Here is a 72,089-nt window from a genome sequence, read left to right as displayed (position 1 = left end):
AGACAAAAGACCTGTGGCTGACCAAGTTTGTGATGACTGTAAGTTGGGTGCTGTCATTGACTCCCCAAATGATGTTAACATACTGCAAGAGGGTCTCACAGCAACTGACTGGTGCCAAAGTTATGGCCTCAAGCTAAATGCAAAAAAAAGTATCATCATACCATTCAGCAAAAACACAGCCCCTACTGATTACCACATCAATGGCAACCCCCTAAGCACACAACCTGTGGTGAGAGACCTGGGCATTCAGGTTGATAACAACCTCACATTTAACCATCATGTAGTGGCAATGGTCAGAAAAGCCTTTTACTTGGTCCATCTCATAAGTAAAGGGATGGTATCCAGAAAAAAAGGAGATTATCTCTCTATACTCCTCCTTCATTAGACCGATAATTGAGTATAATGTCCTGTTTGGTATGTACCTCTCCAAGCATCTGCACCAACTGGAAATGCCACTGAAATACCTCACAAAGAGAATCCATGGCCTCCAACACTTGTCCTATGTGGACAGGCTCACATCACTATTACTCCATTTGGTATTGTACAGATTGTTCAGGGGTGAATTGTGTGTTGCCTACAAGGCAATCTCGGGCCCTGCCGTACAATAGATGCTCCATATCCATAAGTTTAACTCCTCATGCATTACCCACTCAAAAGGGCTGAATCTAATATGCGACATCAACAAAACCTGCTGGAAAGACAGGTTTGTCTCCCAGAGGCTGCCCCGTCTCTGGAATAGATTTCCCATACATGTCAAACGGAGCACCTCGCTGACCTTCTTCAAGCGCAACCTTGATGAGTGAATGGAAAACCATAAATTTGTCCCAGGGTTTCCACCTGTTTCCCCTCACTGACATGGATGACAGGTGCTGACTGAGGTTTCTTTTTGGGGATGAAGTCTTGGCTAGGCTTGTAAGGGCCCCAGGGTCATTAGCCTAATAACCTCCTATGATCCTATGTTCCTATGAATGCAGTGCAGTTGCTAAAGAGCTCTGTATTTCTATGGTCAGCTAATAATTAACAGTCTTCCACCTTAATTATTTTAGTGCATCATAATGCCTGGCTCTTGTATTTCAGTGCATTCAAATAGATTGCTGTGAATAATGATTTTAGCATGTATATAGATTTCTGAAAATCACAACGTAATTTAAATTTTATCACACAGTGTGTACATCACTGAGGCAACTAGCTCGTCCCACATATAGGCACACTACGTAGTAACATTGCTGTTATTATATACATACACTAGTGGCAGTGGCTTGTGACAATCCATCATCTTAAAAAGTAAGCATTTTTTCTACTATTTTTACATGTTGCCACCACACTCAGTAACAGATAATGTATGAATGACAGTGATTAGCCAAATATATTGATCCTTATTATAATATGGAAAAAATAACTAAATCCAAAATGAAAGGCACTATTTTAATTTAACAAAAATAAATGTCCTGCAGCCTAGTTTATAAACCATACTTTCTTACTGTCCTGTTTTCTAAAGAGGCACTTTAAGCTAAGATATCCAATTTTAGGACTTCTTAGATGGTTGCACACGGATCAGCAGCTTAATTTCAGCTCTCTCCTTGTGAAAAAAGCACCTAAGAGATAAATGTTAGTAATTCTGTCAGTTTTACTAAAGTTCAGATACTGGCTAAGTATGCTGTCTGGATGCCAGCAAAGAAGAAGAAACGTAGAGACCCTGAAAGAAAATCAGCTAGAAAAGGTGAAGAGAAAACACTGGGAAGAATCCTGCAGCTTTGTGGCAAAAAGCAGTTCAAGCTTTAGCTTTGGTACAGGAAATGATTTCAAGTAACTTAGAGGAAAAATAAATCAAATGTGCTCAGAGTTGATTAAAATAAATATAACACTGAAGGGGCATATCAATTCAAATAAAAAAGTGTAGAAAAAGTGGAAGAAGCTTTAAACAACTATTCAGATGCACTGATAAAACTGCAAAAATCAGAGGTCAAAATAAAGAAAAGGCTGAGAATGAGACTGCTCAAGAAGTGCTGTTTCAGAAAATGTTATAGTTAGAGGACAGAACATGCAGAGAAACCCTGAGCTTTTCGACTGTACTAGAGAATATGGAAGGAACAGACTGTATTCATTTTGTGAAAGCACAAATAAGCAGCTGGGCTGGTACTCTACAACAGGATTTGCTAATTAAAAGGGCACATTGTATTTAGGCAGCAAACCTCACCATGAGAAAGCATCCAAAACCTGCTTTAGTAAAGATGCAACCGTACCAGCAGAAATAGTTGATTCTAACAAAACTGGGGCAAAAGGGCAATGTATTAAAAACTGGAGACAGTAGAGTTGTTGTTGTTGTTTGTCTTTCGGCTTTTCATGGTTAGGGGTCGCCATAGCGGAACTCCGGTCCACTAATGATTGGCAGCAGATTTTCACAAACGCCGAGGTGCCAGCTCGACATTCAACCTTCAACGAAGGCACGCCCATTTAAACATGTCTTTCGAACAACCACCCAACCGTGGGGAGGACATGCAGACTCCACACAGAAGGCACTCCCCGCACTCCAGCCGAGAATCGAACAGGAGAACCTCTTGCTGTGAGGTAACAATGCTACCGCTGCACCACCGTTTATAGAGTGTTTGTGGAAAATGATTATTCATTGTATACCAGGCAGAAGCATGGGTGCTGGAATCATAGAGCCAGGGGGAGGGGGAGCTCCCCCACTTTTACAGCTGCAAGATCTGTCGGGAAAAATTAATGAAGTGGAGGTTTCACGTTAATGTGGATTCGCGTGGGGAAGTTAAACTAACTAAACTAGCTGTTCTTGTTCTCTTATTGCTCTGTGTTATAGGAGTTATGCTGCCGCTGTTCCGTTGGTGCTGCCAGAGTCATGCCAGTAAGGAGAGTTTTCTTTTATTTGCAAGAGTTATGCTGCTCCCACATGTGTGTGTGTGTAAAATGCCCCAGTTAGGTATACCTGGTGGTTAGTGTTACTCAGGCTCAAACGAGCCTGAATTCTCTAGCCATACCACCACTTGTGATTCAGGGAGTTGAGTCCATAGCTCTCCACTGTCCAGATTTTCAGAGAATATTTGTCTCATACTTTTGGTCTGTTCCACTTAAAATTTGTGTTTTTCTGGCAAGTCAGTGAGAATTGAATTCACTAAATAATGATAGCTCTTTAAGTTTCAGTCTTCCTATCTTTCAGGAAACACATGGTTACACAAACTTTATTTTAGCAACTTTCTAAGATTATGCAATCAATATTTAAAATGTGTCCCTGGTTTTGGGCCTTTGCCCCGCCAAATAAATTTTGGCTTTTTCCAGATTTCTTATCCTGCGAAGCTGAGAGATTTAGCTGATCATCAAGTGGATTTTACAAGGAGCTGAGAGCTTCAGGGGAAGAGAAGTTTAATGCTACTTATGCTAAGTTGTTTGCATTGTTAGTAGCACAACAGGTAGTATACTTGGTTTTGATGCAGATGGCTGTGGGTACTACTTCCACAGTATGCAGATGGATCGCTGATACTGTACTGTGTTGTACTTTAATGGGAGTTGATGCTGCAGTCCTATGAATGTCTTCCTTTGGAGGAGTTACTTAGTAACTATGAACCCGTTATCAGTTTGCCATCCATTCCCCATTGCAAAATTACTAGCGTATAATTTTTAATGCAGCATAGGCAATTTATTCTTCAAGGGCAACAGGCACTTTATTTGTAGATGAAACAATGAAATATAAAGTTGTTTGCTAGCAGCAACCTCTTCATTAGTTACAGATCCCTTTAATGTGAAATAATTTAGATGACTTACTTCTGCAGAGATTTTGCATATTTACTGATATTGGTGGATTGCAATGACAGAAGTTTGAGTGGCCTTTTATGGTTGAAATTTTCTGAAATGGGTAGTTTTGTCATTATTGGTTCATGCATTTTGTTTCATTGCTCACTAGAAGACTGTTACTACAAATTTGAAACACATTCTAATAAGTGGTGCTGTATTATACAAGGAATACAATATAAAACAATCAGGAAGGTGAATCAAAGAAAGCATACATGTATGCTTGCTCATAGGATGCAGGAAATCAAAATAGGGGAAGAGACCACTCACCAATGGTGTCCCCCAGGGTTGAGTGCTGAGACTTTTTCTGTTTGGCGTATACATCTCAAAAGTAAAAGGAAATACCAAAGGGCTTTGGCCGACTAAGTTTGACATGACTGCAAGCTAGGAGCAGTTATTGAATCCCCAAATGACTTAACCATCATGCACAAAGGTTTGTCCCAAACAATAACTGGTGCCAGAATCATGAATTGAAACTAAACTCCAAGAAATACATTAGCATATCCTTTGTAATGTAATCCAGGGAACTGCCAAATTGACAATGCCCCCCTGAGAACTGACCCAGTTGTTTGGCATTTGGAACTTGTGTGTACAGTGACCTTACTCATGACCAACATGTGCCCAGAGTCATAAGAAAGTCTTTCTATATTGCACAGTTTATAAGCAGATTGATTTTGACTAGATCTAGAGATGCTATTGTCTCCCTTTACAAAGCCCTCATTAGGGCAATCATTTTGTATAATGCCCACTTTGGCATGTATCTGTCCAGACCCATGTAACAATAGGAAAACCCACAGAGATACCTTACTAAAAGAATACAAGTCCTAAACAGTAGGTCTTGCATGGACCATCTCAAAGATTTATCACTATTCTCAGTATCCTACAGAGTGCTTAGAGGTGACATGTCTGGCATACAAGGCATCCTCTGACCTGATACATATAGACCTACTGAACATCAGCAAGTCAAATGGCATCAGAAATACTCAGTCCAGGTGTCTAAACTGAATGTTATGGAAAGATGGATATATATCCAGAACAGACTAGCCATTCAAGTAAAACAAAGCTCATCCCTGTCCATGTTCAAATGCAACTTGGATCTAAGGATGGGTAATAGAAAATGTACTCCAGGATTACCCCTTGTGCCACTAATGACTAGAGGCAGTTCCTAAATGCTGCATCCCTTACATGGGTCCCCTCAAATTATCTACAGTGTAATCACATTTATTCTCACTAGGGTTAATATACAATTATCAGCCATGGGATAGGTAAGACCAATCAGGAAATGTTAATTCAAGCACCAAAATGGAAATTGGCTAAACTTAAAATGTCCTCCAAGTGAACCTATGTTGTGCTACTAAATAGTTTTAAAAAATTGCCCTTTTCAGATCACTAAGTGCCCTGTCACCCTCCACCCCCCCCCCCCCCAAGTCTTCAACAGCTTCCGGCACCTCTAAGCAGAAGGGAAGCAAATGTAACCCAGCAATCGGGGAATGTTGAGAGGCAGGTGTGAGATACAAGCTGCTGTATCCAGCTGTCTTCAGAATATTTAAGTCATGTTTTGATGCAGAACAGGCTAAGGAGGAAATACAAAAATTTATCCAACAAAAAGTGAGCTGTCAAACAGAAGGGGATTCTGCTTTGAATTTTTCTGATAAACTTCATAGAGACACTTTACCAGTGAAACGTTTTCCAATGTTCCAAATAAAAATGCTTGTGAGACAGAAAAAAACACAACAGTTGGCTAGAAGAATCAGTTGTACCTTGTACTGAAACAGGAGTCTGAGACTGCCAGATGGAGATGAACAGGAAGAATACCAGGAACACTGAAATTAGTCAATAAATGTGAGACTATAAAGTATCTATCACATTTGAGAAATATGACTTTACAAGAAAAAGTGGCTGAGAAAGACTGGATTTTGTTGAATTTGTTAAACTTGTCAGGGGACTGAAAGGCATATACCCCACCTCATGTCATTAATGTTTGGAAGGACACTAAAACGAATAGAAAAAAGAAAAAGTAACTGTAGGTAAAACACTTTTTGTTCATGATATAAATCAAATATTACATACAAAAGCATTTTCAGTGATTGTTATGTGTGATAAAGATACTAATGTGAACAAGTAATTGTCTTCTATTTTAGTTTTGAGAAATGTAGGCATTACAAAATGTAAACGGAGAGTAACAGCTGGGAAAAAGGCATGTTTAAGTTAGTACACTGTAATCTTGGGCTGTTGAGTGGGAGATAAGGGATAGAAGTGCACTGATTATAACATGTGTAGAGTTGGGATGATTTCTGTCACATTTGCTTAGGTGAATGTCTATATTAATGCCCTTGGCCTCGTCTAATAACAAGCTTTTGTGTACGCATATGGGCTTTAAAAATAAGAAGACCATGTGAATGTAATGAAATATTTCCCTTTAACAAATATATGTCTCTGTGAGTTGAGATGTCTGCAGCTAAGGACAATTGAACATTCTGCTCTTATGTTTCCATGAAGGCAAGCTGACTACAGGTACAGGCAATGGGTTTTGAGAGTTCTGGGCATTATTTGCTTAGGGAATTATAAAATGAAAAGGTATAATTGCAAGCATCTTAGTAGTAAATAAAGTTTGAAATTATTGGAAGTAAGAGTAGCTTTCCTGATACCTACATACTTCAATGCATTTATTAGAACAGTGTATAATTTAGTTTTATATAAAGATAACGAGTGAACCTTTTCTTAAGGCTAAAAGTTAATATTTTCTGAAAGCATACAAGTTGTTTTTCATATATGGGAGGGGAATAAAGATAAGACAAGAACAGACAGTAATTAGTGTAAGTAGGAGCACAGGCTGTAACATGTCTTAGTATGGATAACTTGATTTTAGGTTAAGAAATGCAGAGTGCAAATAATATTACAAGAAACACATTTGGAAAGAAGTGAGCATGTGAATTTGATAAAGACAGGATTTTGAGATGGACAGTCAGCAGAATATCAGGGACAAAGGAACTAGGGAGTGCTTATACTGGTTGCTAGAGGAGCTCCAATACTGATAGAAAAGGGGAAAAGGATAATAATGGTAGATTTCTAGTAGTAAAGGCCTCCTGGTAGAGAGAGGAGAATTACACCAGCATGAATTTATATTCCACCTAAAATGGCTATTATGGTGCTTAAGAAATATATGGGAGAAATAATCAGCTTTCAGCAGGGAATATTACTTACAAGTAGGGAATGGAACTTGATTAGCAAAAGTGAGGAGGTATCTGAAGGACCTAGAAGGTAAAAGTAACAAAAGTGGGTATTTTATGAAAATATTTGGTATGGAAGCTGTGAATTCAGTAGTAGGATAAATTTACATATTATTCCCCAAGGTACAATAACTGGGCTAGACTAGACAGAAACTATATTTCACAGGGATACTGTACATGCATTTAATTGAAAGCTTTGACTCACATCCAACAATTATTTCATATCAGACACCAATAACAGCTAAGATAAAAATGCAGGGTAATAAATACTGACACTTCCCCACCTACCTGTTACAAAGTCAGGAATTTAAGGAATGGGCATCAGAAATGATTCAAGAGTTATTAGGAGGTCTAGAAATTTCAGCAGAAGTTATACCTAGTGAGTGGGAGAAAATGAAAGAGGATTTTAAAAATAGAGTAGAAATAATAGAAAAAGAGATATGGTTAAGAAGTAACAGGAATTATTTAGAGAGACTAAGCTAGTGCAGAATAAGGGGACTGACAGTACAAGAAGAGGTGCAACTGCAGAGCTCCAAAGAGAAAATAAAGGAGTATCTGAATAATATGCAAAAGTTTAGAAATATTGCTGTCAAGCAATTGTTTTTTGATGGTAACTCCATAGTACAAAAACTTTTAGCATGATGACTTAGGGAACAGAAAGTAGAAAGGTTTGTTGCCAGTCTTAGGGACTCTATAACAAGAAAAATAGCCAGAGATCCTGTAGAGGAATTAGATATATTCCAAACGTTTTATGAAAATTTGTATAAAGTAGAGAAATGTGGAAATCAAGAATAAGTACAAATGGAAACATGGAAAACTTAAGTATGCCAAGGTTAAAGGTAGATGAGGCTCGGCAACAGTTAAGATAGGAGGAAATAAGATTAAAATGGTGACATATAACCAATCTGTAGGAAAACCTCCAGGAATAGATGGTATGCCTGTGGAAGTTTGGAAACTAGAAGGGAAGAAAGTGATGAAAATATTAATTTCAGCTCTCCCAGTGTGAAAACAGAAACTCAGAAGAGAGAACCAGTGAACTCATTTTTTGGGGGGTTAAATTTCAGTAGCTGGCTAAAAAGTGTACTGCCTCAATGGCCACAAAACAGATATTCAGAGAACCTGAAAGAAAATCAAACACAGAAGGTAAGGAAAAAACACTGAATGAGAAGAATTCTGCAGCTGTTCATCAAAAAGCAGTGTAAGCTCCAACTTTGGTAAAAGACATGACTTCAGTAACCTACAGGAAAATATAAGTGAAATGTACTCAGAGCTGATTAAAATAAACAAAGCACTGATAGAGTATATCAACTCAAATAAAAGGCTGGATAAAATGAAAGAAGCTTTAAACAGATGTTCAGATGAGATGATGTTGTTTGTCTTTCGGCTTTTCCCGGTTAGGGGTCACCACAGCGGAACTCTGGTCCGCTAATGATTGGCAGTTGGTTTTTATGGTGTCGAGCTGCCAGCCCAATGCCCAACCTTCAACGAAGGCACGCCCATTCAACGCATGTCTTTCGAACGCCCACTCGACCGAGGGGAGGACATGCAGACTCCACACAGAAGGCACTCCCAACCCAAGCCGAGAATTGAATGGGAGAACCTCTTGCTGTGAGGCAACAATGCTACCGCTGCACCACCGCGGAAGTCATGTTCAGATGAGATGATAAAACTGCAAAAATCAGAGGTCAAAAATGAAGAAAAGACTGGCTGAATATGAGACTGCTCAATAACAGCGGTTTCAAAAAATAATAGAATTAGAGGACAGAGCACACAGGGGAAAACCTGAGATTTTCTGCTGTACTAGAGAAGCTGGAAAGAACAGATTTTATTAATTTAATGAATGCATAAGTAAGCAACTGGACTGGTATTCCACAGCAGGACCTGTTAATTGAAAGGGAACATTGTGTGTATGCTCCAAACCTGGCCATGAAAAAGCAATCTAGACCTTTAATAGTAAAGGTGCATTCCTACAGACAGAATGAGTTGATTCTGACAAAACTGTGACAGAAGGGAAAAGTACTAAAAGTGGTAGACAGTAGAGTGTTTGTGAAAAATTATTATTCACTGTACACCAGGCAGAAGAGGAGTAAATGTATTCCTCTAATGAGGGAATGTTGAGAAAAGCAGGAGTGAGATTCAAATTGCTGTATTCAGCTATCTTCAGAATATTCTTTTCTGAAGGGACAAAATCATTTTTTGATACAGAACATAGTCAAGAGGAAATGCAAAAGTTTGTCCAACAAAAAGTGAGCTGTGAAACAGAAGGAGATTCTGCATCTTGTTCTTCTAGTAATATAGACCACATAGAGACTGTGCAAGTGAAACGTTTTCCAGTGTTTCAACCAAAAATGCTTGAGACAGAAAACACACAAGGGTTGACTAGAAAAACAAGGGTATGTTGGAAAGGAAGCAGAGACTAGATTTTTGAGATGGGGATAAACAGGAATATAACTAGCAGCTCAGAAACTGACAAATAAATATGAGATTATAAAGCATTAATTATATTTGTGAAACAAGACAACAAGAAAACTTGGAAATATTGGACTTTTTGACTTTGTTAAACTTGTAGGAGACTCTAAAGCATATGCCCTACTTCATGTCATTAATGTTTGGAGTAACACATAGGAGAGGGGAAGAGGAAGGAAAGAGTTAACTGCCAGTAAAACAAACTTTTGTTCTTAACAGTAACATTTGCATAGTGCATGATATCTGCATGCTATAAGATTTTCTCAGCTATTTTCAAATGTAATAGGGATATTAAAGTAAACAGGTGCCCCTGTTTTTCCTTCATTTCTCTTTCTCCTTGTTCAGTTTTAAGAAATGTAGGCATTGCAATGTAAAAAAAAACAAGAAAAGTCTGTTCAAAAGGATATGATGCAAGAAAAGATTATGTGCTTTTTCTCATTCTTGCATAGGGGATGACTGGATTAAGGCTATTGGCTTTATCTAGTAACAAGTTTTAAGAGAAAACAAATAAATAAAAAAAAACATTGAATATAATAAAGTTCTCCTCTAGCAAATAAATAAATAAATACTTGTAGAAGCAACCCTGTACCTGGTTCTCATGTCTTTGTGGCGACAATCTGATAAAGAGCAATAAAAATAGAATACTTCTTTCTTTTAATGGCTTTCTTTCAGTGACTAGGAGATAATGTTTTCTGAAAGCACCCAAGTGTTTTTTTTTCATTCTGGGAGAGGAATAATGATAAGACAAAGCAAGACAGCACTTAGTAGAAGCACAGGCTGTACCATGTGTCTTAGCATGGATAACCGTCCGTTTAGGGTAACCCATGTTGTGAGTGTGGCCATCAGTTTGGGAAAATTGTTCCTATTAGGAAGGTCAAACTTCAATATTTGAAGGTGTACATAGTTTTGTTTGTTAATATTAAGTTAATAGTTTTTTTGGGGTGTATTGGGGTATATTTGATTTTTTTGTTTGACTGCTTTCAATAAAACAAAAAAGTTTTGTAAGATGTGACATAAGCTCAAATGGATACAACAAGAAACAACTGTATAAAAAGCTCAGCTTGCCAAACATTAGTGTGTGCATGTAACACAAAAGCTGGAACTAGATTCTTAATAAAAAAAAACTGTTATAAATAAAAGGTGAGAATAATAATTCTTGAACACAATGAGTTTTTTGATATTATCTTTAAATCTGCATGGTCTCACATATATATATGCAAAAAAGAAAGTAGTGAACTATATTAAAACATTTAGATTGCAAATAGCTATACTACAAGAGAAACATTTGTAAAGAACTGAACATGTGAATTTGATAAAGAAAGGTTTTCAGGATGATTATTCAGCAGAATACCTGGGACAAAGGAAAAAAATGAGTACTTATATTAACTGCAAGAGGAGCTCCAATAGTGATAGAAGAGGATAAAAAGATGGTAGATTTCTAACCTCCTCTGACTGATTCTTATAGTTACCATTCAATATTTTACATGTTCCACTAATTATTCCTTTGTTAACAGCAGCTTCTGCTCTAGATTCTACTGAAAATTCTACCAGTGCTAGTCTTCTGTTTACAACGCCCCCTATTTTTTCTCTTTGCCTATACTCAGATATAAATCCTTGATAGGGAAGGCAGTCTCTAAACTGCAGTCCAAATAAATTATTTTATATCTTTCCATTCTATTACCTTCCCCTTTCTAGTTATTTGCTCCCAATACCTTGGTTCTTTTGCAATTTTCTCCAATAAATTCCAGCCCACTCTTGCCTATTGTCTGTATCCCTAATTGCATCCCTATTGGCAGAAACACCTTTCTCAATTGTCATATTGGCTGAATTCTTAGAATAATTTCTTCTACTTTATGAATATAATAGTCTGCATGATTATTGTTATTCTCCTTAAAGGTCTGCATCCAATATCCCAATCTCTCCTTGTTTCTTGAGTTTCCTGCCATTTTATCATCATCTTTGAATTATAGGTTTCTGCATGTGCTATGTATAGGAGCCTTAACTGTGTAGCTCCGAAATACCCATTCAATTTGGGTAATCCCAATCAGCCCTGTTCTATTGGAAGAATCAACTTGAAACTTGCCATACTCCCCTCCCAGATAAAATCCGTCAGATCTTTATTAATTGCTGTCCACGACTTCTCTCTGGTTGATAAAAATATGCTTGATCTGTGTATAAAATTACGGGGGCTAAAAACATTTTAACTGCTTGTATCTTACTATCCATATCCATATAACAACTTCCAATTTCTCATTTTTTTCTAGTATCTTTTTAGTCTCTTCCCACATATCCTTAGCTGCCACACCAGAATCATTTTTAATCCATACTCCTAAATACTTAATTTTATCATGTCAACATAAATATGGCTATTGCTGACCAATTCGTGTATGGGTACATAATTTACCGCTATTGCCTTTGTTTTAGCTTCATTAATTTTGTATCCCAAAAAGATTTGAAACTTTCTCAAAATGTTCCACAACACTGTAATGTCCTTTTCTTATTTTATCAGGTATAAAATAATATCATCTGCAAATAGAGCAAGCTTTTCTCTCCTGTCATATCAATTATATCCTTGAATTTCTGAGTCCCTTATTTTCTTTGTCAGTGATTCTAAATATAATGCAAACAACAAAGAGGAAAGAGGACACCCCTGCCTGGTTTCTCTGCTCAAGCAGAAATTGTCAGAGAGGAACCCACCCACTTTAATTTTCACCTCTGACCCCTCATATGTCCTCCTAATCAACCTTATAATTTTATCAGGGAATGCAAATGCATCCATTGCCCTGGTCATAAAGTCCCAGCATACTCTGTCATATGCTTTCTCTCCATCAAGACCCACCAACAACAGTGGTATTTTCTTACATTCTGCTTCCATCTGGATCATCAGTGTTCTGTTAATGTTGCTGAATGTTTGCCTCCCCTCCACAAAACCACATTGATCCATATCTATCAATTTTGGCATCATTTTTTCCATTATTTTAGCCATTATAGACATAAACATTTTATAATCATGGTTTAGTAATGAAATTGGCCTGTAAGATGCTGGATCTATGGATCTTTACCATCTTTAGATATTACAGCTACCACCACTTTCTTCCAGGATGTTGGTACTTCTCCTCCTCTTAAAATACTGTTAAGAAAACTTCCAGATATTTATCAGTCTTTTTCCTCCTAGCTTCCATAACTTCTACAGGAATACTATCTATTGCTGGGGACTTTCCTGCAGATTGGTTATACATCACCATTTGTATCATCTCCTCCTATCCTAACTGTTAGTAATTGAGCCTCCTCTATCTCTAACCTTGGCATATTTAATTCTTCCATAAACATTTCCATTTGTACCTTTTCTTAATTTCCATATTTCCCTGATTTATATAGGCTTTCATCGAATCTCTAAAATAATTCTAATGCTTCTACAAGATCTCTTGTTATCTTCCTTGTTATATGCTCCCTAAGCTTGGTGACAACCCTTTCAACTTTCTGTTGTCTGAGTCATTGTGCTAAAAACTTTTGTGCTCTAGAGTTATTATCAAAAAAGTTGTTTAACAGCACTCTTTCTGAACTCATGCACATTATCAAGGTAATTCGTTATATTCTGTTTAGCAGTCTGCAGTTGCTCCTCTTATTGTTCTGTGAGATTCACCCTATCTTCCAATACTTTAACAGTTGTCAGCCCCTCTGAATAATTAGTATTTTTAACCAAATCTCTCTTTCTTTTATTTCTACCCAATTTTTAAACTCCACTTTAATTTTATCCTACACTTCCCTAATAACTCCTGAATAATTTCCACTATCCATTCTTTAAATTCCTGTCTTTTCAAAAGATAGGTGGGGAAATGCCAGTGTCTCATTTTTATTTCATTACCCTGTGTTTTTATTTTAGTCATTATTGGCGCATGATCTAAAATAGCTATTGGGTGCGTATCTAGACTTTCAATTAAATGCACATGTTCCTGTGAAATGCAAACTCTGTCTAGCCTAGCCCAGTTTTTTGTATCTTGGGGAAAATATGTAAATGCACTCCAAACTCCTAGGACAGAATTCATATCATCTATGTCAAATATTTTCATAAATTTCTTCAAAAATCTACCCTCCTTTGTTATATTTTCCCTTCTGCCCCCCTTAGACATATCATCACTTTGCAAATCAAATTCCAGTCCTCGCCTATAAGTACAATTCCTTGCTGAAAGCTAATTATTTCTCCCAGAAATGTCTTAAGCTCCGTTATAGCAGTTTTAGGTAGAATACCAATACATGCCAGTATAATCCTTCCCCTCCATTGTCAGTAGCCCCTTAGTACTACAAATCTACCATTATTATCTTTTTTATCTTCTTCTATCACTATTGGAACTCCTCTTTAATTAATATAAATGCTCGTCTTTTCCTTTGTCCCAGGTATTCCACTGAGTAACCATCCTGAAAACCTTTCTTTATCAAAATCACATGTTCAAATCTTTACAAGTGTGTCTCCTGTAGCATAGCTATTTGCATTCTACATTTTTAATATAGATCACTACTTTCTTTTTTGCATTTATCTGTAAGACCATTGACATTTAAATACATTATAGAAAGCATGGTTGTATTAAAATGTTATTATTCCCACCTTTTGTGTATGACAGCTTTTTTGTTAAAAGTCTAGTTCCAGCTTTTGTGTTACATGCATACACTGTTTGGCAGGTTGATCATTTATACAGTTGTTTCTTGTCATATCCATTTAAGCTTATGTCATATCTTACAAAACATTTTGTTTTATTGAAGGCTCAAACAAAACAACAAACATACCCCAACTCCCCCAAAAACCTATTAACTTATAACACACAAAACTATATACATCTTCAAATATTGAAGTTGTACTCTACTAATAGGAACAAATGTTCCAGAATGACAGCCACACTCAAAGACTTGAGTTAACCTAAAAGAAAGGTTATCCATGCTAACACGCATGGTGTAGCCTATGCTCAACTAATGCTGTTGGGTTTTTTCTTATCTTTATAGGTCTCCGGGCTGAGTTAACACTTGAATGCTTGCACATGACATTATCTCCTAGCCATTTCTCTTTATCATATTGTCTTTTGGAAACATGAGGACCAGATACAAAATTGCTATTAAGCATACATTTATTTGCTAGAAAAAAAAACTTATAATATTCAATATTCTTTTTCATTCACTTGCTTTCTCTTAAAACTTGTTACTAGATCAAGCTAAGGGCCTTAATCCAGTCATTCCCATATGCAAGAATGAGAAAAACACAATCATTTTTTCATCCTCTTTTAACCAGACTTTTGTTCATTTTTTTTTTACATTGCAGTGCCTACATCTCTTAAAACTTTACAAGAAGAAGGAGAGAAAAGGGAGAAAGAAAAAAAACAGGAGCACCTGTTTAGATTAGTATCCAATTCCATTTAAAAATAACGGAGAAATCTTTGCTTTATAGCATGCAAAGAAAATCATGCACTATAAAAATAGTGCCATTAAGAAAAATAATTATTTTACTTACAGTTTACTTTCTCCCTCCTCTTCCCCTCTACTAAGTATTTTTCTGAACATTAATGACATGAAGTAAGGCATATGGTTTAGATTCTCCTGCAAGCTTAAAGTCCAAAAGACTCCAATATTTCCCAATTTTTTTGTTCTGTCAAGTTTCACAAATATAATTATTGCTTTGTAATCAGTCCCACATTTGTCAATTTCCAAGTTACTGGTTTTATCCCTGTTCATCCCCATCTCACAAATCCTGTCTCTGCTCCATTTCCAATGTATTCTCAATTCTTTTAGTCAATTTTTGTGCTTTTCCTTCTTTTAAGCATTTTCTGTTGAAACATTAGAAAAGGTTTCACTGGCACAATCTCTCTGTGGTCTTTATTACCAGAAGAACAAGAAGCAGAATCTCCTGATTCACAGCTCACTTTTTGTTGGACATTTTTTTATATTTCATTCTTAGCATGTACTCCATCAAAAAATTATTTTGTCCCTCCAAGGAAAAATATTTTGAAGATAGCTGGGTACAACAGTTTAAATCTCACACCTGATCCTCAACATTCCCTAAATAGTGGAATAAATTTGCCACTCTTCTGCCTGTTGTACAGTATATAATCATTCTCCACAAATACTCTGCTGTCTCCCACTTTTAGTACTTTGTCTTTCTGCCACAGTTTTGTCAGAATCAACTCCTTTTGCTGGTATTATTGCATCTTTACTATTAAAGGTCTAGGTTGCTTTCTCATAGCCAGGTTTGGAGCATACACATGATGTGCCCTTTCCATTAACAACTCCTGCTGTGGAATACCAGTCCAGTTGCTTATTTGTACTTTCATAAAATTAATAAAGTATGTTCCATCCAGCTTCACTGGTACAACAGAAAATCTCAGGTTTTCCCTAAATGCTCTGTCCTCTAATTCTATTATTTTTTGAAACATCTCTTCTTAAGCAGTCTCATATTCAGCCAGCCTTTTCTTAATTTCACACTCTGAGTTTTGCACTTTTATCACCTCATCTGAATATCTGTTTAAAGTTTCTTCCATTTTTTCAACCTTTTGTCATTTGAGTTGATATACTCCATCAGTGTTTAATTTATTTTAATCAGATCTGTGTGCAGTTGTCTTATACTTTTCTCTGGGTTACTGGAATTCATGTCTGGACCTTACACGGCTTTTTGCTGAACAACTGAGTACTTTTCTGAGTCAGTGTTTTTTCATCAAATTTTGCAGCTGATTTTCCTTCAGGTCCTCTGTATTTCTTTTTTCCTGGCATCCAGGCAGTAGTTACTAGACAATTACTGAAATGTACCCAGAAATATAAATCCACTGGCTTTCTCTGCTAAGTTTCTGTTTTCACACTGGGAGAGCTAGAACTGAGTTGTCACTCAATGTGCAGCCATCTTGGAAGTATAAAAGCATCCAAAAAAGCAAATGTTAAGCTGAAGATACAGTCTCAGACCAAGGACAAACATAAGGCCTTCTTTAGCTATGTCTGAAACGTCAAAGGCAGTGCTAAACTGTTGGTAAATGCAGCCGTGTTTATGGAACTGGAAGATATAACAAATACTCTGGCTGACAAATTCATCTCCAACTTTACCTGAATCTCCCCCCCATCAACACCTCAGGAAATACCATCTAACATAATCCCTCCAATTATCAGTAGGGAACGGGTCTTAGATGTGCTCTCTAAGGTCAAAAATACAGCATTGATGGGGCCTAATAATATCCAAGAATGACTCCTAAATAGCCTGAAATATGATCTATCAGGGCCACTGGTATCACTATTCAACCATGGCCTCCATACAGGCTTCATGCCATGCAAATGGAAGACTGCAACAGTCATACCTTTGCAAAAGGGCAGACCATCAATGAATCCCAGGAACTACAAACCCATTAGTCTGACTATTCTTATATGCAAAACCAGGGGAAAATTATCCTGGAAATGATAGAAAATAACATAGGAAACTTTCAAACACTGAACCTAACCCAGTTTGGTTTAGTCAAGGGCAGCTCATGCCAATTGAACCTGGTTCACTTATTTGAGAAGATCACTAAGCAATGGATTAGGGTAAAATGGTACATCCTGTCTACCTTGACCTCACTATGGCATTTGATTCAATACCCCACTCAGGCATTGTAAACAAACTAATGGAATTAGGCATAAACTCCTGTGTAACTCACTGGATAGCCAGATGGCTCACAGATAGGACCTATGAAGTTAGGATTGGAGAGACCACATCCACAAAGAGGCCAGCCACTGGTGGTATCCCCCAGGGCTCTGTGATAGGTCTGTTCCTCTATGGAATCTGTTTTTTTTTTTTTTTTTTAATTCAAGGCCAGTGTCAAGAGCTTCTAGCTTGCCAGGTTTGCAGGTGACTGCAAGCTAGGAGTAATCACAGACACCCCCCAAGATACTAACATCTTACATGAAGGTCTAATACAGACAAATGACTAGTGCCAAAGCCACAACTTAAAATTAAGTGCCAAGAAAAGCATAATAGTACCTTTTCGGAAGTTGGCCACCCAGGGAAGCTATTTCATTCCTAATACACCCTTAAAAGTAGGCACAGTATTTAGGGATTTGGGGGACTCATGTATATAGTAACCTGGCTTTGGACCAAAATGTGTTAGGCTGGCCTAATGGTTAAGGTGTTTGCCTCACAAACACAAGGTGCAGGGTTTGAATCTCACAAGAGATAATTGTCTAGGCTTAAAATGGCTCTCAAGGGTAGTTAGCTTAGTACTAATCTATGAACCTATGAACCTAAGTTGTAAGAAAATCATTCTATGTCACTCAGCTTATAAGTAAGAGCATGACATCTAGGTTCGGGGAAGTAATCGTGCCATTGTACTCAGCCATTATCAGACCCATCATTGAGTATAATGCCCCCTACTGTATGTACCTGACCAGGCACTTGCAACAACTGGAATGTCCAGAAAGGTTTCTCACAAAAGGAATACAGGACATAAACACAATGTCCTGTGCATATTGACTCAAAGTCCAATCTCTGTACTCTGTTTCCTGAAGACTTTTGAGAGTTGATTTATGCTTGGCATACAAGTCATCCTTGGATCCCACTCTGATGGATGTTTTACATATTCACAAAATGAACAGCACCAAAACCAGAACTTCTAGATCTAAGCTTTTAAACTTTGTCTGTGACTTAAATAAAACATGTTGGAGGTACAGGTATGTATCTCAGAGAATCCCCATTCTCTGAAATAAGTTTTCCATCCATGTGATGCAGAGCCCTTCCTTAACCATATAAACACAACCTGGATCAGTCAATGGAAACTCAGAAATTCACCTCTGGTCTTACACTTATGTATCTGATGGACATACGCAACCATTAAATCATCCCCTAACTAATATACACTCCTTAAAATAACCTCTAAGGCATAATAATGCATGGGATACCTTTGGGTTGCATAGTTAGGCTTATAAAGGCCCCAGTGGTCGTTAGCCTAGCATACACCAATGAACTTTTGTGAGGAGTGCTGTCCTACAACTTCCTTCACTGGACAGCCCAATAATTCAGAAGGAACACTGTAGTAAGTGTGCCTCTTACAGACATCATAACAGCACTCCTGAACTCAGAAAAAACACTAATATATCAGTCAAAGGTAAGTATTTATATGATAAAATGCAGAAATAAAGAATATGACAAAATTCCATTTGTTTGCCCATCTATAAAATCAGTTTAGATACAGCTTCACCTCCAGCCAATTTGCATCATTCCCTTGCTTACAGACCATTGTCATTCTTGCCAGTCAGTGTGCATATGGGTGCTACACACACTCTGCACCCCCACCAACATTAATTAGAGACGGTGTAGTGATACATTAAATATGAATTATGAAGGTCTTTTACCTATCATAGCTGCTAACAAACACGTATGATGAATGTATGAATAATTCATCGGGAATAAAACCTTTTCCTGAATCCTGATGGACTTGCAGACTTAAAAGACCAGGGCTTCTATCAATTATCACCTCCTTGAAGCACTATGTAAAATTGGTGCAGTATAAACTGTCCCACAGCTCAGCCATCCAATTGGTGCAGTATAACCTGTCCCACCGCTCAGCCATCCAATAGCAGCCAGTTATAGTAGAGATAATGTGATTATCTCTTATATTTTATTGGTTACTGTACACGCTGGTATAGAATCAGCCTGAAAGGATGGTATCAAATTAAAAATAGGCTAATCAGTACTTGTTACTGGAAGGAAACAAAGCATGTTCTCCAGCATAGTCTTTAAATAATAATAAAAAATCATTGCCCAGCTTATCAAATGTGATTTGTGGGAGACCCCCACCTAGGCCTGTTTGATCAACCATATGCAAATATGCACCATTTGAGACTATGACAGGAAAATAAATGAGACTGCCTGCACTTCCATGGATGGACATCCATTGATTCCTACACAAAAGACTTACAGAAGAGCCTCTTATACATGTGCCAATTTGCTACCTTAAACAAAGGAAATATTCAGAGGAGAATAAATGTCTATTTTAATAAATAAAGTCAAAGGGGAAACCTTGGAGCACAAGGACATTAAGTGATTTGCTTGGAGTCACACAATATGCACATGAGAACTGATGAAACATCAATACCGGCATTTCAGTTTTGCAGTCCAGTCCTTTACACACCATGTTGCAAAATTAAGCAACATGCTCAGAAAGTATGCAAAAGGAATCTGATGGGATTTAAATTCAGGTCTACAACTTCAATGTATAATTCCTTAACCACTACAGTGCACTGACTTCTGTACACACACTATCTCTGGGGTTCCACATACCTGTATATACACTAACAAAAACCTGTTAGAAACATTTTATTTCCCTTAGAAACCAAGTCCATCACTAATCCATTAGTGCACTGAGTGATGTGAACTAATCAGTCAGAAAGGAAATTGTGCTACACTGATTACATGAAGTTCTCCACAAAGGAATATCTGTTGATATAACCCAAATGCTGCATCACTGCCATTAGTTTCCATTCAGAAATTTAGAAATCAATACGTATCATGTGGTATTAATGATTTATTTTTAGAAAATGTTATGCTTGATTCATCACATTACTGTCCAGGGCACATTAGTCATGTTTGCTATTCTATAAATTCTACTGAAAGTTTATATTTTTCTAACAGAAGTTTAAGGCAAGCTACTTTGCAAAAGACATACATACAACCTGATCTGCGTTTTCTGAATCTGAGAAAGAAGGCGTGCGGATGCCATGATCCAGTATTATCACTGAGGGGAGAGAGAATGCCACCTTGTACACTGGTATCACTCTCCCTGAGAAGTATAGTGTCTTCATGGAGTACATAAAGTCCTTGAATACCTATGAATATATGACGGTGTATCTGTCTGAAAAGCTTTTAAAACCTGGCCTAAGACCAGCATCTGTGAAGATGGATGTTCTGTACTGAACAGGATATATCATATTTATTATTAGTACACGAATACATGCTGTGCTGGACTCAAGCCATAATGAGACAGACAAAAGTCTTTGTACAAAGCTGTCAGTTAATACTGAAGGACTTTAGTGCTTTTTCTACAACCCCAGCCAAATATGTAAAGACGATGCATTGTGATTAACTATATAATTCTAATAAACCTATACAACAACCAAGCATAAATAAATGTCCATTTAGTTGTTTAGCAGCTATCCCTATCCTAGTTGCATTAATGATGTGATTTTTTTTCAGTATGCCTGTCCTATATTATTTAACCCACAAGAACATAAGAGAGCAGTAGGTTTTATTCAGGCCAAATTCTCTATAAGAATTTTCTTAAGTTTAGGTTCTGCTATCATATTAGATTTGGAGATAACCACTACAATTGTATGAATTAGCAAGCACAGCAATACACCAGGACATGCAGGGACATGTTAAATGTCAGGTTACTTTCATTTTATTATCGATACTGCTTTTCTTTGGTGCTGGAAACTCACTGTACATCATCTGATTAAAGTTGCTCTATGACTCGTGACACGATTTCTTTCACTGCTTACTGTAACCAAGCTGTGAGTGAAATTGGCCCCTTGAGTTTCATATTCTTATCTGATCAAATAAATAAAAAAATAAATAAATGCTACATATAAAGGAGGAGAACTGTAGTTTCCTTTGCCAGAGAATCAGACACTATCAGCTTTATTCAGTTTAGTTATGTTAGTTTGGCATCAGTAAGCTCTTTGTATGTTGAAACTCACCAGCTTAAATGTAAACCCATATGTCACAAGATGGGTTGCAAACTGGCTCAAGGACAGAACCCACAGGGTCAGAGTTGCTGGAGCTATGTCAGACTCTAAGCCAGTCTGGCGGTGTCCCACAGGGCTCAGTCCTGGGACCCCTCTTGTTCGGCATTTATTTTTCCGAGGTACAGGCAAACATAGGAGGATTGTGGCTGACAAAGTTCGCAGATGACTGCAAACTGGGCGCCATAATTGATACTCCAGCGGACACAAACATCCTTCAGAGAGGCCTCATAGAAACGGATAATTGGTGCCAGAGCCATGGCCTTAAGCTGAACGCCAAAAATGTATAGTCATACCCTTTGGGAAAAACAAGGTACCGACAAATTACCACATAGGTGGTAATCCATTAAGTACAAAGAGGTAATCAGGGACCTAGGGACCCAGGTTGACAGTAACCTCTCATTTGACACTCACATTGCCAAAGTGGTTAGGAAGACCTTCTATATTGCCCACCTTATCATGAAGGGTTTCACATCTAGATCAAGAGAGGTCATTGTGCCCCTGTACTCTTCTCTTATCAGGCCAATGATTGAGTACAATGCCCCATTTGGGATGTATCTCACCCGACACCTGCAGCAGTTGGAAAGACCCCAAAAGTTCCTCACCAAGAGGATAAAGGGTCTTAAACATATGTCATATGCTGCCCGACTGAAAAAACTCCAGCTCTATTCAGTCGCATACCGCCTACTCAGAGGTGATCTGTGCCTGGCGTACAAGGCCATGTCCAATCTGGAATTAATGGGCATGCTCCACCTCAAAAAATCCAAATCCATCAGAGCCACGAGAACAAGAGACTTAAACCTCAACACAGAAATAAATAGGACATGCTGGAGGGACAGATTCATAACCCAGAGGCTCCCTACACTCTGGAACAGAATCCCAGTCCATGTTAGGCAGAGCCCCTCACTGACTCTATTCAAGAGAAATCTCGACGAGTGGATGGGAGATCGTAGGTTTACCCCGGGGGTCATCTCTGAGTCACTACTAGACAGAGGCACAGTAAACTAAACCATAAAAGGGCGTAGTATTCTCATCCTAAGGGGTGGTGAAAGCCACACACACTCTGACTAGGCTTATAAATGCCCTAGGGCAGATAGCCTAGTACGAACCCATGAACCTATGAACCTATGAAAACAATGCTGAATGAAGCACACGATGTAGGAAATCAGGGGAAATTCTAAGAGTTATGTGTTCATAACGTCCTAGTCTTCCTGCATTCAGTCTACATAGCACATTGTCAAAAAATACCCTGTCTCCAGCTCCATGTTTCTAATTTATTTTTGAACTACATAAACTACAGAGTGAACTGGCACCTCACCTGTGTGCCCTGTTCAATCACAGTCTCACCTCAGGCTTTGTCCCTACCGAATGGCGCACTGCTATAGTCATTCCTCTACACAAAGGAGCGACTACACACCCCAGGAATTATCACCCCATTAGCCTGAGTCTGATATGCAAAGCTACGGAAGGCATCATGATGGACCTAATAAACAAGGATATAGGGAATCTCCAAACTCTGAATCTTACACAGTTTGGTTTTGTGAAGGGTAGATCATGCCTGCTCAACTTGGTCGACTTCTTTGAGTCAGTCTCCAGATGAAGGCAAGGTGGTTCATAGAGCCTACCTTGATCTGGCCAAGGCCTTTGATACCATTCTCCACTCAGGAATCAGAAAAACTCACTAAGCTAGGCATCAACTCCTATATCACTAGGTGGGTTGCAAACTGGCTCACAGATAGAGCCCACAGTGTGAAAGTAGCTGACTCAAAGTCAGACTGCCTACCAGTCACGAGCTGAGTCCCATGGGGTCAGGTCCTGGGTCCTCTCCTGTTTGGTATCTACTTCTCTGAAGACCAGGCCAACACAAAGGGACTCTGGCTGACAAAGTTCGCAGACGATTCCAGGTTGGGAGCTATTATTAACTCCCCAAGTGATGTTGACATCCTACAGAAAGGCCTCAATAAGACCAATGACTGGTGTCAGAACCATGGCCTTAAGCTCAGTGCCAAAAAAATGTGTCATCATCTCCCTTGGGAAAAACTCGGTTCCCATGAATTACCACATTGATGGTAGTCCACTGAACACAGAAGGCATTATAAGAAATCTGTGAACACAGGTTGACAGCAACCTCTCTTTTGACCACCACATTGCCACTGTGGTCAGAAAGTCCTTCTATGTGGCACATCTCATTACTAAGGGTTTTGCATTCAGGAAGAAAGAGGTCATTGTCTCCCTCTACTCTTCCCTCATTAGGCCAATCATTGAGTGCAATGCCCCATTTGGCATGTACCTCACTAGACACCTGCAACAACTGGACAGGCCGCATAGACACTTGCAACAACTGGAGAGGCCACAAAAGTACCTCACAAAGAGGATCCTAGGCCATAAACATTTGTCCTATATGGACAGACTCAAAAAACTCCAACTATTCTGTCTCATATTGCCTACTTGGAGGCGATGTCTGCTTGACTTACAAAGCCATGTTTGACCCAGTTGTGTTAGAAATGCTACATCTAAAGAAATCCCAATCCCTCCACACCACACGCTCCAGATACCTCAACCTGATTACCACAATCAGCAGAACATGCTGGAGGGACAGGCTCATAACTCAGAGACTGCCCTTGCTATGGAATAGACTTCCCATACATGTCAAGCAGAGCACCTCACTGGCCTCTTCAACAGACATCTTGATGAGTGGATGGGAAATAGAAAATTCACCCCAGAGATCACTCCAGTGGCTCTGCTCAACAGAGGCACTAGGAACTAAGGTCGGGTGGCACGATGCCAGAGTAATCCTATGGGCTAGGCTTGTAAAGGCTCCAGGGTCATTAGCCTAGTACACACCTATGAACCTATGAACTAAGAAATAGTAGCTGGCTGTCAAATATCTAACAGCATGTGATTGAATTGATATGACCAGAATCAGAGTCAAACATGTATCCCTTTGCTTAGTTTTATTTAGTGTTACAGCAAACCTGCAACTAGTTTACCTTGTTACGAGTCATAGTCTCAAAACAGATTGAAGCAGTGCATTATTTATTATCTTGCAATCTATACATAGCTTACGTCTAAGTAATCTATAAGTTATATTATATAAAAGTTAACATTTGTCTTTCCTGATATGGAATGGTTGCCAAGTTGGGAATTCTCCTCATGAATTTCCTTTGAACAATTTAGAACATTTATATGCCATACTTTGAATAAACATTGACAGGTTTTACTATTATTAATCATGTGTTCTTTTGTCTACATGCAAGTAATCTAAATTAAAATGTTTAAAGCCTCAGAAAGTCAGAGTCTAGTCTCAAAATACCAATGCTCCTATGACTACAATACATACAGAAACATTTTTTTTCAGGTGAAAAGTCCCCTCCCCCTCCCCTGATACTGAGGGGCAAGTCCGCATACTCCTAATTTGTAAATATACCTACACAAAGTTACAGAATAGGAATAAGGTGAAAACAAAAGTAAAACTAACAGTTTCCCTTTTCTCCAACTCCACATTTCGGTCAATGTGCAAATTAGACAGTCCAGATCTGATGAAACTTTTTCTACAGGAAGTTTGAGACCCTGTTTTGATGTCCAAAGACTTATTATTCCCGGCTGCAAGAGTCAATAGATTTAACACAGAGAAGACTTCATAATATTATAAGACATGCTCAATAAAGGATATTTATACAGGTTACATGGGATCATAGGGACGCTAGTATACACTGATCTATGTAAAAGACCTATCATTTGTAATGCTTTCCCTCTTATCAACAGTGCATGACCTTGGAAGGTCGGTTTACTGCTGATTATTACATCTAAATCAGTTATGGTTTCCACAGCAGATAAAGTCTGACCATTCAAATATAGCGAGGTATCCAATCCAGGATTACCAGAAATCATTCCATACTTGTTGATGCTAAAATTAAACCCCAACTCAGAAGTTCATTTATTAACTGATAGTAGGTAACTATTAATTTTGTCAAACTACTCTGATGAGATAATTAGAGGCCTTGTCTTACACTTAACAGTGTACCTTGACATCCTACCTTTTTCAGCTTTGTGAATGATGGAAAAAAAGAACAAAATGAAATAGCACAGGTCACACTACTGACCCATTTGAAAATATTAAAACATTCTTTAGTGTCTTCCTGCTGTTTTCTGCTGTTTAAAACATTTTAGTGTCTCACTGCTGTTTTTCTGCTGTTTAAAACATGTTTTAGTGTTTCCTACCTAAATTAGTGCATCTAGTAGCTTCACCATAGTCCAGCTACAGGTTTGCTGCATCTGGCTCTGTTTGTAGTGGCTGTTGTATTCTGAGCATATTTCCAAGCCATCTTTGATTGAAAGGAGCCCTTCTGCACCCTTGTGAGAGAAGTGTGCTGATTGGAACCTGCCTGATGAAGGGTGATTGGTCTAGGGCTTGGAGTAAGTACCCTCATTGGTTCTTTTGATTTTTTTAATTTTTTTTAAAGTTTTTAGCTTCTTGTATATAAGCCCCACATATGAGCGGGTTTCTGCTTGTTTGCACATTATGCAGCACCGCGCACTGCCATGCAATTGTGTGCCATAGCCGGACAGTTAATTTTGACAAGTTTTCCCTTAATTACAGCTGTAGTACATTGGTGTATTTCTCATACTTAGTACATTTCTGGTCTAAGAAGTATTACTAGTGAGCTGTGACCTATTAAACCACCAGCCAAAAACCCCGACAGAAATACCCATCTACAGTGCACCTCCTAGATCAGTCCTGAAAGCACCCCCATTTATGATAACAGTTCATCAAACCTAGCATTATGGACAATTGGACTACCCCTGTTTCTCCTGCCAGCCTTGTTGAGTTGGGTCTCCTAAGGCAGTGTAGCAACTGCCTCATGTACACTGACAACCCTCTACTAATAACTCTCTCTAGTACAGAGTAAGAGAGATGTGTCTACACCAAGAATCTTGAATCCCTGCTCTCTAGCACTCAAAACAGTAACACTGAAGAGGTTGTCAACTCACCTACCACTACTCATGCACATAGTACTACTGCTCATACAATCCAACACATAAATCAACATACATGGAGGTTTTCTCAAAAAAATTACCAAAACATCAGAGACGTCCAAAACACAAGACTGCTACAAATAACACAGTTCTCATAGGACCCAAGACAAATAACAACACCAGTGTCTCACCTACCAAGCCCTTAAGGCATAACACTCATAAATCAAACATTTCTTGTCAATGGAGACTCCATAGTGAGACACATGGATATCCCACTCACTGGGTTAGATAAGGAGAAAGTCACAATAAGCTGCCTGTCCAGTGCCAGAATTAATCAGATCACACATGCACTCAGGTCTCAAGACAACAACTACCATTATGATCCTGTCATAGCTCATGTTGGTGTGAACGACCGGAGGCGTACCTCACTGGACTATATGAAGAGACATGATTGAGCTCTCTGTGTATATGTCCCAGGCAGATACGCCCCTAGCCTGGAGCAGCATATTACCCTCACCTAGAATGATGCCACAGTATAAGCAAAAAAAAATGATCAATTTCAATAATTGGCTTAGTTTCTAGTGTCATTCAAAGGGGATCCAGTTTCTTTCAGCCTGGGATGAGATGGTCGACAAACCTCACTGCTTTGCCACAGATGGTTTGCACCTGGCACCACTAGGCTTTTGGCTGCAGGCAAAGACTCTTGCATCCCCCATACTGCATTTTTTAGGCAAGGTCTCAAAAACAAAATTGCCAATGTGAAAATTGACAGTCATAACAAAATAAGGGTTATGCTGCTAAACGCTAGGATTCTAAACCAAACACTGCACACCCTGGAAGCACTCTTATCACTGGAGGATATAGATGTCTGTACAGTCACAGAAAACGAATTCAAGACCTCAGACAGTACCACATCCTTGCAAGGCTACAATGTCTTCCACACCTTCAGACCATAAAACTAATGTGTGAGAACCAAAGGAGGCGGTGTTTCTATCCATATTAGAGATAAATTCACTTCCTGCCTAGTTAGATATGACAACTCCATGAAGTTACTCCAAATTCAGATTACTGTGGGTAAGACCCCCATTCAAGTCATAGCTTGTTATAGATCCCCCTCCATGAATCATGAAGCACACAAGGCCTACTTGACCAAACTGGAGTCGATCTAAATATTGCCAAACACTCTGGTCATGGGGGATTTCAATTATCCCACCATCAACTGGGAAACCTACTCAAGCCCTAACTCACTAGCGCAAAAGTTCCTTGACTTTGTTAACACAGATGCCCTGGAACAAATTGTTCAAACCCCAGCAAGAGGAACAAACACACTAGATCTGGTCCTCACTAACATGACAAATAGATGCACCACCATAATCGTCAGACATTCATTAGTTAAATCTGACCACAAATCAGTTGCATTCAAACTGGCACTGACACCAGAACTCACAAAGGGCAAAATCAGGATAAAAAACTTCACCAAGGCAAACTATACACTCCTAGAGGAAAGTATAGAAGCATTCCAAGCCCCACCCCCAGCTGGAAGTGGTAACTACACCAAACCTTACATTAAAATCTTGTACAATCACTTGTATAAGTGTATAGACCCAGCTGTTCCAGAGAGAATCAAAGCCAGACCCCAAAATAAAAATAAGCCACCCAGGTGGACATCCAGCATCAACAAACTTTACGACAAACGCAAAAAGTTGCTGTGTAAGAAAACTAAGGTGAGGCTCCAACAATGGAAAAGCATCCTCCTCAGCCTCAAATGGCAAATAAGGCAACATGTCAAATCCTCTAAGGGTAACTTTGAGAAAAACTTAGCAATCACAGCTAAGAATAACCATAATGCCTTTTACACCTAAATATGCAGCCTAAAAGGTAGGACCCAAGCATGTGCTGAACTAGTGATTAATGGTATTACACACACCAATCCCACAGAGATAGCAAACCTGCTGGTGGACAGATCTGATGAAAATGTCACTCCCTTATCCCCTCCAAACTTATCACAAACCTTTTCTCCCAACCCTACATATCTGAAGAGCAGGTCAATAAAGCCTTGTCTAAGGCAAAAAAACACAGCCTGCATGGGGCCAGACAGCATACCAGGCTGTCTTCTAAACAAACTAAAACATGAACTAGGATCATCATTAAGTACCCTATTTAATCACAGTCTAACCACAGGCTATGTTCCTGTGGAATGGAGAACAGCAACAGTTACAACCCTCCACAAAGGTGGCTTAGCAACAGAACTGGGAAATTATAGACGCGTAAGTCTGACCAGCCTCATCTGTAAGGCCATGGAACGTATCATCATGGACCTCATAAATAAAAATATAGGCAACCAACAAACCCTGGATCCGACCTAATTTGGCTTCATCAAGGGCAGATCCTGCCTGTTAAATCTGGTGGATTTCTTTCGAAAATGTGGCCAGGGCCATTGACGAGGGCAAATCTGTGCACACAGCATACCTTGACTTTGGGGCATTACCGATAAACTTAGCAAACTGAATGTAAACCCATTTATTGTAAGATGGGTTGCCAATTGGCTCACAAACCAGTCGCACACTATTCAAGTGGGTGACTCCACATCAACCAGCAGACCTGTCACTAGTGGGGGTGCCACAAGGGTCAGTACTGGGCCCCCTTCTGTTTGGTATATACTTCTCAGACGTTCAGGCCAAAACAAAGGGACTGTGACTGACCAAGTTTCCAGACAACTGCAAACTGAGTGCAGTTATCGAATCCCCAAATTATATCAGTATACTTTAGGAGGGTGTTATGCAGAACAATGTCTGGTGTCTTAGTCACGGTCTCAAACTAAATGCAAAGAAATGCATCATCATTCCCTTCAGTAAAAACAATGACCCTTCACGCCATCAAATTAATATTAATACTCTATGCACCTATGAAGTGGTAAGGGATCTGGGATAACAAGTAGACTGTGACCTTAACTTTGACTACCCTGTGTCTGTTGTAATAAGGGAGGCATTCTATGTAGCACACTTGATTAGCAAAGGCATCACCTCTAGAGTAAAGTAGTTTATAACCCCTCTATAATTGCCACTAATCAGACCCATAATTGAGTATAATGCCTCTTTTGGCAAGTACAGAGATTTCTAACAAAGAAGATCAAGCGACTCCAGCACATGCCTTACACAGACCGACTAAAGTCCCTGTCACTATACTCAGTATCATATAGACTTCTTAGGGGAGACTTATGCTTGGCTTACAAAACAATCTCTGACCCCAACCTAATGAATATGCTGCACGTCCATAAATCAAACGGGACTAGAGCCACCCATTCCAGGGACCTAAATTTATTTATTTATTTATTTATCTATTTAACATTTCTTTACCAGGATAGTCCGACTAGAGAACAGATGTCTGTTTTCAGCGGAGTCCTGGGGAGAAAAGCTCTACAAAGTTACAGAGTGAGATGAAAAGTTAAAAAAATAGTTAAAGTTTCACAGTAGTTAAGAAAAAATATTTAAGTAATATTAACAGTTAAACAAAATACAGAGTTTTTACAGCTGAGATTACAGTAAGAATGAATTCAAAGGTATTTACACTATATACAGTCAGTAGAATAGTGTTCATCAGAATCAGTAATGAATAATACCTAGTATGGGGTGGGTTCATGGAGGGTCATTACCGTTGCATATATGGTTTTCATGAAGGTATGATTTGAGGAGTTTTCTGAATGTGCTAGGGTTGTTTAGTAGCCTGAGGTCTGGGGGGAGGGTGTTCCCTAATTTTGCAACTTCATAAGGGAATAGAGATTTTCCTGATCTGTTTTTACATGTGATGACTTCAATAAGGCTTTGTTCATAGTTCCCTGTAGGTGCTATAGAAGTTTAGGAGGCCTTGTAGGGAAGGGGTTTTATCAGGGTGGTATAGTATTTGATGGGCTAAGTTGAGTTTGTGGTAGTGTAGTAAGTTTGGAAATTCTAGCCAGTGTAGTTTCTGTAGAGATTGGCAGTGGTGAGAGTGTGATTTAGCATTGGTTGCAAACCTGGCTATTTTGTTATAGCAAGTTGTTAGTTTCATCAGGTCAGTTTTATTTAGATTTGTTAGCACTGGAGATGCATAGGCTAGCGTTGATAAGAGATGAGTTCTTATTGACCTGGAAGACATTTCAAGCCTAACTGTTTCTTCCCAATGTAATACATATGGTAGTGTAGTCAATACCCAGGAGTGTATTTAATAATGACTGCCCAGGTCGAGGAGGGTTGTGATGCTATCCCCGGTAAGAATTTACGGTGCCCCATCCATCGTATAAACTTCTTAGGGGAGACTTAGGCCTGGCTTACAGAACAATCTTTGACCCAAACCTAATGAATTTGCTGCACATCCATCTCACTATACGATACAATACTGAATATAGTGACAGGGACTTTAGTCGCTCTGTGTAAGGCACATGCTTGAGTCCCTTGATCTTCTTTGTTAGAAACTTCTGTACTTGCTAAAAGGAGCACTGTATTCAATTATGGGTCTGAGGATAACCATAATGCCTTTTACACCTACATACGCAGCCTAAAAGGTAATAAAACCACAAAAATAGGTGTGGACCTCTTGGGTTTTCGATCCTGAGTGATGCCTGCCTGGAGGGAAGGAAGAACCAATTTTACAATGCCTTTCACTCTTGATCCTAAACGGTGAACAGATTTCCACGTGTAGTCGGTGGTGGAGCTAGCTCTAAAAAGAGCTGTTTTAGCCATGTGGGCAGCTGGAGCTCTATATAGAGTTGTTACAGATCTCTATGAGCTCTGAGAAGAGCTGTTTTGTGTTTTGAATGCCCTTTTGGGCAGATGCGGTAGTTCTAAAAAGAACTGTTTTGTTTGGTTCACCGAAGCTGTGTCTGTGCCTCCAGCTGGTCTTACTGATACAGCTGATACAGATTTCTGTGAGCTCTGAGAAGGAACGTTTTGTGTTTTGAATGCCCGTTCGGGTGTTGGTGGTAGCTCTAATAAGAAATTTTTTTGTTTTATTCTTCAAAGTGTCTCCGGTTGCTCTTACCAGAGCTTATACAGATCTCTGTGAGCTCTGCGAAGAGCTGTTTGGTGTACTGTGAGCTCTGAGAAGAGCTGTTTGGTGTAAGGTGCAGATCCTCATGAGCTCTGAGCAGAGCTGTTTTGTGTATGGTCACAATGGGCTCTGGGAAGAGCTGCTGTTGTGTCCTTCGGTGTTCTGCAGTGGTATCGATCTCCATTGTCCTTCTTCTTGAACAGATCTTCGGTTCTTTTGCTATGTGTGAGTCCTAAAAAGGACTATTTGTGCACTCCCCAAGCGCTGGTCAGAATGACCTGAGAGTTGTTGCTGTGCTGCTTTTATGCTACTGTGGAGGGGGTGTGGTTGAGAGATGTCCAATGAGAAGTGACTAGTTGGGGGTGTGGCCCTGGTAGGCCTACAAGGTGAAGACGGACCTGGTTGGAAGCATCTCATTCCTCTTATTTAGTTCCTTTTTGTTATTACCCAGCTTCTTGTTCATATGTGCCATTCCTAACCTCTAGCAATGCGTTGGAGCCTTTCGCTTTGTCACGATTATACCTATGTTTGAAAAAAAACTGTACTAAAAATTAAATTTAACCAAAAAATAAAAATTAATAAAAATTAAAATAAAATTTAAATTTAAAATTAAAATTAAACTGTAAAACAGAGATCTTGGGCAATATTCCTACCTAAAAGGTAGGAACCAAGCATGTGCTGAACTCGTGACTAATGGTATTACACACACCGATCCCATAGAGATAGCAAACCTGCTGCTGGACAGATTTGGTGAAAATTTCATTCCCTTATCCCCTCCAGGGTCTATATCAGAACACCAAAAGTTCACATTTTCGAATGTTCTTACATCGACCCCTAATCAGCGAATGCTGACAACATTGAACATTCAGAACAGCAATTTTTTTCCTAGGGAAAAAATTTGCTGTTCCAAAACACATACACACAACACAAACACACCAAACAAACAGCAGTCCACACATACAGCCAAAATCTTACAGCTAACCTTACACTAAACTCTACAAACACCACTAACTATCCACTTACCTTAACCCAAACCCTAACCCTAAGGTCTGTCACTATCGCACACTCACCTCACCCGCGTCCTAACCCTAACTCACCTAACCCGCCCTAACCCTCACGTCCGCACAATCACACACATACCTCCCTCACGCCCTAACCCTAACTCACCTAACCCACACCCAATCTCATACTTACCTGAACCCGACCTGTAACTTTCCACCACAGTGCTGAAAATAGGGAAACGACAGAAACAGACAACCAAATTCTTTCCCTAGGAAAAAAATTGGTTATCTGTCGTTTCGCTATTTTCAACGTTCACTGAATAGGGGTCGATGTAAGAACATTCGAAAGTATGAACTTTCGATGTTCTGATATAGACCCCCCCCTCCAAACTTATCACAAACCACTGCTGCATCTTTGGAATAGGCTGCCAATTCATGTGAAGCAGAGCACCTGTATAACACTGTTCAAAAGAAACCTGGACGAGTGGATGGGGCAACGTAAATTCTTACCGGGGATAGCACCCACAACACTCCTCGATATGGGTAGTCATTACTAAATACAATCCTGGGTATTGTCTGAGTATCATAGATATTACATTGGGATGAAACAGTTAGGCTTGAAATAACTTCCAGATCATTAGCCTAGTAACCTCCTATAATCTTATGATCAACAAGTGTATACACTCATGGAGAAATTTTGGCCAAAAGTGTTACTCATTAATGCCTTCCCTCCAGCCATTGTGTTATCCATCTAAATATAAAGGATTTGCACTGGTATGAATGAATCTACTAATGATGCCCTTGTGTGGTAGAGTACTATAGGATTTTTCTAGTTTTAAATAAATTGTCACGAAGGGTAAACTACAATCTTAACACCACACTAACAGTTGGTTAGAAATATATCAGATTAATTTAAAATAAATTAAAGTAGATCTTCGTGAAAAGAAAAACTACTTTCTGCTAGTAGCCTGCACAGTATAACAAAGCTATTTAACCTAACTTCATCGATAAAGATGACATCATAACAAAAGAACTAAAAGAAAATGTCACGGGCAGAGACATAATGTAGGTAGTCACTTTATTTCTCATAGATTTGACTTTTGAGTTTGGAAAAATCCCGGATTTGATTCATGACATCAGTGGTAACCCAAATGCTTCAACCAGTGCATTAACAAGAAACATGGATTTCGGGATACCTTATCCATCACTGACCTTGCAAAAAGACAGACTTGTTACATTACAGATATTTTGCATATAACTTCACTTTCCATTACTAATGTTTGACTGTAAGAGGAAAATGTTTGTCAGTTTACAATAATCTGTAGAAGAGTTACATTCATTTTATGCATTCATTCACAGAGTACGTGCCACGGTGGTGCAGCGATAGCATTGTTGCCTCACATCAAGAGGTTCTCCCGTTCGATTCTCGTCTGGAGTGCGGGAGTGCCTTCTGTGTGGAGTCTGCATGTCCTCCCCGCGGTTGGCTGGGTGTTCGAAAGACACGCATAAATGGGCGTGCCTTCGTTGAAGGTTGAACGTCGAGCTGGCACCTCGGTGTTCATTAAAATCTACTGCCAATCATTAGCAGACCGGAGTTCCGCTGTGGCGACCCCTAACCAGGAAAAGCCTAAAGACAAACAACAACATTCACAGAGCATGCAAAAGACTTAACTAAAATTGGTATAAGACAAATAATAATGTTCGATAGGACATCGTGATAGATGGTGGAATTCATAACAGTTAAAAGCACGGCAAAAGGTGATACAACTCTGTGAATACTCAGAAGAACCCAGCAGAATGATAGCATAGAAAAGCTGCAATTCACAAAACAGTGTTACTCTGGTTTATACGCAAATAACACAAAGGATGTAGCTGACATTAAGAAGAGTCATGGTAGTGATGAACTGTTGACAAGTTTTACTCACTAGGCATGAATTTAATTTCCAAAGTCTCTATTTGCAGGCACTGTGAGTCTCAGCATGTCAGTCTGCAACACAATTATTCGAAATTATCTCTGAAAATAGGAAATTGGTTCCTTTCCATCAAACAGCATATGTGAAAGCATAGCCATAATGTCTCCAACAAACACTATAGCAATGCCCATAATACTAAAATATGGCAGACAAGCAACCTGTGAGTGGCATTGTCCCAAGGTCACATACCAGCGAAACACCATGCTGGTAAGTATGTGTGTCACACAGAATACATGTAATACTGAACAAAGAATGGTACTCGAATATGTGGCAAGTTGGCAGTCTCACAATACATAAACCATTATATATGTGTGCTTTACAAGTGATGCCACTAAACCTACTGCAAACTGCCTGATAAATTCTATACAATGTCTCCAACAGGTTATTGAAGTAAAGTATAAATGGTTATAGAGCCAAACATGTGCAGTGGTGGAATGAGTGTTTCACATTCTAAAACAGTGGCTTGGGAGCTTTGATACCTCAGGGGGTGTGATACAGTACATACTGAAGAAGGCTGCATGGATGTTTTTGGCCTGTGCCATGAAGCACAACATTTAGATGCAATGAAGGCTGGTAGGTGCACAGAATGTAACATAAGACAAGGTCAGCTATGATGCACAATAACATGCTGAAGCACTATGTGGTAGACGCGTATGCATCATATATAACAGTATTATTCACCTGATGTATCCAGCATTATCCTCTTTAAACTCAAATAATGACACATTTGCACATTTCCTAAGACTAAGCTGCTGCACATAAGCTGTGCTGTTCATTTGTTGTATAGACTGTGCATCACAAAGGCCATCCCTTGCAACAATTGTCACATAGTCCTCATGTCATCTGAGGGCATGCTCAGTGGCTGCTGACGTGATTAACACCTGTGCCTCTCTGTTTATTTATTTTATTTGTTAACTGGGCATTTATTTATTTATTTATATTTGTTTACTGAGGTAATACACTGATCAACATTGACCAATTTCAGGGTCAGCCTAGGAGAGATACATTTCACAAAGAAAAAAATACAGAAATGTGAGTAATGACAGAATAGTTCAGACTAATTACATAGAAAAAAAGTGTGTATAAACATTTGATTGAACAAGCACAGTGCAATGTGCAATCAATTAAGCAGAATATTATGTATAATATATACATTAATTTCTAAAGTAGGTCAATCTTCAGTGAATCTTGAGAGAGGAGAAGAAACTCGGAAAGGATATATGTTAGGTGATATATCCTGTGTTGAAGCAGGAGAATTTGGCTTGGATAAAGAATTGCGTTATGAATTTCTCTCTAAATTTGGAACAAGTGTTGATTTCCTTAATGTTGATGGGGAGAGCTTGCCAAACAGTAGGTACCTAAGAGGAAAATGCATATGCACTGCTGTGGAGTTTGGTTCTACGGGTAATGAGAGCCAGAGTAGCTGATGAGTAGTTTTGCAGGTTGTATGAGGAAGTTTTTTCATGCAGTCTAGCTGCATGGGGAATAAATGGGAGGAGATGGGAGTATTCTATAGAGCTGGGATCCTAAAAGTAGGTTAGATCTTTGTTTCATGGGTAGCCATTTGGCTTTTTCTAGGCTGATACAGTGATGCTCAAAGAAAGGGGAGCTTATAATGAATCTTCAGATGCTGTTAGAGGCAGTCTGGAGTATGGCAATGTTTTTCTTGGAAGCAGAAGCACAAGTGCCTCTTTTCAAATGCGACTGTGTAGCTCTGTGTAGTTACGTGACATGCTAAAGTTACACAGTAGGCAAATGGAGACTAACGGAATCAAATGATTCACTGCAGGATGAAGTTCAATTATCTTTAGAAGGAAGGAGGAATGAAGGATGTTTTTCTTTTTTTTTTTTTTATGCAGGAAATTATTATAACTTTACTTCCTGTTAATCCTCAGGGAAACTTGGTAGGGTTGTCACTGACAAATGCTGCCTGGTAATAAAATTACATCCTTAGAAGACCCTTTTTAGCTTCTCACCTGCCTGCATGTCTGAGTGGTGTTTATAGTTTTACCAGTTAATGATTAGTTACTATTTCACACAAAAGAAACAGATCCTAGAAAGGCTGTGCTTCACTGTATTCTTGTTCTGGTTTTGATGACAGTGTGCCCAGTTTAATTATGCAACTGGGGCTTACAGTTTATAGTATAAACAGGACTAGCTACTCCCTTGTATATCCATTTGCTCCTTCCACCATCAGGCTGCAGAGTGCACTGTAGCCAGCAGGACAGTATTAGAATGTTGGAAGTCATTTTAGCTTGACCATTATTTGACAGACTGTAAAAGCTGAATGGAAGTGACAAACCACAAATCTGTTGAATAACTGAAAATACAGAAAGGAAGCAAACACTTTCAATCACAACACACCACTAGGCACATAACATATGCTGAGGTTGTAAAGAATAAAATTACCAAAGCCTCCTAGAACACTGTCTAAAAGATCTAGGCCTCCAGTACACAAGGCAGCACCTACACCTTCTCCTCTCACACGTGCCACAGACTTACACAGCCACTCCCAAGAGCCATCAGGAAAGTAGACCCAAGCCTATAAGTCCCACTAGGTCTATTTCCAAACATGGAAATGTTTTTGTCATAAGTGACTGTATAGTTAGACATGTAGACTCCATACTCACCTGTACAAGAACAGAGTGATTATAAGCTGCTTATCTGGTGCCAGGATTTGTGGTACAATAAGCATCCTAAGGACCCTTAAACCAAACAAATATGACTATAACCTAGTGGTGGCCCATGTGGGAGTGAATGACCTGACGTGCTCCACCCAAAGGGAGATGCAAACAGACATGTTGGAACTTACTATGTATGTCTTAGAGGCAGAAAATACAATGGCCTTGAATAGCAGTATCTTGCCTTCGCAAAACAATACCCAGATATTGAGACAAAATAATTGCCTTTAACAGCTGATTAAGTACTTGGCAACATTCTGTGGAGATCCAGTATGTTTTGGCCTAGGATGAGATGGTCAATAAGACTTCATAGTTCACCAGAGATGGCTTACAACTATCATATCAGGGCTTTTGCAAACTGTGATGCTTTTTGTGGGGGAGGATGGGCACAGTATTCTCTAGTGGACATTCCTACATAACAAACTCAAGCACAAATTTGGAAAACATCACAGTGGCATTAGTCAATGCTAGGAGTCTAAATAAAAACTGTAGATCAGTATGTGTGTACACCTTCAAGAAGCTTCTCAATCAGTAAGCACATGCCTATATCCACTTAGCACGTGCAAGATGTGAGTGCCATTTTGGGTGAATAGCCAGAGTGCAAGCATGCAAGTATGTAGTCAGTCAGTTAGTTAGATAGTTTAAGTTCAATGTTCCTGCTATCCATCCTGATGTATTTGTATTCAATAGACTACTTAAATGAACACCCAAGCCTCAACATTTTCTTTATGTATATAAGAAGAGTGACATGGTGTCAGAATGGGATTCAGAGTCACAGCCATGAGACAACCGGTTAGAGTTGGAGGAATATACATGAGTGGATCATCCCTACTGCTCAAACAACTTGCAAACCAGGTCAAAAACAATTCCAGGTACTAAAATTGCTTAAATGATTTATTTTGCTATAAATATAAAACAAAGCACTCAGCATGCTCAAAATGAATTTCTTATTAAACGAAATGTCCAGAACTGTGACATATTGATAAAAGTATTCGAAATAATTACAAAAATGTTTAAAACAATGTCCGAATCGCATAAAATGTATAAAAAGGGAAACTAACGTATTTTTTTCTATGTGCTATTTTTTTCATATTAACTAAAGTTATTCAAACTATCTGAAGTGTGCAAAGTGTTTACAAGTGTGTGTAGTATTACAGTGCAGTTATTTCACAAAGTAAAGTCATTTCAAAGAATATTTTGCAAAGTACAGTTATTTCAAGGCATATTTTGCAAAGTACAGTATTTCAAAGAGTTTATTCTGCATTTGAATATTATTACATGTACCTGGTGTTGTGAATATTTGTAAGTAAGTACAAGGGCCAAGATTGCATTGTGTTTTACTATAATCTGTGGGCATAGCAGAAGGATATTGCAAACCCGCACCATTTGTGTTTGATAACAATATTGCAGAAAGTTGGAGAGTGCTTGAGCAGGAATACAATATTTTCATACAGCCTGCTTTTTCTGACAAAGATGCATGTACAAAGGCATTTATTCTGCTTAATTTAGCTGGTTTAGAGGCCACTGAAAGGAAGCGTTCATTTGTGTATGCATCTGCTGTTTTTGCGGGGGGGCTGCCATATAGTGGTACCGGCTGAAACATGGGAAGATCCTGAATGCTTAAAATGCAAATTTAGAGAAATGTGTAACCCCCAATGAATATTACAATGGAAAGGCACTTATTTTACAAAAGGGATCAAAAACCTGTTGAAAATATTGCAGCATATGTAACTGACTGGAAAAATAAAGCTGAAATGTATAGATTTGGTGGTTTTAGAGATGAGTAGATAAAAGACAGGCTTGCGTGTGGTATTAATAGTGACACAGTGAAAAAGATTTTGTTTCGAGACAGTGATTTAACTTTAAATAAGGCTATTGAGATTTATCAGATAAATGAGCTTACAGAAAAGCACACAAGTATGCTTACAAATGAAAATAGATGTGGAAGGGACAGTGACAAAGCTCATGTTAATAGTATGCAGCACGTGGTTAAAAGAAACAGGCCCAAGCACATGGCAGCTACTGCATTCCCTGTAACAGCTCCTGGGAAACCTCTAGTCTTTCCAGAAAATTCTAGAGCATTCTCTTTGAAGAGGACTTGCTCAGTGAAGTACAAGGGTGACTCAGCAAAGTCAAAACATGTGCCCCCCCCCCAGTTTCATAGTTAACTGTCATAACTGTGGTGGAAATCATGAGTCCAAAAGAGAAAAGTGCTTAGCTTTTGGTCAGCAGTGTCATTCTTGCAATAAGTGGAATCATTTCAAAAGGTTTTGTAAATCAAATAAGCCACAATCTTTTATTAAAACAGGGCATACCAAGAGGCAAGTTGATCAATTAGAAAGCTGCAACCCTACTTTTTATGTTAATGGCATGTCTGTGCTTGGTGAAACAGTCAATGCAGTAGATTTGTGGGCAAAGAATTATATCTTTTGTACTGTTTGGATTAATGGGAGACCTGTAGAACGCAAAGTAGATACTGACTGTAGAATATGAATGGTTAAAGCATGTGTTCAAGGAGATTGAGTATGTGAAAATCTGTATGCTTGAAATGAACTTTGTACTACGAACTGTGAATAGTGGAAAAGTACTGAAAAACAAGAGCCTGTTTGAAAGCAGGAAATGTGCCTTATATGGAAGTGTATCCAATTATCTTTCTCTGCCTAGAGATGTAGTAATGTGAACTGCTTTAAGCCTACGGGTAAACCACTGATTGGTTAATTGTCTTTTGTACTATTTTAATTGGTCTAGTTTACATTTTTGTACTGTCAGCAATATCACCAGCATATAAGCTTATGCATTCCTTTGCTCGGGGAGTCTCCCTGGTACTTTCCATGAGGCTCCCACACATGTGTAATAAATACCACTGAAAGAGAGGAAGAAGTGCCTTGTCTTCATTTAAGGTAAAATATTAAATACAACAATTGGTGCTGTTTACTCGGATCTGAATTGATAACGGCTGCGGTAGTTGAGGATTGAACGAAGTACTGCTAGTAAAAAGGCCCATGACAGAATTTTCTCTTCTGGCAGTGTTTCTTTTATTTCCTGTACTTGCCTGCTTTAAAAAAAAAATTGGTATTGATAATCTTATAGAAATGTAATAATTCCTCTCATTCAGTTTTGAGGTAAGTGGCATGCATTTTTTTCCCCCTGCTACTGATTGTGCAGTATGAGAGTGGGTTAAAACGAAACACTGGCAACATAAGAGTGAAAGAAGATACGAGAGTGGGGAAAACAATGTTTACAAAATGTCACAGCTACATCTGTAGAATAGAGAATAGCTTATCGTGTGAAAATGGGAGCGAGTGTGGGAACCATAAAAGAGCCAGAAAGAGGTACACCAGCTGGTTATATGTATTTTCGTGTGTCCCGGGACAGTTGTATGTTTATAAGTCAGTGGGTCGCCCTCACTGAGGACGATGGTAAACTCACCTTTCCAGAAAATGGTAGTTTTAATAAAAATATTTTCCTTAATCTCCAAGGGAAATTAAAGAGAAAAGGGAGAAGAATACCAGGGTTGTGCTGGGCAGCATTTAATGATTGGATGACAGAGGCGAAAGAAAGAGAAAAGGTTTCGGTTAATATTAGTCTAAAAGATAATCAGCAGAAATTAAAAGAGCAATTGAGAGAATTACAACAAACTGCTAGTAATTTAGATGTAGTAAACGGTAAATGCTTGAATGACCCATCCTTTAAGGGACTTTATCCTGTAAAGGAATTAGCTAAATTGCAGATAACTGAATCGTCGGACGATGATAATGCCTGGCACCCCCCACCACCGACTGCACCACCGATTGCACCCCTACAGTATCAGCCCCCCCTCACTCAACAAGGAGCGGAAGCACAGCAGCCAGATTCCACCACTAAAGATTCCACCCCTAGAGAAAGAGAACAAGCTTTGGACAGTCACTCTAGTGAATCTGATCCAGACACAAGCGATAGAAAAAAGGAACCAAAAACTCATAGTAAGACTCATAAAGAAGCAAAAGCTGTAATGTATTTTAAAGCTAAACCCTACTATAAAGGTAAAGGAAAGCGACATTTACACCGACGAAGGCATTTTGGTCAGTTCCCCGCTATAACTGATAGTGGGGATGGATATTTTGGACCAGATAAATTTAATCCAGATTCAGGATCAGAGTCGTCAGACGACAGATTGTTACCTTTGAGGGAGGTATCTAACCTAGCTCATGCTAGAAGTGCACAGGAACCACCGACCATTGTAGTAGCTAGGGCGTGGTCGGCGGTTAATTTTCAAGCCATTACTAAATCGTTATCACCTATTCGTACTAATCCAGATAAGTTCCAGCGTGTACTGGCAGGACATATTTGTTTATAAAATCCTACGATAGAAGAAGTTAGGGCAGTTCTTCAGTACGCCATACCGGCTGATCTGATGAAACGGATTTGGGACCATGCCAATGTCCCTACTCTGATTCCAAAACATGATGCACATGGAGATAATGGGTTTGAAGTGGTCAGACAGCGTATAGTAGATGCCATCACAGTAATAGTTCCACCCACACCCAACTGGTCCAAAATCAAGTCAGTTCTTCAGAAAAAGGACGAACCTGTGGACAAGTATTTAAATCATCTCACTGAAGCCTTTGATGCTTATTCTGGTTACCCCGAACCCACCAAAGGGCCGGCACAGAGCGGATTGTCGGCTGCTTTCGTAGATGGGTTACGCCCACAAGTACGGGATAAGCTAAAGGAAGTATGTTTAAACTGGCCTAGTCTTGGATTGCATGAATTAGTTACACAAGTGCAATACCTCACTGACCACTTAGCACAGGAAAAAAAGGACTTACAAGAGAAATTGGTTAAAGTGCAGATTCAGATATGCACTGCCTTCGGGCAGCGTGGACGGAGAGGATGAGGACGAGGACGGGGAAGAGGGAGAGGTGGATGCCAAGGGGCTGAAAACCAAAATAGACAAAACTGGCAGGAAAATCGATCAGCCACACCCCAAAGCTATAATAATCAGATGGAGTGTTTTAATTGTGGCCAAGTAGGCCATTGGAGAAATGAATGTCTGTATCTGGCTAAGCAACCTGCCCCACCCACTGATATGTCACCTCAGTGGAATTCTAATTGGACTCCATCCAATCAGTAGTCATCACAATGAAGGTTCCCTGAACAAAGACAACAGCAGTTGTGCCCCTTCATCCCTGTGGATCAAGATGGACCACATGTTATGTTACTTGTCAAAAATAAACCGTATCCATTTTTGATTGACACTGGAGCATCCAAATCTATGTTAGCTGGCGAAGCAGCAATAAATGTCCCCCTCTCTAATAACATAACTAGAGTGGTGTCTCTGGCATTCCTATTGAATATTCTGAAACCATCCCAGTCCCAGTAACTTTGGGACCTTTACATGACAATCATGCATTTTTAGTAGGACCCTCAGCACCTTTAAATTTATCTGTAAGATGGGAGCAACCATCTTCTGTACTGCCGAAGGAGTATATTTACAAGTACCTTCAGATAAACAAGATAGCATTTTGGCTACCTTAGATGAAAACGTCACTCTGCAAACAATGTGTATGCAGCCTGACCCTGATAAAACTAGGCATTTAAATTCATTACCCTCTCATCTATGGACCACTCATGATAATGATGTTGGGTTTCTAATTGCAGCTACTCCTGTTAAAATAACCTTAAAACCCAGAGCAAAGTTACCTCAGGTACCACAGTACCCTTTGACAGTAGAGGCCACATCTGGTATTGCCCCCGTCATTTCTACCCTGGTACAACAAGGAATTATAGTACCTACAACAAGTCCATGTAATACTCCAATTCTACCAGTAAAGAAACCTGGTAAACAAGCTTACAGATTTGTGCAAGACTTACGAGAAGTCAATAAAGCTGTCTTGCCTGTTTTTACAATCGTACCAAACCCAGCTACAATTTTAAGCTGTATCCCACCTACAGCACGTTGTTTTATGGTTATAGATATCTCATCAGCATTCTTCTCTATCCCAGTACATTCAGATAGTCAGTATTTGTTTGCATTCACTTATAAAGGCCAACAGTATACTTGGACCCGACTACCCCAAGAATATGTAGAATCTCCAACCCTATTCTCTACAGAGATGCACAGACAACTGCAGGATTTACAATTACCACCACGTTCAGTATTGGTCCAATATGTTGAGGATATTCTTATAGCTTCACACAAGATACCAAGTCTTGTATAGAGGACTCACTTTTAGTTTTAAGGTTTTTAGCCAAAAGAGGGTTTAAGGTAAATAAATCCAAACTGCAGTTCTGTCAAGAAAAGGTACAATACCTGGGACACATCATTTCTATGGGTTCACGTCAAATACTTCCAAGTAGAATTACATCCATTCAGACTGTCCCCTGCCCTGTCACTCAGAGACAATTCAGGGGATTCCTCAGCCTAGCAGGTTATTGCAGACAGTGGGTGCCCAATTTTTCAGAAAGTTCGGCCCCTCTGTTACAGCTTCTAAAAAAGGAGGTCACAGACCCTCTGCCTTGGTCCCCTGAACATGAAAACGCCTTTCAGGCTATTAAAATGACATTGATAAAGCCACCTGCCCTGGGACTCCCAGATTATTCTAAACCCTTTGATTTCTTCTGTTGTGAAAGAAATAAAACTGCCCTAGGCCTGCTGGCCCAAGCGTGCACAGGAGGCTATTGACCTATAGCATATTACAGTACTCAGACCCTGTTGCTTCTGGCTACCCACCCTGTTTACGAGCAGTGGGGGTCACTGCTTTTTTGATTGATATGGCAGCACCATTGACATTAGGACATGACACTATACTAGCAGTACCTCATGCAGTACAAGCATTACTTTTAGGTTCATAGGTTCATACTAGGCTATCTGCCCGAGGGCATTTACAAGCCTAGCCCATAGTTTTGTGGCTTACGCCACCCCTTTAGTATGGGGAACTATACCCATTATTTTGCTGTGCCTCTGTTGAGCAGTGACACTGAGGTAATCCCTGGGGTATATCTGCGATCTCCCATCCATTGGTCAAGATTTCTCTTGAACAAGGCCAGCGAGGTGCTCTGCCTCACATATACCGGGATTTTATTCCACAGCATAGGGAGTCTTTGGGTGATGAATCTATCCCTCCAGCACGTCCTATTAATAGCCGTGTCGAGGTTTAAGTCTCCGCCCTTGTGGCTCTGACGGATCTAGATTTTTGAGGTGAAGCATATTCATCAAATCTGGGTTTGACATGGCCTTGTATGTTAGGCAAAGGTCACCTCTGAGCAAGCGGTGGCGACTGAATAGAGCTGGAGTTCTTTCAGTCGGGCAGCATAGGACAGATGTTTGAGACCCTTTATCCTTTTGGTGAGGACCTTTTGTGGCCTCTCCAGCTGCTGCAAGTGTCGGGTCAGATACATTCCGAATGGGGCATTGTACTCAATCATTGGTCTGATGAGTGATGAGTATAGGGAGACTATGACCTCCCTTGATCTAGATGAGAATCCCTTCATGATAAGGTGGGCAATGTAGAAGGTCTTCCTAACTACTTTAGCTACATGGGTGTCGAATGACAGACTACTATCAACCTGGGTCCCCAGGTCCCTGATAACTTCTTCTGTACTCAGTGGATTGCCACCTATTTGGTAGCTAGGGGTAACCTTGTTTTTCCCGAAGGGTATGACTATGCATTTTTTGGCATTTAACTTTAGGCCATGGCTCTGGCACCAGTTATCCGTTTCTGTGAGACCCTTCTGAAGGATATCTTTCCTCAATATCTTTCTAATGCTCGTTTCACTAAATATGAGTTAAGTTTATTAAGTAATCCCGCTGTTCAAATTACACATTGCCTACCACTAAACCCTGCTTCATTAATTCCAACTAATGACGAGGGTGAACCACATGACTGTGTACTTGTAGTTAACACTGTTCTTTCTCCTAGACTAGATTTACAAGATGTTCCTTTGCTTAATCCTGATTTAGTTCTTTTTGTAGATGGATCCTGTTTATGAAATAATAATCTTGGTGAACTCTAGGCTGCATGGTCAGTCTGCTCGCCATCTGAGGTTTTACAAACTGGACAATTACCACCTGGCACTTCTGCACAAGCCGCGGAATTAGTGGCACTTTTGCATGCATGTAAAGTGGCCAAAGACAGATCTGTTACTATTTACATTGATTCACGTTACGCCCATGGTGTTGTTCATGATTTTGGTACCTTATGGAAGGAAAGGGGATTTTTGACATCCTCTGGGGCACCAATTAAAAATTACCTGTATATTGATCACCTCTTACAGGATTTATTATTACCTTCCGAAATTGCTGTTGTCAAGTGTGCAGCTCACCAGTCTAATGACTCCCTAGTAGCTAAGGGAAACAATTTGGCTGACTGGGCTGCCAAGCAGGCTGCTCTTTCACATACTGTTCAGAGACAATTTCTGCAGCCTATCTTACAAATGGTTACTTTTGACACTACTGTTTTGAAAGCTTTACAAAGTGAAGCATCGGAATCAGAAAGAAAAACATGGCTGGCCCACAGTTGTTTCCAGTGCTCTGATTCAATTTGGCAGCATCCTGATAGCAGATTAATTTGCCCTACATCTATGTTAAATTCTCTTATAAAAGCATATCATTTGCCAGCTCATGTAGGGGTACAAGCATTAATCAAATAAATCCAGAAGGATTGGTTTGCCCCAGGACTTTCTGCTTCTGTGCAACATTTTTTGAGCACGTGCTCCATTTGTTTACAGCATAACATTTCAAAGGGCACTCTGGCTCCCGCTCAACCGATGCCAAAACTAATGGGACCATTTTGTGCTTTACAATGGGACTTTATTGAACTCCCACCTTGTGCTTGTTTAAAATATGTTTTGATTATTGTTGATATTTTTTCAGGGTGGTTGGAAGCCTACCCATGTGCTAAAAATGATGCTATTTCAGTTGCAAAAAAATTGTGTTATGAATTAATACCTCGTTTTGGTGTTCCTTGTCAAATATATTCCGACCGTGGAACGCATTTTACTGCTAAGTTAGTTGAATCATTGTGTACAATGTTAGGCATTACTTTGAAATTTCATTGTCCATATAGACCACAGGCATCAGGTATTACTGAACGCATGAACCAGACCTTGAAAACCAGACTTGCTAAAGTCACTTCAGAAACAGGCCTAACTTAGGTACAGGCCTTACCACTAGCCTTACTTACTATGCTGTCACAACCGCATCCTACTAAGGGTCTTTCTCCACATGAAATTCTCATGGGTCGCCCTTTGTGTATGCCCATGACACCACCACCTCCCTTTTCTGAATATGATGCATTTGATAATGATATTCCTTTGTACTTCAAATTTCTTGTTTTTTTTCTTACAGTTTCACCACCAAGTAGCAGCAGCTCAACATCTTCCTGATCCTTTTCTAGCATCCACTCTGCAACCAGGGGATTGGGTCTACGTTAAATTCTTCTCTAGAAAAACAGTGCTCCAGCCATGCTGGAAGGGGCCCTTCCTGGTTCTTTTAACAACGTCATCTGCTGTGTGACTGCAGGGATCTCCAACTTGGATCCACATTTCACATGTCAAAAAAGTTGTGCCTTCTGAAGATCAACAGCCTTTACCTTTTTCAACTCCAGATTCTCCTCCCATTGCTACTCGTACTCGCAGTAGAACTGTTCCAGTACCTGACAATGCCTAACATTTACCCTTTTGGAAAACTCCAAACTTCTGACACTACGCAGACTCAACCACCATTTCCACAAAAATATTGGATAATCATTTTGGTGGTCATTCTTGTTGTACTGTTATTTTTGCTGTGGCCATTTTTATTTCCTGCTCCATCGATGCATCACACCAAATGAGCTATTTGGCACCCACCTTTCAACACCTATCAAGCCATCAAATATGTTTATGCTTCTACATTCAACGTCTCTAACTGCTGGATCTGCACTTCCATTCCCTCTGTACATGGGAGATTGTCATTGACTGCGGCTCCACTAAGTATCATTGATACATGGACTAGTTTACTTGACAACACTGCTAACATTACATCCAGTAAATATATTGCATTACAACTTTCTCTCCTTCACAATGGCACTCTGTGTTTCCGACGAAATTACTCAAGTCAACATCATTGGAATCGAAAAATGGGACAAAGTATCTGCAATTATACAGAAGAAAAACATATAGCCTCGGGCTGTTGAGTTTCATTTGATGCCATTCAGCCGACATTGAGGAAATGCCTCATTACTTGGTTCTCATAATATCGTATTTCTTGCCATATTCCATGGCATAACTACGGGCAGTGACCATTCTTCAAATGTTACCACCCTGGTGCAAGACTGTTATTTCATATGCGGACAAAAGGCCTATAAATGGCTACTGGAAAACTGGTCTGGTAGCTGTTTCTTAGGTTATTTAGTCCCAGCCATCCGACATACATCTGCCTTACCTCAAGGAAAAATTCGGAATGTGCGAGAGGTTAAAAAGCCTGCCAATCTGTTAGGCCAAATTGATGCATCATGGATTTATCATCTTGACTTAGCTCATGCTGGCACCAAAGGACTATCTCATATGTACTTGGGTGATGAAGTCATATCATGGGCTGGTATAATTCCAGCATACAGAGCAGCAAAATCAATCTGGGAACTGAGAAAACTGTCTAAATTGCTTGAAGAAATATTAAGCAATGCCACATTTTCTGCTTTAGAACTAGTGACTGATGAACTGACTGCTATGAGAGCTGTGGTTCTTCAAAATCATATGGCTCTCGAATTCATCCTAGTGGCGAAAGGCAGAACTTGCACTTTAATCCAGGAGGAGTGCTGTATGTTTATTCCTGACAATCAGCAAAAAATTGAAAGTCATCTCAAACTCATTCTGAGAGTCTCCGAACTCTCTAAGGTCAAGGAGGCTGATAACTCAATGTGGACATGGTTAACCAACCTGTTCTCAGGTTGGGGAGGTGGACTTTTGAAGTTGATTTTATTAATTGCAGTATTAGCTATTATTGCTTTTCTTTTTGTGTTTTTAATCAAAGCAATGATTTTGAAATTAATGTCTTTTAAGACTACTAAAAAGATGCCAAAGTTTTATATGCCTGCAGTCATGAATATGGATGATAAAATAAAAATATGTGACAATGTTGAGGGAACTAGCCACATGGTTATGTTAGACTTAGGGCAAAAGTATGATAGACTAAATGGTGATGCTTACACAGCATCAAATGGGGGATTATAGAATATGAATGGTTAAAGCATGTGTTCAAGGAGATTGAGTATGTGAAAATCTGTATGCATTGAAATGAACTTTGTGCTATCAACTGTGAATAGTGGAAAAGTACTGAAAAACAAAAGCCTGTTTGAAAGCAGGAAATGTGCCTTATATGGCAGTGTATCCGATTTTCTTTCTCTGCCTAGAGATGTAGTAATGTGAACTGCTTTAAGCCTATGGGTAAACCACTGATTGATTAATTGTCTTTTGCACTATTTTAATTGGCCTAGTTTATATTTTTGTACTGTCAGCAATATCACCAGCATATAAGCTTATGCATTCCTTTGTTCGGGGAGTCTCCCTGGTACTTTCCATGAGGCTCCCACACGTGTGTAATAAATACCACTGAAAGCGAGGAAAAAAAATATTAAACACAACATCTTTTATTAAAACAGGGCATACCAAGAGGCAAGTTGATCAATTAGAAAGCTGCAACCCTACTTTTTATGTTGATGCGTGTCTGTGCTTGGTGAAACAGTCAATGCAGTAGATCTGTGGGCAAAGAATGATATCTTTTGTACTGTTTGGATTAATGGGAGACCTGTAGAACTCAAAGTAGATACTGGCTCAAAGTGAAATGTTATGTCAGCAGAGGTGTGCAAAGCTTGTTGCTTATGGTGGTGAAGAGGTTCAAACCAAAGGCTCAGTAGTGCCTTCATGTTACTCTGTTGGGAACAGCTATGACTTGCAATTTTTCATATACAAGAGGCACATGCAGTCATTATTAGGCCTCAGAGACAGTTTGAAAATGGGACTGCTTTCACTTAATAAAGAGATTCACCATGTACAAGCGTGCATGATAACAGCTCAAATTTTGCCCAAACTATTTTTTCTGAGTATGCTGATATTTTTGCAGACAAACTAGGCAAACTACCAGTTGTGTATTCCATGAAGTTAGACCCAGAGGTCAGCCCAGTTATCAGACAAGCACCGAAAGTTCCAGTAGCTAGCTATGCAGAAGAGGGTCAAAGCTGAGCTAGACAGAATGGTGCAGCTAGAAGTAATTTGTCAAGAAGAAGAACCTGCTCTATGGTAGTAGCTCATAAGAAAAGCTCAGATGATATCAGAATATGCATTGATCCAAGAAAATTAAAGAAAGCATTAAAAAGACCTCATCATCCTATGCACACAGTCAAGGGGGTTGCTGCCCTCATGTCAAATGCCGCTGTTTTTTCTGTCCTAGATAAAGAGTTAATTTTGGCAAATTTTGCTTGACTGAAAATCTCAATTGTTAACCACACTCGGTACACCATTTAGAAGATAAAGATTTTTTAGAATGCCATTTTGGACAAATTCTGCCAGTGAAATCTTTCAGCATGCGATGGAGCACATTTTTTCAGGCTATCCCTGTGCTATTATAGTAGACGATATTCTAGTTGGAGGCAATGGAGAAGCCAAACATGACAAAAACCTCAAGAAAGTTCTGGTAAGAGCACGTGAAGTGAATCTTAAACTGACTCCATATGACCAGATACTTCCAAGCAAACAGCAATCTTAGATATGCCAACTCCAAACAATGTTCAAGCCCCATAACATTTTCTTGACATGGTCAACTATCTAGGCAAGTTCTTTCCAGATTTAAGCCAACTTTCTGCACTGCTAAGAGAGCTGACACACAAATATGTCATTTGGTCATGGTCAGAACAGCACCAAATAGTATTTGATGTCCTGAAGCAGAAAATTGCTAACCCACCAACTCTCAGCTACTATGATGTTTACAAACCAGTTACTCCTTCCTGCGATGCTTCTAAATTTGGTCTAGGTGCCATCATTCTTCAAGAGGGTAGACCAGTAGCCTATGTATTGAGAACTCTTACCCAGACCAAGATGCAGTATGCTCAGATTGACAAAGAGCTTTTGACAATTGTGTTTGCATGTTCGAAGTTCCATGATTATATCTATAGTCGACCTATCTAGATCGAAACTGATCACCAACCTTTAGTCACTATTTTGAGAAAGCCTATTCATACAGCTCCAGCTAGACTGCAATGTATGATGCTGAAATTGCAGATGTATAATTTCAATCTTATTTACACAAAAGGCAAACTTCTTTATCTTGCTGATACTTTACCCAGATCGCCCAACAAAACCACAGAACAGCATAACAATGAGCAACTTGATTTTGAGGTCATGGAAGTGAGATATTTTTCTTCCACATGTCTTGATGAGCTTATAACTCACACAGCTTCAGATCCAATTCTCCAGAAGTTCAACCACTTTATCAGTTGAGGATGGCCTTCAAAGCAATCTTGTTTACCAGTAGAAGTGCAACCATATTTCCATACATGGATGAGATTTTGTCAGACAATGGTATCATCATGAAAGGTCCTAAAGTGATTTTTCCAAAGTCCTTACAACAAGAGTATATTAAGATCTTGCATTGTGGCCACCAAGGAACTGATTCTACCTAAAGAAGGGTGAGAGGGCTAGTATTTTGGCCTTCTGTGTCAAGAGATATCAAGAAAGTACTTTCATCTTTTTCATTATATAATAGTACAAAGCCACATCAGCAAAACAAAACACTTCAGTTAAACCAGATTCCTTAACTACTTTGGTCGATAGTAGCCACAGATATCTTTGAGTGGAATGGTCAACATTATTTCGTGTTAGTAGACACTTATTCAAATTGGTTCCTGATTCACCTACTTCCCAACCTAACTTCCAGTATTGTCATTATTAAGCTGAAGTGACATGTTACTGTCCATGGTAGTCCGCACAGAGTTATTTCTGACAATCAATAGGCTGTATAACAGGAAGAAGAAAATCATGGCAAAAATTAGGAGGTGCAGCACCCAGCAGGATAAAAGCACACTCATCAAACTAAGCAAACAACTCAGAGGGCAAATAAAGTCTACCAAAGCCAAATTTGAGGTAAGCTTGGCCTCCCAGGCCAAGGACAATCACAAAGCATTCTTTAGCTATGTCCACAACCTCAAAGACAATACACAATTGTGTTCAGAACTCATTATAAATGGAGTCACCTATACTGAGCCAGAAGACATAGCAAACCTCCTGGCTGATAAATTCAGCTTCAACTTTAGCCCTATCACCCCTATCACCTCTCAACCTTCCCTCAGGAAATATCATCAAATATAACTTCCCCTACTATCACTAGGGAACAGGTCCTTACTGCTCTCTCTATGACCAAGAACACTGCATCAATGGGCCAAGACAATATCCCAGGATGTCTTCTAAATAACATGAAACATGACCTATCAGGGTCTCTGGAATTGCTATTTAACTGCAGCCTCCAAACAGGTTTCATGCCTCATGAATGGAGAAAGGCAACAGTCATCTCTCTGCACAAAGATGGGCCATCTACAGACCCTGGAAACTACACACCCATAAGAATCACTAGTCTTATATGTAAAGCCATAGAAAGAATTATCATGGAGATGATCAATAGAGATATAGTAAACCCCCAGACACTGGACTCAACCCAGTTTGGTTTCGTCAAGGGCAGATCATGCCTACTTAACCTAGTGGAATTCTTTGAGAAGGTCACCAAAGCAATGGATGAGGGTAAAAATCATTCATTCTGCCTAACTTGACCTGGCCAAGGCATTTGACACAATACCCGACTCCGGCATTGTTGACAAACTCAAGAGTTTAGGTTCAAACCCATATGTCACCAGGTGAATAGCCAACTGGCTCACAGACAGGACCCAGGAAGTTAGAACTGGGGAGTCCACCTCTACAAAGAGGCCAGTCACAAGTGGAGTCCCTCAGGGATCAGTTCTTAGACCGCTCCTTTTTGGCATTGACGTCTCAGAAGTAAAGACCAATGTCAGTGGCGTCTGACTGACTGACTAAATTTGCTGATGACTGCAAATTAGGAGCTGTTATTGAATCTCACACTAACACAAATGTTCTCCAAGAGGGGCTGACACAGACAAACAGCTGGTGTCAGAGCCATGGACTAAAACTAAATGCTAAAAAATGCATAATAGTATGCTTTGGAAGTCATCCATCCCTGGTTCCCTGGTAACTATCATATTGACAAAACACCTCTTAGAGTTGACCCAGTAGTCAGGGACCTAGGGACACACATAGATAGTAATCTAGCCTTTGACCATCACATGTCTACATGGTGAAGAAGTCATTCCATGTTGCGCAACTTATAAACAAAGGTATGGAATCTGAGTCCAAGGAAGTCATTGTTCCACTGTATTTGGCATTCATCAGACCTAGCATTGATTACAGTGCCCCCTTTGGTATGTACATAAACAGGCGTATCCAACAACTGGAATGCCCACAGAGGTTCCTCACTAAAAGAATACAGGGCATAAATAAAATGTTCTGTGCAGACTGCCTCAAAGCCCTATTCCTGTATTCTGTCTCCTACAGGCTTTTGAGGGGAGATCTATACCTGGCATACAGGGCATTGTCATACCCCACTCTGATGGACCTCCTGCATATCCACAAACAAACAGCACCAGAATTACTCATTCTAAAGACTTAAACCTTGCCTGTGATATAAATAGGACCTGCTGGAGAGATATATATGTATCCCAGAGACTAGCCTGTCTATGGAACAGGCTCCCCATCCATGTGAAGCAGAGTTCCTTCCTAACCCAATTAAAGTGCAACTTGGACAATTGGATGGGAAACCAGAAATTCATCCCTGGTTTGGCACCTATGTCTCTAATGGACACAGCTAACCTGTAAATGGCTCATCTCCCAGGCCCATGCTTACACTTATCAAGGGTATCAAAACTTGTCAGAGATCTGGGATACATGGCTAGGCTTAAAAAGGCCCTTGTGGTCATTAGCCTAGTAAACACCTATGAACAATGGTGCATAGTTTACAAGTCAATAGTTCAGACAATTTGCAGAAGAGTGAGACTTTGGTCATATTATGAGTAGTCCTGAATACCCTCAGTCAAACAGCTTGGCTGAACTTACAGTTCAAAGTGCAAAATAGCTGTTAGAGAAATCCAGATGTGATAATATTGATGCTTTCCTCAACTTGTTAAATCTCAGAAACATTCCTCATGATAAACATCTTGGTTCACCTGCCCAGAGACTTATGTTGAGACAAACTAGAACCCCACTACCAATCAGTAGTAATGGTTTCAAGTGCTAAGAACAACAAAGCAGTAAAAGCCCAACTGTTGAAAAAGCATTTGCCGCAGAAGTCTTACTATGATAAAACCAGCAAACCACTCCATTTTTTACAAAAAGGGGGGATAGTGAGGATGCAGACATCAAAAGGTTTTGATCACATCAAATTTGTGAAAAGTTTGTGTCAAGAGCTGAGATTGTACATTTTGGAATCACAAGAAATGGAATTCAGATGAAATCAGAGCATTTGTTACCAGCGTCCGAACCAGTGTTACAGCATTTTGTCTGTGACAAAGACTCTAGTTCTCATAGTGACTTGTCCAATGTTCCTGTTCCAGAGGACATTCCGTCAACAATCCCTGTTCCTGAGAAAATCCCTGAAACTCCTCAAGCAAAACATTCCCCAACGACTGTCCCTGTTGCTAAACCCAGTCCTAATCACTATGTCATGAGATCAGGTCACATCTCAAAACCGTGTTCAGGATACACAGCAACATGGACATAACTGTTTCTTTTTTTTTATAATTGCTTGTATAATACTTGCCTATTGAAATGTTATTCGATACCATAAGATAGCTTAGTAAAGAAGGAGGATGTAGATCACTATGTGTATACACCTTTAGGAAGCATCTCAGTCAGTAAGCACATGCCTATATCCACTGAGCATGTGTAAGATGTGAGTGCCATTTTGAGTGAATAGCCAGAGTGCAAGCATGCAAGTATGTAGTCAGTCAGTTAGTTAGTTAGATAGTTTGTTTAAGTTCAATGTTCCTGCTATCCATCCTGATCTATTTGTATTCAATAAACTACTTAAACGAACACCCAAGCCTCACAAAAACATCCTGGAACTTGATGTCCTCCTGCAACTCAGACACATTCATTTTTGTGCAGTTGCTAACACTTGGTTTTGATGCAATAACAGCAGTCCCTCTACACCAGGGTTTACCATCTGTCATGCCCCCAAGCCCTTTGGTAACTGTATGGGAGTATCAGTATTTGTCAGAAACATCATCATTTCACATCACATTATCCACAGCCATAACTTGGAGCTCCTGGAAATCCAAACCACCCAGCTCTTGTACTTACTTTCCTCACTTGTCTAGAGGTAAATAGTGTCTATTCAGGCATGTCCAAGGGACAGCTCCCGGTGTTCTCTCCTGTCTACCTGATGAATCTGGGCATCTTGGGGCAATGTAGCAATTGCCTCGTACACAGACAACTCTCTCCTCCTACCACCCAACACTACAACCTGTGAGAGATGCATTTATCCAGCCAAACTGGAGGCAAACCTCTCTCAACCTAATACTGAACTTGTCAGTCAGGAGGAGAAAGCAAGCACTCACACCACACCACACACACTACATAGTCCCAGTACATCTACACCACCAAGACCCACACATAGATACACAAAATCATTCTCGGAGGCTCTCAATAAGAATCTACCCAAACAACACAGACCTCCAAAGCAGAAACGCAAGCAACCTCCAGCCCTCAACACAACCCAAAAGACACATAACACATAGAATCAGTGTGCCACTCAACCACTGCCCATAAGGCAAAACTAAGTACCAAACACATTGGTCATAGGTGACTCTATAGTCAGGCACACTGATGTCCCACTCACCAGAATAGACAAGGAGAAAGTTACTGTTAGCTGCCTGTTGGGTACCAGGATCTGCCACATAACCCACACACTCAGGTCCCTCCACAACAAGTACAAATATGACTCAGTCATTGTTCATGTTGGTGTGAACGACCTGATACGTACCTCCCTGGATTACATGAAAAGAGACATGGAGGAGCTCTCTGATCTTGTAATCCAGGCAGGTATGACCCTAGCCCTGAGTAACATCCTACCTTTGCCCAGAATGATACCCAAATACAAGAACAAAATGATTGACTTCAACAACTGGCTAAACTTCTGGTGTCATTCAAAGGGGATCCAGTATTTGTCTGCCTGGGACGACATGGTTGACAGGCCACAATACTTTGCCAGAGATGGCCTGCACCTGTCGCCCCTGGGATTCCAGATACTGACTAAGGCTCTTGCTGCCCCTATAGTGGCTTTTTTAGGCAAAGCTCAAAAAACAAAAACACCACCGTAACTGATACAGGCAAGCAAAAACTGAGGGCAATGCTACTCAACACTAGAAGTCTAAACCTCAAAATGCAATCACTCAAGGCACTCCTTAAAATGGAGAATATCGATATATGTGCAGTGACTGAAACCTGGTTCAAGGCTTCAGAGAACACCCCTGCATTACCAGGATATAACTCATACCATACCTTTCGGCCATCAAACCAGGACCGAAACACCAAGGGCGAAGGTGTGTCCATATTCATTAAGGACAGCCACACCTCCAGGCTAGTTGGCCAGCATAATTCATCTGAAATTATACAAGTGCAACTAACTCTGTGCAAAACTGCAATCCATATTGTAGCTTGCTACAGATCCCCCACCATGCCCCAGGATTTCCACTCCTCTTTTCTTGATATAAAAGGGAATATCAGGGTCCAACCAAACACCCTAATATTGGGAGATTTCAACTACCCCACCATTAACTGGGAAAACTATTCTTGTACTAACTCCTTTCCTCAATGCTTCCTAGAATTCATAAACTCCAATGCCCTGGATCAACTTGTCCACACCCCTACCAGGGGCACAAATATCCTAGACCTAGTACTTACCAACATGAGTGACAGGTGCTCCACACCTGAAGTCAACTCCTTGTTGGTCAGATCCTACCATAAACTAATCACCCTAGATATCCATATCCTGCCCGCACCCCCACTAAGGAAACCACAGTAAAAACTTCTCCAAAGCCATCTTTGTGCTACTTAAAGAAGAAGTGGCCAACTTCACAACACCCATGCAGATGGACAATACAGTTACCACTGCCAAATCTTACACAAACGCACTCTACAAGCACCTACACAGGTGCATGGATTGTGCCATCCCTAATAGAACCAAGACGCAGTCTTCTAAAAAAGGAAACCAATCTGGTGGTCCTCTGCTATTAACAAACTCTACAACAGAAGGAAGAAACTGTTGCAAAAGAGAATAAACTCCCACGAGTGGAGGAGCTCCCTGGTCAGCCTCAGCAAGAAGCTGAGATCTCTCATAAAATCCTCCAAAGCAAACTACAAAAATAAGATTGTCACTGACACTAAGGACAACCACAAAGCATTTTACAGCTATGTCAGAAATCTCAATGGCAACACCCAGATCTGCTCTGAGCTACAGCACAGTGGCACAAAATTCACAGAACCGACTGATATCACAAACATCCTGGCTGATAGGTTCAGTGCCAACTTTATCCCCACCACACCTCCTAAAGGGCCCATATCCATACCGGAAGAATGCAGTGTCCCTGCAATCACAGCTGAACAGGTGAAAACTGTGCTATCGAAAGCCAAGAACACAGCATCCATGAGACCGGACAATATTCCTGGCTGCGTTCTAAATGAGCTTCAGAATGAACTAGCCACCCACCTAAGCACCATGTTCAATCATACCCTCTTGACAGGCTTTGTACGCACTGAATGGTGCACAGCAACAGTTGTACCACTCCACAAAGGGGGAGCCACCACGGACCCCAGAAACTATCATCCTATTAGCCTGATGAACCTGGTCTGCAAGGCCATGGAGCGTATTATTATGGAACTCATAAACAAGGATATTGGTAATCTCCAAACTTTCAACCCCACCCAGTTCAGATTTGTGAAGGGCAGATCATGTCTCCTGAATCTGGTCAACTTCTTTGAAACAGTCACCAAAGCCGTGGACGAGGGTAAGGCAGTCCACACAGCCTATCTCAACCTCGCTAAGGCTTTCAACACCATCCCCCATTCTGGCATCATAAATAAACTCACCAAGCTGGGTATAAATCCCCATGTCACAAGATGGGTCACCAACTGGCTCACAGACAGAACCCACACTGTAAAAATTGCAGACTTCAAATATGACTCCACACCTGTGACAAGTGGAGTACCACAAGGTTTAGTCTTGGGTCCCCTCCTGTTTGAAATTGACTTCTTTGAAGTACAGGCCAACACAGAGGGCCTCTGGCTGACAAGATTCGCAGATGACTGCAAATTGGGTGCCATAGTCGAGCCCCCAACAGACGTGGACATCCTGCAAAAGGACCTCACCGAGACTGATGCCTGGTGTCACAGCCATGGTCTCAAACTCAGCACCAAAAAATGCATTGTCATTCCCTTTGGTAAAAACCCCGTACCATGGACTACCACATAGGTAGCAGCCGACCTCAGGACTCTAGTGGATACTAGCCTCTCCTTTGATAATCACATTGCCACAGTAGTCAGGAAATCCTTCTATGTAGCACACCTCATCATGAAAGGGTTCTCTTCCAGGAAAAAAGTCATTGTTCCCCTCTACTCGGCTCTCATCAGATCCATTATAGAGTACAATGCCCCATTTGGAATGTACATTACAAGGCATCTGCAGCAGCTAGAAAGGCCACAAAAATACCTCACAAAGAGGATTATGAGACTCAAACAGTTACCCTACGCTGACTGCTTCAAAAAACTCCGGCTTTACTCTGTAGAATATCGCCAACTCCAAGGTGATCTCTGCCTAACATACAAAGCTATGTCAAACCCTGAGCTGCTGGACATGCTACACCTAAAGAAATCCCAATCCCTCAGAGCCACACTCTCTGGAGACCTAAACCTCACCACCACAATTAACAGAACATGCTGGAGGGATAGATTCCTGTCCCAGAGACTTCCCATACTCTGGAACAAACTACCTATCTATGTCAAGCAGAGTTCGTCACTAGCACTCTTCAAGAAAAATCTTGGTGAGTGGATGGGTAATAGGAAAGTCACCCGGGGAATCACATTGGTGGCCCTGCTAGACAGGGGTGCAAGCAAATAGCATTCATGGGTGATGAAAGCCAGGGAACCTTGTTGGCTAGGCTTACATAGGCCCTACAGCCTATAGCCTAGTACCTACCTATGAACCTAAGAAATCCAACTATTATTTCATTGCTAGCTACATAACCCCATCAGTGTCCCCAAATGATTGTGGAAATTACCTTAACACCATTGAGGAATTAAATATCAAACTAAATGCCGTATTGCTAGGTGACTTTGTTTGCCCAGTTATTGACATTTACACCTCTAAAACTGGACATGCACAGCATTTCCTTGATTTTATTAATGCCACTTTACTGAAGCAAATTGGAAAACTACTCACTAGAGGTTTTAATATCTTTGACCTGATCCTTATTAACCTAGCCCCAATGTGTATCCCACCCCGCATCTCCTCATCCATAGTTAAATCTGAACACAGATCAATTGTCCTTTCCATCAGGCCTAGAGGTACCGCAAAACCACCAAATGAGAATGCCTTTGGGGACTCCTCCAGGGTAAACACTTGCTTCAGCCTGTAGATTACCTATACAAAATTCTCAATAATCTCCACCAAATGAACCCAAATGACCTCTGACTTTCCCCAGCTCCTAACCAGGTGCATAGAAAAGTCAGTATCTATCTGGCCTATATATAATGGGAAATTCAAGAATAAACCTCCCTGGTCAAACTTCTGCATTATTAAACTATATAACAAAGGAAGGAAAATACTTAAAGAAAGAAATCTCCATCCTCCTACCTCAAAACTACACTGAAACATTCCAGTAAAGAACTTAAGGGTTTTATTTGAATATGTAAACTGGAGTATGAGCTTAAAGTCACTACAGATGCCAAAGGAAACTAGAAATTCTTTACGAGTTATGTCAGGAAATTAAGGAATAATATCCAATGATGCACTGAACTCATCTATAATTGTAATAGTAATCTTATCCATTCCCAAGGATATAGTCATTATAGTAGTAGAGAAAATTAGTACTAACTTTACCCCACCTACCCAAATTGTTGATCCCTCTATCTCTGTATTCCCTGAAATCACCTTGGAACAAGTCTTAGTATCCCTGTCAAAGGCTAAAAATAACACTTCTATAGAACTAGACAAGATAATAGGTTGTTTTCTCATTAGTGCCAAGTATACAATATCCAGGCCTCTAAATAATGTTCAACCTTAGTTTATTCACAGAGTTTGAGTCTGATGCCTACAGAAAATCCACTATAACCTCTCTACATAAGGGCAGCCTCTATACAGACTTGTGCAATTATAGGCCCATCAGCCTAATCACCCTTATATGCAAAGCCTTTGAACATATCATTGCAGATCTCATTTAGGCAGACATAGGCAACTTAACTGATCTAGACCCCAATCAGCCTGATTTTGTGAAAGGGCAGGCCTGGATTACTTAACCGAGCAGACTTCTTTGAAAAGGTTACAAAGACCATGGACAGTGGTCACTTTGAGCATACTACTTATCCTGACTTAGCCAAGAATTTTGACACTCTCCCAATGCTGTATTATTGAAAAAAGTATTCAAATGTAATATAAATATTGCCCATTGGATTGCAAATTGGCTATCCAACAGTTCTCAGGTTGTGAAATTTGCTGATATCCTCTCTGAATGTGAAATTGTAATTAGTGGGTTTCAACAGGGACCAGTACTGACACTCTCCATTCTGCCATTTATTTTGCAGCCATCCAAGTCAATATGCTGGAAATGTGGTTGAATTGATTTGCTGATGGCCGCAAGTTGTACACTGTTTTCATTCATCCACTGATACTAAACTGTTCCAGCAAGGGCTGGAATATGTGCATACCTGGTATAATGAAAACAGTCTCAAGCTAAATGCAAAAAGTGCAGCATAGTAGCATTCAGTAAAGGTGCTGCTCCACCTCATATTTTATAAATGGTAACTCCTCTTCAGTCAGGTAATGGCAATAAGAGACCACCATACTTATGTGGACGACTTTGGTTCATTTGCTCATTGCATTCCTACCATAGTCAGAAAATTTTTCTGTCTGGTCCTGTTAATTTCCAAAGGAATATGCTCAAAATCTGTATACGTCATCCTACCACTGTACTTTCCCCTTCTCAGACCTATCACCTAATACAGTGGCCCTTTGGGACTTACAAATCTAAGCATATGTTCAACTGGAATGACTCAGAGATTTCTAACAGAGTAAATTAAGCATCACACAGGCCTGTGGCAGTTGTACTGGTCCTGCCAGATATGCCGACTACATAAAAGGGCATGTGGACATCAGAATGTATGTACACCATACATAGCTCTTTCACCAGCAGGCAACACACATGTTAGACAGCAGCAGACATATGTAAGGGTACAGATATATACTTTCACTGCTAGATTTCACTGGCACTCTTGCCAGGAGTCTTTAATAGAGCAGGAAGAATGTTGGGAGGCTATAGTCTTGAACCAGGTCAATGTACAGAATCCCAACAGTGCCCATTTAGACCACAATGAGACATTTTTGCAAATGACCTGTGTGTTGGATATCACATAAGAACATAACTGACCAGTCAAATGCCATGAACGAAATAACCTCACCCCCACTGAACATCCAGTAAGATGACTTGAATTTGGTATGATGACATTACTGCATCCTGAAATGCACAAATAAATACAGTCACAACTGTGGAATTCTGACCTACACATATATCTGTCTACAGCATGTAATGTGGATTTGCTAGATTTAGTACAGCAGTACTGGTGTTATTGTCCTTATTATTTCCATTATTTATTTATTTTTCTTGTACATAGTCCATAGTTTGGGGCTAATATTTGGTTATGTTTTGACTGTAAATTGTCATTGTTGTTATAATGAATAGTGGTTCAGGTACTGAAACAACCAGGTGGGGAGAGTGGGGTGAGTGAGCAGTATTAGTGAGGCATGCCACATACTGTTGTGGTAGCTCTCTGAGTAATGGCAACTGAAATGCAGAATACCCACAATGTAAGCAAGCACTACATCATCCTTTGCCATCATGCCATATGTGCAACACTTGTGACATGTATAACCAAACTCCCCATAACAGCATTAGTGAGGTGTGCTTTATACATTAGCACTCTCTGTCAGTACTCATACATATACAAAAAAAAAGTATAAATATGCAATTATTGAGAAAGTGAGGTTGAATACATGGAGAAGACAGATTAGATAAATATGAGAAAAAAATTTTAATAATTGAGTAAATATTTAATGATATGCACGGTTGATCCAGTACTGGTATTAAGCAGTGTCTCCAAAACAGTTGCATTTTTTCTCATTAGCAAGATGATGCTGTCACAGTGATTTCTTAAATGTGTTGAGGTTATCCAACACTGTCATATCTTCAGGGAGAGAATTCCAAAAGGCAGGAGCCATTTGGAAAATGAACTTTCACATACAGAGACAATTAAGGGAGATCTCTGTAGCTGCATAGAGTCTGTGGTAGAAAGATAATAGGTGTTTCTGACTTTAAAGTTGTTAAGTAAAGGTGGATAGTAACCAAGATGTATACGTTTGAAAGTATTTTACATCACAGACATACAAATGTATACTTTTCCTACTGCAGATATATAATTGCCCTTTTGCAACAGTCATAACATTATATATATGTAACACAGAAAATCTGGCAGAACAATCATTTGTTATAGAGACAACAACTTAGTTGTGTAGATGAAAGTGAACAAGAAAAAGATATAAGGAATCTATTACTAAATGTCTAGAAATATATTTACCAAGATTTACGTAAATATGTGAAACAACATAATAGGAATGTTCATAGGTTCACTGGGTCATGGGTAAGTACTAGGCAAGCTGCCCTTACAGGCCATTTTAAGCCTAACTAATTTCTCCTTTAGTGCTTGAATTACCTTATCCCATTTGGTGTTAGATTGGCCTTACCCATCCTATTGTCAATCATACTATAGAAAATGTGATGGAATGCATGCATGGGATAAGCATTTAGGAGCTGCCTCTGTCCATTAGTAGTACAGAAGACAGTCGTGGAGTAAACTTTCTATTTCCCATCCATAGATCCAAGTTTCAATTGAATATGGACAGCAATGAGCTTTGTTTTATAAGAATGGGGATTCTGTTCCAGACCAGAGGTATTCTCTGCGAGATATACCTGTCCCTTCAAACCATTCTGTTGGTGTTCCAGAAGAGGTTTAGATACCCAGAACAAGTATTTCTGATGGTATTTGCCTTGCTGATGTGCAGTAAATCCATCAGTAATAGGTTGGAGAATGCCTTGTATGCCAGACACAGGTTGCCTCTTAGCAGTCTGTAGGATACTGAGTATAGTAACAGGGTACATGAGTCAGTCCATGTAGGACATGTTGTTACATTTGTTTAAACTTATGTACAGCTATACTCATTAATGTGTGTAATGAGGAGCAGTGCCATCACACAAAGAATACTGTACATCAGCACCATTGCCAGTACTTCAAGAAACTGACAGCAGGCATTATGCCGATCTCCCCAGATTAAAATGGCTAGTACAGCTTTTTACTAATGGTTTACAGGCCCAGCCATTGTCATATTATCCTGCAGCATCTAGTATTAAAGCATGCATATGGTGATGTTTTGTTTGCTATATTGTGTCTTCACAGGTGACCATGCAGAGAGTCTTGCATTGTTTTCAGATGGTGACTCAGACAGTGACCATGCTTGACCATCTCTTCCTGAGTCTGGTAAACCTGAGCCAGGAGAGGACTGATCCAGATCATTAGGAGTCATGTAAATAGCTTAGTGTGTACATGAAGGATAACACTGCTCTGGTCTGTCTTCAGACAGACAAGGTTACATCACGGGGTGTTGCATGACCTTAGTTTCTAACTGATTCTATACAATGATGTCCTGAAAGGTTTCTTGCAGACCCTAAGATGTATGTCCTGTTTGTCGAGTATCATGGACAAGAACTTGACTGGCTTACAGAGTCATGTGGAATGGCAAGTTAAGACATTTGCCATCAAGTCATTTACATCTGTGATTTGCTTTTTAGTAAAAGCTGCCTGAAAAAACAATTCTATAAAGTAGGTTCAAAATTCCAATGATTTTAACATAACTCAAAGCTGTACAACTTAGGGCTGTGGGATGCCTACCCCTCATTTACCTTTTGGCTGTAGCTTTGAACCTGGTTGACAGAAATGAATCATTCAAATGGCAATCAATAAAAAAGGAACTCACTAACCAAAGTACTCTATTCCTGCTGATGCAGTTGAAAGTTTAAGTGGGTATCAGTGGGATGATAAATGTACTTATAAACTGGTGTGAGCAGACCATGCTGCAGAAGCTACTGATTAGCTGCCTGGACCAGTAAAGAAACTTCTTTATGAAGCAGTTTATATATTACCTTAATCATATCAGCACTGCATGTATTGTGCAGACATTGCTGGTGCAGTACTGTGCACCTTTATCTATGTGTCATTTACAACTGCAATTATTTTGAGAGGGAGGTACTTCTGCTGGACACAATAGTATGGGCATTCATAAGTCTTTTCCAACTGTGCGTGTTGTGGAGCCACATCTCTTGCCATATGCTTCCTCCACATTAATATATGCATGGTTATATATATAGTATGCATAGATATGTGTACATTACTGGTAGTGTTTTCCATGCCTACACACCAGCAATTTTGGGGCATTTTGTTATAAATGCTTAAATAACAGATGTGCTATGCACTGTTTTGTGTGTGTGTGCGTGTGTGCGTGTGTGCGTGTGTGTGTGTGTGTGTGTGTGTGTGTGTGTGTGTGTGTGTGTGTGTGTGTGTGCAGTTGTGTTTATGGGGGGTGGATCTCATTTCATATATTTATTTCTGTCATTGATATCCATGTTGTTCAGATGCACTCACTGCACACTTTCAGCTGTGACAATGGCTGGGAACATAGACCATACAGTAGTTACAACAACAAAGTCTCACTAGACTAGATTAACAATTTAGCACAGAGACAACTATATGCATCAGTGAAGAGCAAAACAAAGAATATGCAATGCAAATACTGTGGTCCCTATAGGATTTAGCACTTAAGGGCAGGGTAAAGTGTGCATGGCTGTCACATTATAGGTATCACTGTATCTGTTTAGCTTACTCAGCATGCAATACATTAATAACTGTGTTTCAGCCAGATACTGTATCATATTAATTTGGTTTCTGGGCTGTATATTTCAAGCTGTTTCATGAACTATTGATATAGTCAGCTTATTTCCCTGCTGAACTGTTTATGGAGGTTGTATCCTTATATATTACACTTCACCAGTACCTGCTAATTGTTTTACTGCTTAAAATGCAATACATGCATGTTAAGGGGTTAATTTTTTTCTCACTCTCTCACTCTTTCACTCGGTCTCTACCATCATCACTCCCATTCTCACTCTCTCACTCATTCACTCGGTCTCTACCATCATCACTCCCATTCTCTCTCACTCTCTCACTCATTCACTGTCTCTACCATCATCACTCCCATTCTCACTCTCTCACTCATTCACTCTGTCTCTACCATCATCACTCCCATTCTCACTCTCTCACTCATTCACTCGGTCTCTACCATCATCACTCCCATTCTCACTCTCTCACTCATTCACTCGGTCTCTACCATCATCACTCCCATTCTCACTCTCTCACTCATTCACTCGGTCTCTACCATCATCACTCCCATTCTCACTCTCTCACTCATTCACTCGGTCTCTACCATCATCACTCCCATTCTCACTCTCTCACTCATTCACTCGGTCTCTACCATCATCACTCCCATTCTCTCTCACTCTCTCACTCATTCACTGTCTCTACCATCATCACTCCCATTCTCTCTCACTCACTCTTTCTCTCTAATCTTCAGCTTTGACTATGCAGGTGTACCACACTAACCTTTGGCATGATTCCATCTGCAGCATATAGCTCGGTACAAGCTTTCTTTCTCCAGTGCTGAGCATGTTTTTAGGGAATTCACCAGAACAAACCTACTGACCTAGACAGCATTCCCAAAAATCCCATGCTAATGAAGCCACTTGAGAGGGCTACCACATTCACCTCTGACTTTTGCTATCTTCTGAATAGCTGTACAGAGAAGCCAGTACCTGTCCACATGAAATATAATGGGCAAATTCAGGAATAAATATATCTGTGGTATTAATAAATGGTATAACAAAAGATGGAAAATTATGAACAATTTTAAGAAATCCCCATTTCCTTATCTCAGGAATACACTAAAACATAACAGCAAGGAACTTTTTAGTACTATTAGAAAATGTAAAGCAGAGTAAGGTCACTATATATACCAATGGAAACTGTGTCTTTCTTCCATTATGTCAGGAAATTAATGAATAAAGTCCAACAATGTACTGAGTTCTTCTATAATGCTAAAACATATTCCAATGACAAGGATGCAATCAATACATTAGCAGGCAAATTTATTGCTAACTTTACCTCACTACCCACATTGTTGCCCCCAGTATACCTAAAAAAATAATTTCCTCATGAAATCACTTTTTTGCAAGTCTTAAATCCCTGTCAAAGACTAAATGTAATACTTCCATAGGACCAGACAAAATACCAAGCTGTGTTTTCATCAGTGCTAAGTACATACTATCTGAACCTCTACTTCAACCTTTCAACTTCAGCTTACCCACAGAGTTTGTGCCTGATGCCTGGAGAACAGTCACTGTGCAGTTCCAGGCAATTTTAGGCCCATCAGCCTTACCAGCATTAAATACAAAGCAATAGAACATACTACAACAGAACTCATTAATGCAGACACAGGAAACTTAATGGATCTAGATCCCAATGAGTTTGCTTTTCTGAAGGACAGGTCCTATCTCCTGACCGTATTAAACTTCTTTGAAAAGGTTACAGAGGCTGGAGACAGTAGTCACTCAATACATATTGCTTATCTTGATCTGTCCAAAGCTTTTGTTACTATCACTCATACTGGCATTGGTAAAAAATGTAGAAAAACTCAACAGAAATCCCTAGGGTATTCACTGAATTTCAAACTGATGATCCGACAGATCCCAGCCTGTGAAAGCTGCTGCTATCTTCTCTGACCATAAAACTATAGCCAGTGGAGTACCACAGGCATCTGTGTTGGGACCTCTCCTGTTTGGCATTTATTTTCCAGACATCCCAGAAGTGTGGTTGAACAAGTTTGATAACGATTGCAAGCTGGACACTGTTATCTGCTTATCCACTGATACTAAACATCTTCAGCAAGACCTGGAACATGGACATACCTTGTGTACTAAAAACAGTCCCAAGTTAAATGCAAAAAAGTGCAGTGTAATAGCATTCATTTCCACCTCATATATTGTCAGTGATACTCTCCTTTGACAAAATCAGTTATAAGAGTCCTGGGTACTTATGTAGACAATTCTCTCATTCGGTCATCATGTTTCCATCATAGTCAGGCAATTCTTCTGTCTGTTTGTCTTTCTGCCTGTCCCAGTTAATTTCCAAATATATTAGCACAACTATCACTTTCTCAATAACCTACTGGCTGCTCTGAGATTATCTGTCTCTTACTTTTTGAGCCATGAAAGACCCAATTTTATTTGACCTTCCTTTTTTTTTTGCAGAACTAACGGATGTAGAGGCACCTGCACTAGGGACCTAAATTTGCAGTAGGAGATGAGCAGAACTCGCCAGAGAGATAGTTTCCTAACTCAATATATTCATAGCACAGGGAATAAGTTAGCACTACAGGTCAAACAAAGTATTACTTTGACTACCTTTAAGGCCATTCTTGACAATAAGATGGGTAGACATAAATTTTCACCAGGATTGTCATGTACAGCCCTGTTTGATTTTGAAGATAAGCACTATTAAGTGCTTGAAAAGGGAGGCATGAACTTTCATGTCTCTACTTAAAGATATATGGCTAGGCATCTTATGGTCCTCATTATTGCTTGCCTTCTATTGTTCCTATGTTCCATCAATGAAGTCTTGAATAGCTCTCAACACAGTTAGATCCACAATGAAAGGACTCTCATTATCTGTGTTGTCAACCATTTAATCTCTTATAGATATGTATGAGAATACAAAGACTGAGCATTGACAGAGAGTGCTAACATATAACATAACATATATATTAATTATTGTTTTAATTCTTCAGTCCTACATCATAGTATCATCCACATGCAGACACAGACAACATAATGGATCTAAATCCCAATCAGTTTGCTTTTGTGAAGGGCAGATCCAGCCTCCTGAACCAATCAGGCCACCACCCTGTTGAACACTAGCAGCAGCAGTGAGGCTAAGCATATCACAAGCATGAATATCCCGAGAGAAAGGCTGGTTAGCCTGCCTTTGTAATATTCACGCTTAATTTACAATATTACTTTCATTTTTGTTTCTTCAGGCTGAGACTGAAATAGGTCCATTTGGGTCAGGATTTCACACTAGTTACCAAACTGAATAAATAAATAAATAATAAATAAAGGCATCAAGGATGGACGATACCATGTGACAAGGTCTTGTAAAATCATCACTTTTAGGAAGTTCACCTGTTACTCTTTCAAACTACCTTTTGCTTTAACAGTATGCATGCACCATCACTGAACACTCTATAATTAATGTTTTCAGCTATGAAAAGATGTATGATTATGAGTAATCCAGATGACCTGGATAATTTCATGAATGCTGACCTATTTTCACTGCATATACATACCTTACTGCTGGTTGTACACATGAATGGAAAAGCAGAGTAGTCATATCATGTACACAATTCTACTAAAGATCCTCAAAAGCAGTCTATCCGGTATCAGTCTGTCAACAATCTTTTAGGTTTGACCTCTTACAGTTAACTCTAGGGTACTTTGGCAGTGTACTTCTCATCTAATTGTTCTTTGCTAAACTGTACTTTCTGTGATATACTCAGTATTCTGTGACTTGAAATGGATATGGAACAGTATTTCTAGTTGTGGTTTATAAAGACTTTTTAGTGAAAACTAGCCATAAAAGAATAGCCACCCAGCCCCTTACTGCCAGCACAGGGGTCATCCCTACACTAGTGTAAGTGCAGCATAACTAAGGATTAAATTAGTGCAGCGTGGACATGGAGTTATGCAGTTGAAGTAACCCCCTTGTGCTTCCCACACCTGCTAATTACTTATTCTCACTGTGAGGTCATGTGAACCCAGAGGAAAGGCAAGCAGACTTATGGACTTATAGTGAGTGTCTATAGGTACAGTAACCTCTCAGAATAAATAAGGATGAGGGTGCAGTGGACAAAACCCCTATATCAGGGAGTATAGAGAATTTGTCCTCTACATACAAGAATGATTGTTCTTGTATGTATATTTAGTCTTTCACTTTAGGTTATACTATTGTTCTGTCTGATATGTGTTCAGTAGAACAATTTTCAATGTAGTATATTTCAAATAGGATGGCACAGCGGTGGAGCAGTAGCATTGTTACCTCACAGCAAGAGGTTCTCTGGTTCGATTCTTGGCTGGAGTACCTTCTCTGCGGAGTCTGCATGTCCTCCCCACGCTCATGTGGATTTCCTCCGGGTGCTTCAGTTTCCTCCCACATTTCAAAGACATGCATCTGGATGTTTCTTCCTGGGCGTCTGCTGAAAATTGGCGTCATTCCAAGTCAGACTTTCCAAGTAAACAAATGTTAAATAAATAAAATACAGCAGTTTTTGGGAACTGTAATACATCCCCTGTACATATATAATCACATAGGTGAAGTCAGTCTGTCATTGTCAGATTTTATTTACTTTCTCATCTCAGAACCCATTCAGTAAGCACAAGGGGTCCAAATGGAGTGATGAAAAGTCAGCAAGCAAAGGACAGTAGTAGTGCTGAAACTGAATTCATCCTCAAGTCTTAGTGAGTACCTTCACAAGGTGAACCCCATTTTCACAAAACCTCACCAAGTTGACACTGATATATAGACTGCATTTATATAGCAAATATCATGGATAGAAGTAAGTCAAAAACAAAAAAAGATAGCTGGGTGCACAAGACCCAGGATAAAAAAGTGCCCAATCCTGGTAGGCGCACTGGTGCCAGGACTGGAAAATATGAAAGTGTAGAATCCTCAAAACATGAAAACAGCACTAAAACTGGGCCAGGCCAGGCCCAGCAGGAAGATGGGTCCCCTGTTGTAGAAGGAAGTAGGAGTCCACAAAAATCACAAAACCTGGTAGGCAAAGAAGAGCCATAAAGATGATAAAGTAGACTATTGAGGATAAGAAATAAATTATGTATTGTTACTACTATGTAAAAAGCCCAGAACTTCCATACACAAGATATACAAAATGATTAAGAGAGAAATTAGAGGAAAGAAAAATAATTCCACAAGAAAAATTGTCAGAAGCTTCAAATAATAATTTGTGTTCATTAATACAACAGATTTGTGAAAAAACAGTATATAGATAAGCAGTATATAGATCAAGAAACCTTGATTGTTTGGAAAAAGAAGCATCTGAGGAAGTGCAAAAATATAAACAACAAAACCAAAAGATATTTGAAAAGTTTAAAAAATAAATATGGACATGGGAAAGAAAGAGAAATTTGAAATGGTGCAATATTTATGCAAAAGAGAAAGTCAAATTAATCAATGTAAAGAAAGCAGCCCCAAAGATATTTGAAGAGAAATATAGGCAAATGCATACAGATATGGAAAATTTCACAATAAAAAAATAATATCACAAAGATGGAATGCAGAAAAGAAGATCATTAAAGTAGAAGTTAAAAAAAATAGAAGTTGAAGTTATGGAGCGCCTGCGAAGTGAAGGGTTTGATGTAGAAGGTCTAAAACAGGTTACATTACAGCAGGATGGAGTGAGTCCCAAAGCAGGGAGAGACAGGAAGATCAGGAAACATCTGAAGAAGAAATACGGACATGGGAAAGAAAAAGAGATTTAATATGGTGTAATATTTATGCAAAGGAGAAAGCAAAACTAACCAATACGAAAAGAGCAGCACCAAAGATATTTGAAGAGAAATACAGACAAAGGAATCCGGACATGGAAAACTTTACAATACAAAAATTAAGAAGACAGAGGAAAAGTAGAAAAGAAGATTAGTAATGGAGAAGTTAAAGAAATAGAGTCGGAGGTTATGGAGCACCTGCAAAGTGAAGGATTTAATGTAGAAAATCTAATTCAGAAAGCACCACAACAGGATAGAGTAATGGATATCCAAATTAAGGGGAAACTAGTGGAACAGGAAGCAATTGGTCAGGTGCCATATGAAGATAATTTGGAGCCTTCCACAGGACACCAGTATAAACATTCACTTGCAGCTAGAGAACAAGGGAAGGAACAGGAAACTCTGATGCAGTCAATGTTGAGGAGTGATAGGCCAGTGAGTTTCATATAATAGAGCAACAGATGGCACAGGATGAAATTGATGAGACTGTATCACAGGAAGATGCTACAGAACCTTCTATAGAATGCTCGCAGGAACTGGAAAACAAGGGATGTGCCCTCAGTTTGGATGAAAATGAGCTAAGAGAAGAATTGCTTGATTTAATAGGCATGGATAAATATATCAATATCAATGAAAGAAATAGACTGCAGAAGGTTAATAAAACCTAAAAAGTCAGAAGTTTGATAAAACAAATGAACACATTAATTAGGACTGTTCATAGAGATCCACGCGATATAAAAGAAGTAAACAGGATATATTACTGTGCATCTAAATTAATAACTGATAAATTTCTACCACAAGAACATAGGGTAGTGAGGGAAAGGAAGGGGAGAAATCAAATACCATCATGGAAATATCGAATAGAGAAAATTATAAAGCAATTAAGACAAGAAGTGTCACTGTTAGAAGGCTATAAAATATGGAATAGATCAACAAAAATATTAACAAAGACAGATGTGATAAAAGCAATGTGTAGTATTAGAACAGATCAGGATCTATCATGCACTATCGCAAATAACAAACTAAAAATTTCAGCACAGGCAGAAAAACTTAGAAGATACGAAGATAAATATAAAGGAAAGGTGCAAAATAAGCAATTTATTGATGACCCAAAAAGGTTTTATAGAGAACTGGGAAATAAGGTAAAAGGAACTGAAAGACCACCAAAAAAGAAGAAATAGATACATCTTAGAAAAGTATCTATGAAGATCCTGTGGAACATAACAACGATGATAAATGGATAGAAGAAGTAAAAGAAAGAATAAGAAGTTTAAAGGTACAGGATATGAAATGGGATGAAGTAATAACTAGAGAGATTGAAACAAAGTTAAGAAAAGCCTCTAATTGGAAAACCCCAGACCCAGATACAGTACCTAACTTCTGGCTAAAAATATTAACATCTTTGCATGGAAATTTAGCCATGAGTAATAATTATTTATATGCACACCCAGAACAGACACCAACCTGTCTAACAAAAAAAAAAAAAAAAAAAAAACAATATTCCTACTTAAGACTGAACCTGCAAGCTGCCCTAAAAATTATAGACCAATAACTTGCCTTCCAACAACGTATAAACTACACACGGGAAATGATGCTGACAGAGTTTATAGTCATTTGGAAGAAAACTCAATTATGGCAGTAGAACAAAAGGGCAATAAAAGAAAGTCATATGGCACAAAGGATCATTTGATGTTAAATAAAGTCATAGTGGAGAACTGTACAAAGGGGAAGAATGTAAGTATGGCATGTATTGACTACAAAAAAAATTTGATAGTACCCCTTATTCATGGATAAAAGAGTGCTTAAAAATGAATAAGATACACCCCACACTGATCGACTCCCTTACAGTGACCATGAAACAGTGGCAGACTACTTTGCAATTAAACCATGATAAAGGACAAATTGTTATCCCAGGGATAAAAATTAAAAGGGGGTATTCCAGTGCAACTCTCTGTCACCGTTACTATTCTGCCTTGTCCTTAAACCATTAAGTTGTTTACTCAACAGCTTAGGCCATGGCTATAATCTGGCTCCTAGAAAACAACAAAGTGTAAAGACTTCTCACCTTCTCTTTGTCAATGATTTAAAACTGTATAGCTCATCAGATGAGGAACTGAAAGCACAACTGCAAGTTGTC

The sequence above is a fragment of the Protopterus annectens genome, chromosome 1.part1, assembly GCF_019279795.1.
Source record: "Protopterus annectens isolate FY-2018-M chromosome 1.part1, PAN1.0, whole genome shotgun sequence".
Taxonomy (NCBI): domain Eukaryota; kingdom Metazoa; phylum Chordata; order Ceratodontiformes; family Protopteridae; genus Protopterus; species Protopterus annectens.
The sequence above is the reverse complement of the archived record's forward strand: the minus strand, read 5'-3'. Positions refer to the sequence as shown.